This window comes from Staurois parvus, unplaced genomic scaffold (assembly GCF_062004578.1).
Source record: "Staurois parvus isolate SC_StPar_1 unplaced genomic scaffold, SC_StPar_1.0 ptg000066l, whole genome shotgun sequence".
Taxonomy (NCBI): domain Eukaryota; kingdom Metazoa; phylum Chordata; class Amphibia; order Anura; family Ranidae; genus Staurois; species Staurois parvus.
The window spans coordinates 11354997-11427085 of record NW_028317862.1 but is presented as its reverse complement, the minus strand read 5'-3'; the positions used below and the strand labels follow the sequence as shown (position 1 = coordinate 11427085).

General features: G+C 40.6%; 1 protein-coding gene across 1 annotated transcript; it reads left to right on the top strand.

Annotated features, from left to right (window-relative positions):
- The first annotated feature begins 38255 nt into the window (after positions 1 to 38255).
- GFI1 (growth factor independent 1 transcriptional repressor) lies at positions 38256 to 67702 on the top strand. Its single transcript, XM_089668941.1, has 6 exons — positions 38256 to 38506; positions 41034 to 41210; positions 50110 to 50495; positions 51213 to 51350; positions 53449 to 53614; positions 65072 to 67702. The coding sequence occupies exons 1-6, from the start codon at positions 38392 to 38394 to the stop codon at positions 65248 to 65250; spliced, it is 1161 nt and encodes a 386-aa protein (XP_089525067.1). The 5' UTR covers positions 38256 to 38391; the 3' UTR covers positions 65251 to 67702.
- The last annotated feature ends 4387 nt before the right edge of the window (positions 67703 to 72089 follow it).

The following is a 72089-nucleotide window of genomic DNA, read 5'->3' as shown; positions in this document are numbered from 1 at the left end:
AGATGACTGCTGACCTTTGGGGAGGGAGGGGGAGCGGGTACCTGAATTTGACAGGTACCCGCTCTTACTTCCGCAGAGTTTTTTTTTTTATCTTACCTGTTCCTTTATCCAGCTGCGCGCTGTCTTCCCGTCTTCTGTAGTGTGGGCGCTCGTCGGACAGCCGGATGCCCAGTGCGCATGCGCGAGAAGCGCTGCGCTTTGTGATTGGTCCGGCGGCTTCTGGGATCTGTCATGTGTCCCAGGTACCGCCTTACCATTCACAAAGAGCACTGCTTCTTGTGCATGCGCACTTGGGACCCGGCTGTCACGCACACTACAGCCGGGAAGACAGCGCGCCGCTGGATTCTCCTGGCGTGCCCACAGATAAGGCTCGGCGTGCCGGCTGTGGCACGCGTGCCACGGGTTTGCCATCACTGGTATATAGCAATCCAGTTCCTAAATGCAAAGCTGTGCAATTGAACAACCTCTCCTCAGATGAATAACCACCATTCAAAGATATAAGTAATTTCCAGGGATAGAGCTCATCTTTCTTTCATATATCTCCATACCATTGGGACCATGTTTAAAGGTAAGAGAAAAAAATCATTGTGCAGCGAGTTTCACAAAAGTACCAAATTTTAATGAATGAAATAAAACTCACAAGTAAGGTGTCTATACCGACACCAGTGTTATAAGCATTGATTTAGGCAGCAGTATATGACCATGACTCCGTTCACCATGGATCCCCTCCTTTCACATCCAAAGACTATCTCAGACGTCAGCATCCAGTAGGCCATGCCCTACGCGTTTCGTCACCAACGACGTCCTCACCGGGTGGTCTCATACAGAAATAAGCTCTCCTCCATCAGTCAAGCCTAAGCACACCGTAAGTTATGCAATTTTCTTTTCTTCCACCATGAGTGGAAAGAAAGAATATTGCTCAACAGTCAGTGTTGATGGTCGGATCACTCCCGCAGCACTCTTTGATCCAAGTATGGCCAGCTTTACCCAGGCCACAATGTAACCTTTGTAAGTAGTGCTGCAAAAGGGACCTCAAGTACACATAACCTGTCATTATAGAAGGCGTCTGGTCAGCACTAAAAATTTCTATTATTGTGTGCCCCATATATTCACATATTACTGCTCATTTAGTCTAGGTGTAAGGCATGGAATACCTTTCTTCCTCATGCTTTGCTTTTACTCCAAACCCAGAGTATGGCCACTGGTCCTGGATTGTTTGTGATGGCATTGAGGGGATGGTCACATGACCAGGAGAGGAGGAGTAGCTTTGTGGAACTGATTATCCATCAGGGATCTGGCGTAGAAGAATACTGCAAGAGCAAGGAACAAGTACCCCTCTGTATTACACCCCCCTAAACAAAACAAACAGTAATTGATGATTATACAGGGAGGGGCACCCTAATGGCATTTCCTTTTACAGCTGATTGGAGTTCACCTTCTTTTTTAGTTGTGGATAGAGTGGAGATGGATTAGAACCCCTGTCAGGTTTTTATGCCCCCAGTAGGGAGATTCACCCTCTCTACTATACCAGGAGTGAAAGTGAAATAAAATCCCAAATGTTGGGTTGTCCTCAAAACAGGAAGAGAGGAGAAATCTTCCAATGAGGACAATTCTATTACTTTGGAGGGGTTAACGCTCACTTCCTGTTTTAGTTTGTGGGCGCGGGTCCTCGGACTATGACAGAGTCAGCCACATGTCTCCCACCAGGACCCACCTAAAAGAGGGCTGATTGAGGCCTACTCCAGGTTGAACATAGTCCACAGCCCTCTAAGCACTCTTCTTCAATGTTCCACCTGCTCGTATGGTGTGCCTCAATGTGTTCCACTTGTACACACTCACCATACTCCTGCTCTCTCTTGGCAGTCCCGCCACTCTGACTGGGGACACCTCTTGCACCAGGCCTGACATCTTGCCTGTGGTTACAGGACAGGTTTCCAATTCCCCCATCCAAGACCATCCCCTAGCTCAAGGATTGCATACAGTTAGCTACACCCGGATCCCTCTTCATCATGTAGGCACTTCATGGGGTGCACTGTCTAGCATGGCTTAATGGTGTGCTTCTCTCCACTTCACAATAGCAAGGTTACTAAATTTCCACTTCAGACACAAGAAGCAGCCATGGGCTTGAACAGTGAAAAGTCCATTGAATTACATCTCAGGCTGCTTTCACACTGATCTGCTTTTGGTGTGTTCTGCAGTTTAAAAAAGAAAACTGCATCCCTTTAAATCCTATGTAGCTCTTCACGCTGGTCCATTGCGCTTCAGTTGCAGTTAAAAAAAAAGTGCTTGGTGCACTTTTGGTGCATGTTTGGTCCAGTAAAAAAACTCTTCCAAAATGCATGCCTCTCATGAAATGAATGGAAACTGCATCAAAACACATGGAAAATGCAAGTACCGATTTACAGAATCGCATGACATGGGAAATCACATTACATTCAATAGTGCCCTTCTAATCAACTCAGCATAGTGTGATTTTGAAAAGGTTCCTGGTGGACTTCAGTGCGACTTCAGCCCTATAGACTTCTATGTTATCTCACAGAATTTGCATCAGCAGAGATAAGAAGCATTCTTATATGACTTTAATGGATTCATTGGGGGTTTTTTAACCCTCATCTCTCCTCCCTGGTCATCCTTCAATGCTATTTTGGTGCCTTCCTATGATCGATCGATCGACCCTTCAAAATGTCTTTGAAGGCAGGATTGATCGATCAAAGGAAGGAAGGATGAAAACCGCTACAGTGTGAACCTAGATTTTTTAGGCAGCAAAGATGAGTGAAGAAGAGTTGTGGTAAAAACAAATCCATCAAAGTCACATAGGAATGTTTAATATCTATGCTGATGCAACTTCTGTGAGATAACAGAAGTCTTTGGGACTAAAATCGCACTGAATTCGGGATATAATGTGATTTGTCTTCTCGTGCAATTCTTTGAACCCAATCTTGAGAACTTCAAAAATCGCACTGAAGTCTCATCAAAGTAGCATCAATCGTCACATGGGAAATCACATAAAAATCACATTAAAATATTGAGAGTGATATAGGGAAAACGCAGTGCAAACACATCAAAAACGCATCACGCATGCATAATGCGCTGCGTTCAATTTAAGAAAACCCAGGGAACACATGTCAAACACCCATATGTGTATTTTATACAGAGCAGTGTGAAAGTAGCCTAAATCAACCAATCAATCAATCAATCCATCAATCAGCAGTTCTATCTCGGTGAGTAGTGGTGTACCTTGATGTGCCCAGTAGCAGGGGTGTCCATCCATGGAGTATAGTTGGAATAGAATTGTTCCTCTGGTCATCTCTCTCTCCAGGTTCCTTCCTTTCCACTGGCCAGGGTGGGCTCCCAAAACTAAGCTCCACCCCAAATATTTATATGACCCTGGCAGGAGGAAATTAAATAATTTGCCATACTGGAAGAATGTTAAAGGGGAATTAACATTAATAAAAGGGCAATCTAGTGACCCCTTCCTACAGGCTATGGGATAGGAAGTGAAGGAAAACATACTTAATAGAATATAGACAGCAACAAAAACTGACAGGAGTTATAACCCTTCCTCTGTCCAAAATAAAATGAATAAAAATATTGCCTTTAGTTCTACTTTCATTTTGTGATTTGTGATGTTGTGGCTGTACAGAAGGTGATTTTCAGGGATTGCCCCAGGCTTCAAAATATGTTTCTGGATTTTTAGAATGGTCTATTTCTACCACAAGCTTCCTTTTTCTGATGTGCTGCAAAAAGGGAATCTAAACATAAGAAAATGTTATAGTTGTGGCCAAAAATATTGGCACCCCTGCATTTATGTCAGATAATGCACCACTGCGCCCAGAAAATTGTTGCAGTTAAAAATGTTTAGGCATTCTCATGTTTATTTCTTTTGTTTGTATTGGTATGACACAAGAAAGTGGAGAAACAAAAAGCCAAATCTGACACATTCCATGCAAAACCCCAAAAATGGACTGGACAGAATATTTGGCACCCTCAATTTAATATTTGGTAGCACACCCCTTGGAAAAAATAACTGAAATCAATCACTTCCTGTAACCATCAATGAGTTTCCTACACCTCTCTACTGGAATTTTGGACCCTTCTTTCGCCAACTGCTCCAGGTCTCTCAGATTGGAAGGGTTCCTTTTGCCAACTGCTGTTTGCAGATCTCTCCACAGGTGCTCTATGGGATTGAGATCTGGACTCATTGCTGGCCAATTTAGTCCCCTCCAGCACTTTTGAAACCATTTCTAGGTGTTTTTTGAATCATTGTCCTGCTGTAAGACCCATGACCTCTGACAGAGACCCATCTTTCTGACACTGGGCCCTACTTTGCTCCCCAGAATTCTTTGGTAGTCTGAAGATTTTTAAATTGCCATGCACACGGTCAAGACATCCAGTGCCTGAAGCAGCAAAGCAACCCAAAAACATCAGTGAACCTCCACCATGTTTGACTGTAGGGACTGTATTCTTTTCTCTAAAGGCCTCATTTCTTTTTCTGAAAACAGTACAATGATGGGCTGTAATTTTGTTTCGTCTGTCCACAGCACATTCTCCCAAAAGGATTTTGGCAAACTCCAAGCTGGCTTTTTTATGTTTCAGTGACAGCAGTGAGGTCCTCCTGGGTCTTCTAGCATAGCGTCTCTTTTTGTTCAGATGGTGACATATAGTGTGAGCTGATACAGTTGTACCCTGTGCCTGAAGGTTAGCTTGGATTTGCCTGGAAATTGATTGAGGTTCTTTAGCCACCATTCGAACAATCCTTCGTTGCAATCTTTGATCAATTGTTCTCTTTCGTCCATGTCTAGGGAGATCAGCTACAGTGCCATGGGATGTAAACGTCTTGACAATGTTGCACACAGTGGATACAGGAACATTAAGATCTCTGGAGATGGACTTGAAACCTCGAGATTGTCCATGCTGTTCCACAATTTTTGTTCTCAAATCCTCAGACAATTCTTTGCTGCTCTTTCTCTTCTCCATGCTCCATGTGGCACACAGAGTCACACAACAGAAAGGTTGAGTCAATTTTTCACCATTTTAACTGGTTGAGGTGTTTTCTATATTGTCAGCACCTTTTAGTTGATACAGGGGAGTTTTATATACAAATTACAGGAGCATCACAAAGTTGGAATTTAATAATTTCTCACAATTTTGAGAAAGTGCCAATCATTTTATCCAGTCAATTTTTGGAGTTTTGGGTGGAATGTGTCAGATTTGGATTTTTCATGTCATACTAATACAAACAAAAGAAATAAACATAAAAATGCTTAAACATTTGTAATTTCAATAATTTTCTGGGTGAATTGGTGCATTATCTGACAGGAATGCAGGGGTGCCCATATTTTTGGCATTGACTGTATATGGCAGCTCACCACTCCTTGGATGTAGTTGCTGCATTGCTCTTGGTTTTTTCAGGCAAAATCATTTTTTTTTAAGTACAAAGAATTACTATTAGAGAGTAGGCCGGTAGTGCTTAGTTGTTTTCAAGACAGGACTCCGATGTCAACATTTTCTAGAAACCCTTTTATGTCACTTAGCCATTATTTTGGTTTTTGGACAGGCATAGAAGAGAGTTACTCAGAAGATTGACAACCTCTCTTATCCTAACCAAAATGTTTAAACCCAAAGCTGAACTCCAAGCAGATAAAATACATAAATTATTGAAGTTCAGTATTAATTCAACACATCAGTAAATGTAGTTTTTAACTACAAACAGGATCTGAATTTGACCTGGTATCAGCCCCTGGCTGTCCCTGTACAGAAAAGCTCAGAATAGGGGAGGGAGAAGCAATACAAGGAGCCAATTAATTGTGCTGTATTATTCATGCACCTACAAGGAAGATAATCAGTTGTGCTGCAGTGCATGTGCATGCTGATAGGAGGAGAGAGCTGAGTGACAGAGAGAAGAACTCTTCAGTGTGGTGCTTCTCCTTTTACTGTCATCACAGAGGACAAGGGGGCACTCTTTACGTCTGGAGGAAAAGAAATGTAATCTCCAAACATGGAAAGGTTTCTTCACAGTAAGAGATGTGAAAATGTGGAATAGACTCCCTCAAGAGTTGGTTCTGGCCAGCTCAGTGGATTGCTTTAAAAAAGGCCTGGATTCTTTCTTAGATACACAGAATATAACTGGATACTAACATTTATAGGTAAAGTTGATCCAGGGAATATCCGATTGCCTCTCGGGGGATCACAAAGGAATTTTTTTCCCTGCAGGAGCAAATTGGATCATGCTTTGCTGGGTTTTTTTGCCTTCCTCTGGATCAACTGTGGTTGTAGGATTATACATTTTTTTTTTAATGGTTGAACTGGATGGACTTTTGTCTTTTTTCAGCCAGACTAACTATGTACAGTAACTATGTTTAATCACAGAGAGGGGGGGAGACCTGTAGGTTTACTAAATTGCAGCAGAGATAAAAACAGGCAGGAACGTGCTATGTGGCAGAGCTGTGTATATCTCAGGACTGGATGAACATGAATACCTTTGGCAGGTATAACAGCTCCCATTTTATCTGTGCATTTTCCTATTTTTCTGGAGTTCAACTCTAAACCCAACTCTAACCAAAATGTTTAATTGTGTTTTGAATAGAGCAGGGAAGGCTAACAGCCTCACTCTGGGTACTGTTGCCATCTGGGCCTCTACTGGGCACAGTGATTGATGGGGAATGTCTGCAATGGGAACTGAAACAAAACCTTAAACACATTTTAGTAAAGCAAGGGAGGGTTAGGACATTGTATAATACTATTGCTGGCTGTTCCTTCCTGTCGCAGTGACAGTCACACTGGTTGTAATTCTTGTATGGGCATCAAAGGGACAGGAAGTGAAGATGGCCGTACACCAGTTGAATTTAAGTCAAATGTTCCAATGGAAATTCAGAAAAATGTTCATTACCACATTCAACATTGCCATCAATCAACTGGTTTTGTTTGAAAGCCCTTCAAATTGAAATTTCAGGTGTATTAAACAGGTTTCTTTTGTGCTTACAGCATGCACATAACAACATGTACAAATTAGAATTTTGTTATTTTGAGAACAAAAAAAATCCATTCTGCTCCTTTGTATTTTGCCATCAATAAAATAAAAAATAATTGTTGATTTGACCCAACAAACAATTAGAAAATTATACAAATGCAACAAAAACTTTTCGAATGAAATACTACAGTGTATGACCAGCCTAAGAGAAAATCTCTCTTTTGGAGTCAGAAGACTCCAGGGAGCCATAGATTATGCAATTTTCTTTTCTTCAACCATGGGTTAAAGGAAAGAAAATCACTTGATTGTCACAGTCAGTGTTGATGGGGGAATCCCTCCCACTACACTATTGTATTTTGACATCAGGCATTACCCTGCCTCTATAGCAATTGGCAGTGATCGTATGAAAAAAAAAAGAGAGGCTGGTTTACCAAACTGATAGATCAACTTAAGTACAACCAGCCTTGCCCAAGTGGATCAAAATTTGGCCTCTCCCTGCTGAACTGGATGAATTTCGATCCATTTATGGCCAGCCTAACTCTTCACAATTGACACAATTCACAAAGGTATGGCAATGTGTGAATACTGTTTTTATTAACAAGAAACTCACCAGTATCCTCTTGGATACCCATAAAAAAATTACTGCCATGTGGACTCTATGGATCCAATACTCTCACCCCTCCCTCTCACCTGAAAGCTATTTCTGTAGGAGATTCCTGGGAGAAATTTATGGAGATCTCAAGTGCCCCCTCTCCCTTACCCCGTCCACCCCCTTCACCCCCATAACCTAATATCCTGTTTTGGTAGACACTCAGTCCTTTATGTGCCTTCTGCAATCACAGGGACACCTGGGCCTTTGATTCAGAATTTGTTGTTTTTTTGTTTGAATGAATGATGTTGGCAGCATAGACCTAAGGGTAAGCAGGGGGCTCATAGCTTTCGGGACAATTAATCTTTCAGGATTATACAAATTCAAATGTTCTAGTCTGATGGATATGGTATAATTATGTCTGATTGATTCATGTTTTTGATACAATTTTAGACTGTATTGCAGATAGCCTATTTCTTCCTCTGAGGAAGCCCAGGATGGGCGAAACATGTAGGGAAGCACCATCAGTGCACTGCAGGAAACAGTCAAGCATGCTGTCAATGTCAAGTTCATTGTAATTACTTGTATCCAATGTAACTTTATTGTAATAAATTGGTAAAAAAAACTTTGATAAAAACTAGTTGGATTATTGTCACGCACCCATAACTCACTCTCTTTTGTCTATGTCTAGGGTATTTTCTACCCGTCTCTATATTCTCATACCTTTCTGTTATATTCTCTTTCTTTCCATTGAGTTTTTGAGAGGCACCACATTCTCCCCCTGCTTTCCTTTCCCACACAAATCCCATTCTCCTTCCCCTATATTTTTTTCTGGGACCATTTACATGTTTGTCTACTGCAAGAGTCTCCAAACCTTTCAGTACGAGGGCCACTTTTGTATATTTTACAAACATTAGAGAGCCAAAAAAACTCAGTTTCATTAAAGAACGAGTCCCCCTCCACATCAAGTCCCTATCAGAGTCCCCCTTACATCACAGCCAGCCTCAGAGGCTCCCTTTAAATCAACATCCCATCAGAGTCACCCTTACAGTAGGGTTTCCATCAAAGTCCCCCCTTACATCAGAGCCACCTTTACATTAGGGTCCCCATCAGAGCTCCCCTTACATCAGAGTCCCACTTATATTAGAGTCCCAATCAGAGCTCCTCTTACAGCAGAGTCCCCCCGTACATCAGAGCCCTCCTTACATCAGAGTGCCTCATTAAATCAGGTTCCCCATCAGATTTCCCCTTTACATCAGTATCCTCATCAGAATCCTCCTTACCGAAGGGTCTCCATCACAATCCACCGTTATATCAGGATCCCCATCAGAGCCCCCTCTTACATCAGTGCTCCCCTTACATCAAAGTCCCCCCTTAAATCAGTATCCCCATCAGAATCCCCCTTACAGCAGGGTCATTATCAGATTCCCCCCTTACATCAGGATCCCCATCAGAGTTCCCCTTTACATCAGGATCTCCATCAAAGTCCACCCTTACATCAGGGACCCCATCCCTGATGGTCATTATCAGATTCCCCTCTTATATCAGGATCCCCATCAGAGTTCCCCTTTACATTAGGGTCTCCATCAGAGTCCCCCTTACATCAGGGACCCCACCAGAGTGCCCCTTCACATCAGAGCCCCCCTTACCAATTTAAGGCTTACAACATGGCTGTAACAACAGTGCATGCAGGAGATGAAGCAGATCTAGACAGAGGAAGTCCCGTCCCCCTGTAAATTCTGGGGCAAGCATATCATTGGTTGCTAGGACATTGACGATCCTAGCACTCAAAGGCGAGGATGATGACAGTGCAGCAGAAGGAAACCTGCACTGGAAACTTTGGAGGCAGGGGTTTGGTGGGAGAAGCAGAAACCATAGACAGCCAATGCAGATCTGATTAATCAATCTGCACACATTGAGGATATGGCACTGACCTTAGCTGCAGGTTGAATCAAATCTTATTGTGGGTCAGATGCGGTCCATGGACCATAGTTTGGAGACCCCTGGTTCACTACACCTTGGGTTCCTAAGCCTTCAAGGTCCATTGTTACTAGGAACATTGCCGTATATCAATCACCTCTGACTTTATACCTGGTTTTCTAATGTATGTTGCAACATTTTCTACAACTCTGTTAACATTGTTTAAAATCTTCAATAGAAATCTATTGAAAGTGAAATCTTAACTCTTCACTACTTTATCCAAAAATTTAAAAGAAAAAGTTGTCTGGAGTTGGCCTTGAAATTGTCATCCATGGACATGATTGGTAGAATAGTTGGATTGTAAAGGACCTCCATCTCCCACATAGAGCAGCCACTTATTTTCAGTTTCTGCACTCAATCTGTTTGCCAAATCTGTGACTGTCATTACGGAAGTTGAAGGGGGGGTTGAATTTTGATGTATTCTCGGCCTGAGAGCGCGGAGGTTTCAGTCCGGTCACCCTTCAGTCTGTGTAATCCAGACACTGCAAGGCATGAGAACACACAGGAGGGCTGAGCCAAGCTCACACAAGATTTCTAATTTCTAAGTCCTAATGCTCAGGAAGTGGATTCTGTGGCTTTTGGAGGCTGAACACAGCTTTAAAAAATAAAGCATCACTTAAAAATAAGAGTCTGTACTATAGCACCTGTAGGTTCTGCCTGTCAAAATGCATAGAAGCAATGCAGCCTGTCTGAGTTCACTCACCATGTGCTAGGTAAGCTTTCCAATGTTCATTTATTTCACTGTATACTGTGTAGTAGCCTGATCTGATACCCACACATGAATTATATTCATCTGATGTACACAAAGATGCTGCAAAGTTTGATAGAAATTGTTATCATTTCTTGAAATATTTTAATAGTATTTTCTAAGTGATCAGAAAAAACTAAACCCAAAACACTAATGGTTGCTAATGTGTCCATTAAAGGTCCCAGATTTTTAAAGATTTGTCCCTGGAAATTGTAACTGTCACCATGGTTATCAGAAAAAGCTGTCAAGGTCCAGCATCAATTATGACATACAGTGTGTGCAGCTATACCATCATATTGTATGTATCATGGTTTGCCACACTGACAACTAGGGGTGTGTCTGACTTCTTTGAAAATGAAAGAGTTACTAAACCTACAACAGTAAAATCAGTCTGTATATGCATGCTTGATATGCTCACTGTGGAACCTAAGGGGTTAATTCTCTGTATTGTGTAAAAACGCTGTTTGATCCTGACCTCTCTGATCCTCCCCTTCTTCCAGTGCCCCCCTCTTATCTCCTGATAAGACATATTGTGTGGAGTCATTCTGCACATGCTCAGTTTGATGTGTATTGCTAGAGAGGTTTTTTTTTTCTTTGGAGAGTGCATGTGATCAGCACAGGGCCTATCAGCACTGTCCAGACAGAGGGTCAGGGGTCCTGCAGTCTCATAGGGAAGAATGAAAACTCCTCCTACAAGCTTTAACCAGTGTTCTGCTGATCACTGATAGAAGTTACAAGACTGCTCTAACTGCTCATGAGAAAAGATATTTAGCAGTTTATATTTACTAAAATAATTGCACTTCCATGTTCTGTGTACTGTGGGAGACCAGATATAGTGGATGCAGGATCCTGGGTTTAGCAAGACTTTAAATTGGCAATTAAATTATTATTATTATTATTATTATTAAGCAGGATTGATATAGTGTCAACAATTTTCGCATAAAATATAATATTTTGTGCAAATTAGAAATCTTACTATGAACAAACTCTGGGTAGATATTTTAATTAACAAAAAGAAAAGATCCGCTAGGAGGATGTACATACTTTAGGCTTTATATTATTGATAAATCATCGCATAAGACAAAATACTTTTCCGGCATCTGATAAAACAAAGAAGCACATCATACAACACATTTGAAAATCTTATGTGGTAACCTGAAGTCCTCTGGAATCTGAAATCCTAGACTAACTTGGCCAACTCCAGTAAGCTGGTCATTCTTTGCGAGAATGGTTCACAAAAAGAATAATGAAGGTATAAGGTAGACATACACTGCTTGAATTACAGCAGGTTCCTGTTGGATCAGCCAACCTTCAAGCAGCGTATGGCCCTGACGGAACCAATCTGTTTAACAAAAGTTGATCATCCTATTGACTTTTGGCAGACCAACAGTGCCTCCAACCAATCAGATACAGGAATTTTGTGGGTATTCTGACAGCTGGCGGCACCAGATGTCATAATTCATGAAGGGTCCACCAGCAGGAAGGATCCACCATCTATGCTGTTAGCGAGGATGGAGGAATTAGTTAGATGGAAATATTCAGGTGAAAGGCCAGCATTATTTGTGGTGACTGAAATAAACATTCCATGTTCTACAAAAAGGAAAAACAGAATTTTTACCTGCACACGATTAAGGACTTGAAGCTTCACTTCATTCAGGTCCCATTTTCACTTCTCCATTACAGTACATTGAGGCAAATTACACAATACCACAGCACACGTTATAGGTGTTCCAATTTTTCTGTGTTCTTTGTTTTGAATGATACCCCAACACACTAAGGTAATGCACTTCTGATGTACATGTCTTACAGCACACCACGACACACTACTACTACTGTGCATTGTGGTGTGCTGCAGCAGACAAAAATACTGCATGTCCTCATGTTTTGTTTTTGCCTGTTCTAGTGCTTTGGTTACCCATTTATTTGCATGGGCTGTCATTAAAAACTGTCTGTACTGTATTGCATGCTGTTCATACTCACTCAGTCACTACAGGATTAATTTTCTGTATTCTGCAAAAAAAATGGTTGATCCCTTAGTTCACTGCCCCTCCTTCCTTGTCTGTGTCCCAACTGCAGCCAGAGATTGTGTCGACCAGTCGTTGCCACATCTACTGAGCATGCTCCAGTTTCAGTTCCCTTCTAACCTGTTCAATTCCTCCATTTTCTTATCTGCGCAACCCACATGACTATAGAGTCACAAAAGTGGGCATATACACTCTTGATAAATGGCAACCCACTCCCTCTCTCCTCCATGCCCACTAAACAGCTAAACACAATGGGGGTACAATATTACATATTGATTGATGGAGGTATTATGTCCCTGTAATTCTAAGAACATACAAACAACAGACACAGGCTGGAAGGGCGTGAAACAGGCTGTGATTGGCAGAACCTCCCCCTAGATAGCCCACACCAAGGTTTTGCACAAAATACATATTACATATTTACGAATATATTACAAAATACGAATACATATTTGTATGTTTGTATGATGATTTAAAATGTTTATATGATATTTTTATGTCTTTTTCCTCTCTATTCCTCTGTATTTTTATGAACATGTGACCAGCAGCAGAGGACTTGAAGATCCTCCCACAGAAGCTTCCCTGCAGATAGGCTGGGAAAGAGCTAGGTCACATGATAGCTGTATATCGATTATGAAAAAGCTTTTTAGATTTTTTAAAATTAAAATACAGCGCTATCATCTGTAAACTGTAAATTAAACAGTGTGGCTGATTTACTAAACCTGGAGAGTGCAAAATCTGGTGCAGCTGTGCATGGTAGCCAATCAGCTTCTAACTTCAGCTTGTTCAATTAAGATTTGGCAATAAAAGATGGAAGCTGATTGGTTACTATGCAGAGCTGCACCAGATTTTGCACTCTCCAGGTTTAGTAAATCAAAGCCAATGTGTGTTTAGTATCATTTTTATTCAGTGCAGATTAACATGCATGTTCAATAATGCAATGCACCAAACAAAACAGTGAGAATGTGTCCTGCGGGAAATGAAAGTGGAGTGTATATGGCAACATATATATTTTATATATACGGTATATAAATATATATATATATACATATATGTATATATTTATTTATTTTTTTCTAGTAGAGGCCCTAAAAAATAAAATGGTGGGTGTTGCAATTTTTTGTCACACAGTATTGTTTTCAAATGCAATTTTTTGGGAAACTATGCTCTTTAATGAATTTTAATGCACAAAACACAATATAATACCAAATTGTTTGGTAAAATATAAAAGATTATGTTATGCCAAGTAAAAATATACCTAACATGTCACGCTCTAAAATTGTGCATGCTCATGGAATGATGACAAACTATGGTACTTAAAAATCTCCATAGGTGACACTTTAAAAGCCTTTACAGGTTACCATTGTAGAGTTATACAGGAGGTCTGGTGCTAGAAATATTGCTTTTGCTATGATGTTTGCAGCGATACCTCACATGTGTGGTGCAAATACCATTTACATGTGTGTGCACTACCTATGTATACGTTTACCTTTGCACAAAGGTCTAGGGGACAGGGACGCTTTAAATTTTATTATTATTATTTATTTTAGTTAACTTTTTATTTCTATGCTTTCTCTAAATTTTTTTGATCACTTTTATTGCTAAATTTAACAACATCCCTTGTGATAGCATGGGCAGTGACAGGCACTGTTTACTGAGACATCTGGTGTTTATTAGACTCCAGATCATTCCTCTGCCCTTAAAAGCATCTGATCAAATCGGGATCAGACTAGTCACCCTTTCAGTTCACATTAAAGAACAACTAAAGCCAAAACTTTTTTCTACATTTTGGATAGAGTAAGGGAGGGATATAACCTCTGACATGTTTTTTGCCATCTGTGTACCATTGGGGAAATTTCCATTCAGTTCCTTTCCCATAGCCACAGAAAGGGAAATTCCTCATTGTTACTAGGGTCTCTAAAACTGATGTCCCCATAGGAAGATTTCCCCTTTATTCCTGTTTTGGAGACAGCTCAGACTTTGGGATTATTTTTTTCAATTTTCATTTTCCTTTGACTATCAGTGATAATATTCATCAGGACAAATAGAGAGGGTGAAGCTCCCTAAGGAATCTTAAACACAGGCGGTGAAAATAGTTGCTTGGTTGTGTTTTTACCGCTTTCCGACTGCCTTTCAAAGCTATTCAAAATTTTTTAAATAGGGAGCAGATGCAGGTGCAGTGTTAGTTTTGCCTTGTATCAGGGTGCTGCCTGCAGAGTTCAACCATCTCCATCCACTTATTTTTAAATGTGCCACAAGCGCACTGTAGACGCACTGTAAACATGCCTATGGTGTTTACAGCATGTTTAGCCACTTCCCATCCACCCTATAGCAGTAATACTGCTACAGGGCGGCATGGGTGTGCAAAATCACGTATACATATGCGATTTTGCATTTCCAGGTAGGGGGCGGCTGTCAATTACTGGGTTCCAGCCGGTGATTACACGCTGGAACCTGGTGATCGAGGAGCATTGCCGACAGAGGGAGAGAACTGTAATTAAACAATACAGTTCTCTCCCCTGTCAGCTCCTGCACACTGTTTTGCATGGCTCTGCATAACATAGTAGAGACATGCAAAGCAGTGTGCTTACAGTGAAGCACAGACACACAACACATAGTAAAACCCGAACAGCACACAGTTAACCCTTCGATCACCCCACATGTTAACCTCTTCCTGCCCAGTGTCATTAGTACAGTGCCAGTACTTTTTATTAGCGCTGATCACTGTATTGGTGTCACTGGGGATGTCAGTGTCCTTGCCCAAACTCAAAAAAGCCTATGCATCCCTTCAGATGAAGTCCGGAGGTGGTGAGGCGCGTTGGGGGAGTGACGTCGGGACGCGCGTGCGTGGACCGGGGGTGTCGCCGCGGCCATTTTGTTGGTTTTCAACACATGGTTTTCTATGGTGTTTGGTTGGAAAAGCTTGAAACCATGTCTGGAGCTGATAATTTTAAATCTTAATGTAAGTGATGAATAAAAAGTTATCCCTATGCTTGGAATACCAGTCCTGAGACCCTTCTTGTCTCTCTGAGGACCTTGGAAAAAATTTCTTGGAAGATAATGTGGAGGAATACTTTTCCATAGTGTTGTTTGAGCGTTTCAATGCTCATAGAGGGTGGTGGTATTTGGTACTGCTGTGTGTTGGTTGATGGTGGACACTGGATTGCAGTGACCACAGAGTGCTCACAGTTTGATGTGTGTGATTATAAGCACTATAAAAAAAAAAAAATATATATATATATTTTTTTTTGCACAAAAAGTTTTTTGAAGTGTATTTTGGTTGCACAGGGTGATTATTGTTTTTATTATTATTATTATTGAGGTAATGCACTAGATATTATTATATTTTTTACTTCGAGGTGCGTTTTGGATGAAATAGCAGCCAATCCTTTCAGTGGATGAAAAGAGTGAATATATTTGGGATATTTGTGGACACTATTTTGGACTTTCTTTTTGGACACTTTTTGATTAGTGGGACTTTGTTGCACATTATATGTTTAAAATCAATTTATTTATTTATTTTATTTATTTTTGTAATTCACAAAAAGGTTGTATATGTATTATTGCACGTTCTAGGGAGAAAGTATTGACTTTTTGAGGGTTTAAAAAGGGTAAGGGTATACATTGATTGAATCTGTGTAACACTATTGGTGTGTTAATTCGTGTGAAAGACTGCTTTCAAATTCAACACCTTCGTGAAAGAGTCCTAACGGGAATGCAGACAGCGAAAAAACAAAAAGAAAAACTCCGCTATCCAAACCTAAAAAGTTTTCCCCTTAGTTCTACTTTAACATAATGTCGGATAACATTTCATACTGTGTGGGGGTGTCTGGTGGTTCCTTAAGGAAAGGCAATGACTTGTGTGAAGGATACTTTACGCTGTGCAATTAAAGTGCTTTTTCTTTTTCAAAGAATTATCTGTAAAATGTAGAAAATAATGTAAAGCTGGGAAGGTGTTGGAATAAATAAATCTGATTGAATGTTGAATCATAAGGGACCTGATACTGGCCTGTACTAAGGGAACCGCATGTAAGATGACTATATTGTACATGCTTCGAGTGTTAATGATCTGATTGTATCACTGACAGCTATCTACATTATGAATCAGGTAGCTTCCGCTGCAGACATCAACCACATGCTTAGAGTTCATCAATAAGTCATGGTGCATGGCATAGAGAACAATGGGGTTGGTGTGTGCAGAGGTCGCTCTATAGGCCGTGGTCTAGAGGAAATGCCCCCAGTGAAATGTATAAGCCACGCTCAGGTCTCCCATATGCTGCTTCTACGTCCTGTAGGCAGCCAGGTGGGATGGGGCTTTCATTTCTCACATTAACAACTGGAATTATCACAGCATTTAGCCTTGACATTACAAGCCTGGAGAGAGATTTCCAGCTGGGCAGGAACAGAGTTAAGATTACAAGTCTGAGAGCACATTTGGTTAATCAGACATTGGGGGGGGGGGGATCACGGAGATATCAGGGTATGGCTTCATGCATACAGGCATAACAAATGTTGCTTTTTAAAGGCTTACGGCTTATTTTTTTTATGTCTTTAGGGCCAGTTCACACTACATGTGTTTCAGTTGCTTTTTTTCTGCATCTGAAACGCACAAAAAGTAGGTTATATGGTTGTCAATGTCATAGTTCCGGGTGCAGAAAAAAAAAGTAGAAAATGCTGCATTTTTTCTGCATAGAACTGTACTGGAACGCGGTAAAACACGTCAAGAACTCTTAGATTGTAAGCTCCAAGGAGCAGGGCCCTCCTAACCCTCTTGTATTGTATTGTTGCTGTATTGTCCCCATTTATATTGTAAAGTGCTGAGCAAACTGTTGGCGCTATATAAATCCTGTATAATAATAATAAAAAGAACGCACTGGAACACACCAAAAACACACTGGAACGCACAAGTCCCTATTTAAATTGAAGAAAAAGAGAGGGGAAAAAAATAACTGAAATGCATAAAAAAACGCACTGGAATGCATTAAAACGCGTCAAAAACGTGCATGCAAAAACGCATGCGGAACGCACCTGGACTGCCTTTCTATAGTGTGAACCGGCCCTGAAACACAGTTCTACATTTAGGTGTCCGTTTATGACACAGAGAATAGCTGGGATTCAATCTCAGCTATTCTCTGGTCATTCACAGTTTATGACACTCAGGAGATCATGTCAGCCATTCACTGGAGATCTGTGTTCTCCCTCCAGATTCTCCAGCCCAGAGCTGGAGAATCAGAGGAACCGCAAACTAAGCAGAGATAATTTACCTCTGCATAGTAAACTGATCTTTTACTGTAATCTAGCGAGATTATAGTAAAATCAGCCGTTTTCCAGAGTTTGTAGACCGTTCTCCAGCGTTTGGAGACCATTCTCCCTTCGTTTGGAGAACTGCTTCATAAACTGCATTCACAGGAGAACTGTGTTCTCCGAGAATGCCGGAGAACTGAGCAGCGATCTATTACCGCTGGTTCATAAATGGACACCTAAATCAGTCATACATGGATTGAAGTTCGGCCGGTTCAGCAGGAACCAAACGTATTTCCATCCATATATGAGCAGGTTGATTGTATAGATATCGATCTACCAATTAACTTCTATACAACTACCCTGTCAGGTTTCTCCCAGTCGATCAGTGCCGCTGTCTATAACCATCTCCCCGCTGTCAGAATATAATAACTAAGCAGGAGCGATTCCCTCATCAACTTTGAATGCATAGATGGGGTAAGAGCAGTAGTGTATTTAGGTTTTGTGCTGCCCTAGGCAACACAAAAATGTTCTGCCCACGCGAACACCGACCAACAACATCTCTCCCAGGGAGAAAGCCTGACATTGACCAACAACACCCCTGTCCCCCACCCAGGAGAGCCTTACACTACCCCCCCTCCTGGCGATATAGAGAAAGACACTCATCTTCACAGCCTCACACATCCCCGGGAATGAGAGTCAGGCTCTACATCAAGCAGCCCGCAGCCTCTCTTGGATCCCACCTGGTGCCCATGGCATGTGTTTCCCTTCTATTATCCCTTCTTCTGGGGGGAGGTTCTACCCCTCTGAATAATGCCGCCCTAGGCAAATGCCTTGTTTGCCTTGTGGTAAATACGCCCCTGGGTAAGAGGGTCATATTTTTTTTTTGTTCAACCTGTTGGTTGAATGAAAAAAATGACTAATGCATTAGCTGCTGTAGACTATGTGGCCATGCACACCAGGCATTAAGATCAGTATTTTAAGAGCAGCATTTAATAGCATAAAAAAAACTGCACAAAAACGGTATTCGAGGAGAGCTTATGAGCATAAATTACATGCATAAACACTCACAAACAAACACAAATGTATTGTAGTGGCCATAATAAATCAATCTTCTAGCCAGTAGGATGAGTTTATACTCAAAGCCATATGCCTGTACATATGGCGCATAAACACTTACGCATCAAAGAAAGCATTTTTTTACACTTCTCCACATCTCCTGGAAGAAAGATCACGCATAGATAGGAATATTTTTATACACTAGTGTACATGAGGCCTATATCATGTAGGCTTCATATATACGAGAAGCTCCTAAACTTGAGTTTAGGAGCTTTTGGCATTTTGTTTGCCAAAGCTCCTAAACTCAACTCCATAAAAGCCTGTGTCCATCAGGGGCAGACTGACAACTCATGGGGCCCCTGTATCCTCGCCTACACTCAAACCACACCCTAAAAAAGCCTATGAAAGGTACCAGGGGCATCTCATGGGGCCCCCTACTGACCCCGGGCCCTTGGGCAATGCCTGAGTGCCCGAATGGTCAGCCCGCCCCTGGTGGCCATGTATACATAGGCTTTTAGCAGAGTTTAGGAGGTACCGTGTTTAGGTGAGGTTAAACCTCCCTCTCCTGAATGCGGAATAATTGCGTTCAGGATAGGAACATTTTGACCGCCAACTGCGGGAAACTGCAAAACACTGCAAAACCACACAAAATTTGCTGTGGTTTTGCCGCGATTTGTGGTTTCCCATGGCTGGCGGTTAGGGTAGGCTCATGTACATGGAGCCTCAGGCTATCATATCGTAAAAAAATGATTATTATTATTAATATTATACAGTATTTATATAGCACCAAAAGGTTTGCTCAGCGCTGTACAATATAGTGGGGGACAGTACATGAGACAATACAGTAACAATACAATACACGAGGGGTTCGAGGGCCCTGCTCTTTTGAGCTTACAATCTAGGACTGCTGATTGTTTTAATATTATAAAATTATTATATTATTATTATAATATATTTTACAAATGAATGCATCCCAGTACAACATACCTGTGTGTTCTTCCCTTATTTACTTTATTTATAACGCTAGCTATACATGTTACAATTGGATTGTACAATCTCTATACAGCCTCTATAACTATCCCTACATGATGCACTCTGATGGTATCATTTCATTTACAATTTCAAGAAATTTTATAATGCAAGCACTTACCTAAACAATCCATTTGATTTGTGCTTAGGCAGGCCCCGGATCATAGATCAAAATGAGATTGTACAATCAGATTGTAACCTGAATGACCATGTTTACGAGTAACAAAAATCCGTTCCTAGCCTTTTTACTTTTTTGCCTTGTTTCTATAGCAAGAACAGGAGTCGGTGCTAGACTATTTTGCGCCCTAGGCAAGATCAGCTACTTGTAAAGAAATAATAATTTTTTAAAAACAGTAGAAAATATTAAATCAACAAAACATGAAACTGCTAAATTTCTTTTAATTTGCAAAAATACGTGCCATAAGATGTCACCAGCACTAATATTAAAGACAAAATCAGTGTCACGGACGGACTGTATCTGTGGCTGGCAGTGGCAGGGTGACAGTTGTAGTGAGTGGAAGATGATGGATCCACACTCTGACAGATCTCAGGCTGGAACTCCCCAGGCAATGGGGGGAGATAAAATGCTGTGACAGCAGGCAGCCCAGCCCATACACACACAGAGAATACCTAAACTGAATGATCCCACAGATCTGGCACAACACACCACCACTAACACTGACACAGATCAGCAGGCCCAGCAGGCACTACAAGAGCAGGCTGTGGGATCGTGATGATGTCATCACTCACTAACACATTGCACATGTGATGGATGGCCAGCCAGCCAGGTCACACTCACACAGACACGAGCCAGCAGAGTCAGACATTACCTTTCTCTGCAGGTGCATCTCCGTCTCCGCTGATAGATGGGAAGAGAAGGCCGGAACTCCACAGTGATCACCAGCTGTCAGATGGTTTGTAGTAAGGGACTGAGTCTGAGAGGAACACTGAAAGGAGTGGCAACACAGCTGCTACACTAACCCCAGACACCTGGCATCTTCCTCTGTACTTTTCTTTCTCCCGCCCCTCCCCTCAGCTGAAGGATCATTCATGACGTGGTGGTATTTCACACAGAGAGGGTGCCAGCCTGTTCTGCGCCGAGGCACCCCTAGGTGGAAGCACCGACCCTGAGCAAGAAACAGCTTTTTCTATGACAACCTCAATAGGCTTTTTAAAATTCTTGCATTAACAGCTGCTTGGAGCTCAGTTCCTACAGACATAGGTACACCCCCAGAGCTACATCTACTAAGTTCTGGTTCACACTAGTGCAACTTCTGATGCGACTTGAGTCGCACAGAATCACATGACAAGGGAAATCATATTATTTTCAATGATGTCAATGTGACTCAGCACAGTGAGGGGGATTTACTAAAAATGGTGCACTCAGAATCTGGTGTAGTAGTGCATGGTAGCCAATCAGCTTCTAATTTCAAATTGTTCAGGTAAGCTATGGCAATAAAACCTGAAAGCCGATTTCTGTGCAGAGCTGCACCAGATTTTGCACTCTTCAGGTTTAGTAAATAAACCCCAGGGTGATTTTGAAAAAGGTTCCTGTGCTACTTTGCTAAGATTTACAGTGCGACTTGGCCCCATAGAATTTGTAAAAACTCAGCCAAGTCGCATCAAAATCACTACATAATTGCACTGTAATTTGCGGCAAAATCGCATCGCAGTAGTCTAAATAGAGCCTTAGAGCCCTTTCCATGTATACAGTGCACAGGCAGGCTTATGGGAGTCAAAGCATCAGCATCATATTTCTGGGGAAAAAAATCAATATATACATGTGTGGTAGGGGATAGCCAGAGTTTTGTAGTCCAGGGCTGACAACGCTGGTTAGGTCTTCACTGCTCTCAACCTAAACAGGACATTAGAAGCACGCGGGATTTCTGGCAGCAGATTTCTGTACTTGCAGTATTTTTAAGGGCTAAAGCTCAGGAAATAGTGCATGTATTTGAGAGATGTCATTTGTTTCGCCCTGTCATCCTATCATACATTTTAAACACATAGTAAAATCAAAGCATGATCAACTGAAGAAATCTGATATCAATGATGGGAGGTTAGATATCTGTGCAGATCTAACTGAAAAATGATTGTGTGTCAAACATAAGGCCAGCCTAGAAAACATGCATTTACCAGACAGCTGGAGAAAACCCCAAAATGTCACAGATTACCATGATAGTCAAATCACATCTGTACGTTATATATCTGTGTTCTGATGAACGATGTGTATGCTGACTCTAGGAGTGAGTGGTCACAATCTACTCCAAAGTCTTTACAAGTATCTCTAGGCATGATTGCCTGGTACCATGTCAGTGGGCCATTCCCACTTCCCTGCTGGTCTGTGTTCACTGGGCCCGAGCATCTCATCGTCATAATCTATGCCAAGCAGATCACCATGATCCCTGCTTCTGTGCTCCATATCCCATATGGAAAAAATATATATTTGAAATATATTTTAAAAGTATTTTTCCCAAATATATTGACATATTTTGAAATGCTACCATTTAGGCCATATTAAACATATTTCAAAATATACTTAAATATATATATAAAAATACATTTCAAATATACTGTATGTCTTTAAAAATACAAATCTACATTTTTGGAATGCATTTACAAATATATATAAAAATACATGTTAAAATGACTTTTTTATATGTTAAAAAAAATCTGAAGAATATATTTAAAAAATATATATTTTTAAAAATATATTTTTTTAAATATTTTCTTCAGAGCCATTTTTAAAAATATATTTTTTAAATATATTCTTCAGATTTTTTTTAACATATAAAAAAGCCATTTTAACATATATTTTTACATATATTTGTAAATGCATTCCAAAAATGTAGATTTGTATTTTTAAAGACATAGAGTATATCTGAAACGTATTTTTAAAAATATTTTTCATATATTTTATAATAAAAATTCATTTCAACATACAGTGTATATATATATATATATATATATATATATATATATATATATATATTTATTGAAATATATTTTGAAATATATTGAATATGGCCAAAATTGTAGCATTTCAAATATACATCAATATATTTGGGAAGAATATTTTTTAAATATATTTCAAATATATTTTTCTTCCATGTGGGTGTGCTTAGTGATGCCTGAGAGTTCTGTGCTTTGGCATGCTTTAGCAATCACACATAAGTGTACCATGCCAAGTAGAAATGAACCATGCCCCAGACCACCTCCTGGAAGTGGATCAGGAGCAATCAGCGAACTGGGGGTCAGTCCCACTCAGACGTGGTACATACACCCTTACCCTAGGTTCACAGCTAAGTGTTTTATGCAGCATTTTGCACAAACGCAGTACAGTCCATTTAACATGATTTCCTAAGGGACATGTTCACATCTCACCTGGTGTGTTTTTTGAAAAGGGTCAGGGATTTTTTTTAATGCAAAAAGTTGTGTTTTTGGGTCTATACACTTCAATGGAAATGCTGCAGAAAAGCATGTAGTGCGTTTTTGCTGCGTTTTAAATCTGCCTAGCAACAAGAAAAAAAAATGCAGGTGCATAAATGCAAAACACAGCGCAATGCAGAAACGGCTCAAACGCAAACTGCATAGGTGTGAACCTAGCCTTAGGGTGTGGCGAACAACAGATTGCATGTTACACAGTGCTCACAAGTGCTGGTTCTGGCAATACTTGTAAGCACTGTGTTCATCAATGACAATGCTCAGCTTTGTATTGTTCCCTTTGGTTAACTGATTGTACCAAAAATGCTGCTTGATTTTTGCACAATGGCTTCTAAGTCTGTTATCAAAGGGAGAAGTTCAATGCTTGCTCAAACTTCTCTAGAAATTTGACTTCCCTTGATTTCGCTTACAACATTGTTAAATCTGATATAATAAAATATACCATGATTTCTCTATTTTCCAAAGAAATGTATTAAGACAGGGTACTGAAATGACAGGTACACTTTAACCCATGATCCTCTTCCAATATACGGGTCTATTTTTTTTGGTCTGGGACAAGAAATCTGCAGTGGAGAGATTTGTTCATGAATGGAGATTGTGTCAATAGTTTTATCATTGTACTCTGATTTGTTGCTGTGTAGTTCTAGTCACTTGTGTTTAATCTCAAGGATAAAAACAAAAAACAGGTGAGGTTCAACAGCCAGACTCCCAGCAGTTTGTATGTCCCACATAGTCATGCAGGTGAAAGTTAATTCTCAGTCATGTGTGGGGCGATGTAAGCCATGTGAGCCACCTGCATATACTTTTGAAGCCATATGTGTACTGTATATTCTATGAGGAACTGCAAAAAAACATTGAAGATGCTCAAAATGCAGAAACCAGAGTAGTAAACCTGAATTTGTTTTTTACTTATCAACTAAATAAAGCAAAGAATGTATATTTCTCTTAATAGAAACAGTCATATAAAATACAAAAAAAAATCAGAAAAGGTCATGTAGCACCCTTCCAGTTAATCAGGGGGAGCTAGAATAGGTTTTTAGGCAGAGGCTGAATAGCTGCCTGGGCATGAGTCAGCCAGGTCACCTCGGGTCAGGTCCTTAGATATAAATGGGTCTGATTGGCAGGAAGTGGGAGGAGAGTGTGTGTCTGGTGGAAGATGGAGTGAAGGCTGGAGTGTGGAGCCTGGGAGGGGGCCCAGGGAAGGGACCTACCTACAGGGAGGTGCTGGAAGAGGGGACCTCCACTGTGCCACTGTCTACTAAGAGGGACAGCCTGAGCAACAGGGAAGGAGCCAGCCTAGCAGAAGGCCTGAAGGCACCACCAAGCCATAAAGCTATCAGAAAGGACAGTGTGAGTAACCTACACTCCCTGGGTCAGACAAGGGGAGAGAGCAGTTAGGTGGAGAACCCGACTAGCTCCTCAGCCAGGACTGTTTAATCTTTGGCAGCTTCTGGATCCCCTTGCCCATGGAATACCCTTAGTACTGCTGGGTGAAGAGGAGGATTCATCTAGGGTCTGAGGAGGTACCCTGAAGAGCAGGAGTGCCCTCAAAGAAGAGACAGATTTTTTCTTCCTGTCCATAGACTTGTACATAGTTTGTTCTCGCAGTTCACAGTTCATTGTGCATCCCATATATCCCTCAACCCCATCCAAGTTTATTACCCCTTAATAAAATCACAAAAACAAGCCTTAGGACTGGTTACTGTCTCAGTGTGCAAGCATGGCGGAATAAGATCCGTGTTGCCTGGCTGTGCAGGACTGTAGGGGGACCCAAAAATTCAGCGACCCCCTAAGGGGGGTAATGCTACAGTAATATACCTTTTCAATGTACATACATCTCTGGTACAATTGAGGGGTCGAAGTGAGATTCTGGACCCAAACCTATAACCCGTCAAAAAGGAAAAATTGGTTGAGCCCAGGGGCGGACTGACCATTTGGAAACTCGGGCACTGCCCGAGGGCCCAGGGTCAGTAGAGGGCCCCATCAGATGCCCCTGGTACCTTTTTCATAGGCTTTTTTGAGTTTGGGCAAGGACACTGGGGCCCCATGATCCCCTATTGCCCGGGGGCCCCATGAGTTGTTAGTCCGCCCCTGGTTGAGCTTGATAGCTTGAGATCGGCAGCTCTTCACAAAGCAGGGATCCCTCAAGACAAAGGGGTCACCCAAAGAAATGTAAGTGAAGCAAAAAAGAGTGACAAACAATTGCCTTGAAAATCCAAAAAGTATTTTATTCTTGTCACAAATAACAACAGGAAAGCAAAGCATTTCGAGGTTCCAAAAGCCCTCACTTCATCAGGGTTTGAAAGTAAAGTCACTTTAAGAAGGCCTGGACACAAAAGGGTTTGAAAGCATTTATAAAATAAAATCAGATTTTTTTACCAGCAGAATAGCGCAGCGTGAAGCTGGGGTACTTTTTGGACCCCTAAAATGCATTGGCTGTCTTTTGCTTTTCTGTTGTTATAATGAAGGACTTTTTGGGTATTGAGACAATTGTTTTGCGCTCTTTTTACTTCACTTGTATCTTGGCACCACTGGACATGTTTAGGAGAAACAGAGCTGCAGATTGGGAGCACAGACAACTGCTTCCCAGTCTGTTGTTCCAAATAAGAGACCTAACCAAATTATGGCCAACCAGAAGCTGCCCATAGACTTAAGAGGGCAGTTAGAACATGCCAAAGCAAAAACAAAAGCAGAGATGGCAGAGGGGAAAGTCAGGAAGAGGGGAACCTTAGAATGACAGCTATGCTATGGTTCGTTCGGGTATCTTCTCACCTGTCTTCAGGGCACACAAGGAGAGCCATTTATATTTATCTTGTATTTTCACTGACATTGGCATCAGCTGGCTTTGACGAGTAGCAATGGGTGGAAGACTTATGCAGGTCATAGACGGGTCGAACATCGGCCGATTTTTCAAACAATAAACGAAAAATCAGTCGTTCGTTAGACTGACGTTACCACCAACAATTAAAATAAACGGCTAACTAAATCATAAAGTTCACCCCATAACTTCTGTCCCTTGCAGGTCACGACTCATGCGCAGATTTTTTTATCGTTAAAACGATCGGCCAATCATCCAAATCGGCCGCGAATTTTCCAACATGACCGATAATCTCCAAGTGCAAAAAAAACAGAAAAACGGCCGACCAATTAACCCAATAACAGTGCGAAAATTGGCCGATTTTTTTTTCCAGCCAAAAAATCGGAACGATTTTCGAACTGTCTATGGCCGGCATTAGATAGACAGCATATATAAAGTATTTCTAAGGCCAAAACCTTTCTGTACATTTACATCTAATTTTTTCTGTATTCCATCGAGCAGATTTCCATTCACCTCTTGTCCTGTAAACACAACAGGAACTGAGAGGAAACCCCCTCTTAGACAATTGGCCATTACGTGTCTCCAATGGGAGATTTGACTTTTATTCCAAGTGAAAATGGTCACTAAGGATTAAGTCTTAAATCTGCATCTGCAGTGATCATGCTTATTACTGAGGATCCCTCCGTTTTTATCAGTTTAGTACCAGGGGCAGACTAACAACTCTTGGGGCCCCCCCGGGAAATAGGGAATCATGAGCCCCTGTGTCCTTGCCCAAACTCAAAAAAGCCTATGAAAAAGGTACCAGGGGCATCTCATGGGGCCCCCTACTGACCCGGGGCCCTTGGGCAGTGCCCAAGTTTCCAAATGGTCAGTCCACCCCTGTTTAGTACACACTTTGTTCAACAGTACCAAACTTTGATGAAGGGAACCCTTAGAACCCCTGAATTTTTCTGCTATAAGAATCTGATCATAATTAAATCTGTACTTTATATATTCTGTTTTTGTTGCTTTCCCTCTTGTACCCCCACCAGTAAAATCCTAACAGGGATACTAACCCTTTTCTTCTCTATTAAAAAAAAATAAAAAATGACTGTAAATACAGTTAAAAAGACCCTGCCACAATTTAGTCAGGTATTTAAATGCTAACTTTTAATCCTTCTCATAAATTATTTTTATTCATGCAAAGTGCCTTTCAACTTGCTAAAAAATATGACTCAATCCCCTAGCACAGCCACCTCCTTGAACATCACAGCCCTCTCCTCTTCTGAGAGGGTATAATCACTTTCTGTGCTGGCCCAGCTCCTCGCCCCTTCTGTCAGCTCCCTACCTAACCAAGTGTCACTTGAAGGAAATAAAAATATGTATAAAATATGCAAAGTGAAAGTATGATCCTATGGGAAATTGTTTTAGAAATAAATAGACAGGATCTCTTTAAGGAGGAGTTAAATTGAACCAAAGTATAAAGTACTAAGCCCAGCCTTTCTCAGCTTTTTTTTTTAACACAGAGGAACTCTTAAAATGAATTACCAATCTCAGTCCCCACTAATGATTTCAATATCTACAACTCACAATGAGACATGGATGCTCAAGGATCCTCTAGCCACCTTTGGAAGATCCCTGGTTGAGAAGGGTTCTAATTAATACTCTGTGCATTGCTCTCAATATTTTTTTCCTAACTATGGAGAATTTTTACTGATTCCTGAATGCCAGAGAAAAATCTACATTGATCACTTGACTGATCACATTGATATAATGATGGATACATTGATCACATTGCTTTATTATTTCATTATTCACATTGTATCACTGCAATTTCAGATTTGATGAATTTGCATGTTTTCTGTCTAACCATAGCTCATTGTAAAACTAGGGCACCTACATGTATGGCAGATAAATGAGTGTGCAGCTGTTCATGGGTGACAAATCAGGTTGGGTTCATTAGGTCATGTGTTAAAGATTTGACTTAGCACAGCTTGCTGTGACCTAGTGGAAACCACTTACAAACTGTTCATGTAGTGATATGAGTCAAATCGCTCCATCTGCATAGCCGAGACTTCACCTGTCACCCCATGCACTGACTTTTCTCATCTGTGACACTTTCCAGGCCTCCAGTAGGACTGAATTGAATTATTATTATTATTATTATTATACAGGATTTATATAGAACCAACAGTTTGCTCAGCGCTTTACAATATAATGGGAGACAATACAGCAACAATACAGTTCAATACAAGAGGGATTTGAGGGCCCTGCTCCTTGGAGCTTACAATCTAGGAGATCATCCTGAAATACTACTTACACTGTGTGTATCTGCTCATGTTACCATGGCTGTGATCTGGAGGCCCTGGATGGAGGTGTCAAGGTCTACTATGACACACTGTGAAAGTTAGTGGGTTCATGGTGGTTGATAAGTGTCACAATGTCAGGTGAGATATCTGCATCCACATTATTAAAATGCAAATCAGAAATCTTTCTGCTTCAGAGGAACATCTTAGCATGCTTGGCTGTAATTCAGAAATCACAACTTACTTTATTTTATTTATTTGTTACAGGTACTTATATAGCGCTGTCAATTTACGCAGCACTTTACATATATATATTGTACATTCATATCAGTCCCTAACCCTCAAGGAGCTTACAATCTAAGGTCCCTAACTTACATTTATACATACACATACTAGGGCCAATTTAGACAGGATCCAATTAACCTACCAGCATGTATTTGGAGTCTGAGAGGAAACTGGAGTATCTGGAGGAAACTCACGCAAGCACAGGGAGGACATGCAAACTCCAGGCAGGCGGTGCCGTGGCTGGGATTTGAACCAACAACCCTAGTACTGCTAGGTGGAAGTGCTAACCATTCAGCCACTGTGCTGCTCACTACTTTGACACAACTATTGGTAAAAGTACGCTTGCACTTGTGCTTTATCTGCACTTGTACTGGAGCTTATGTACTAAAATTGCCTATGGCTGCCAATTGTCCCAGCTAACATTACTGACAATACTGGCTGAAAGATGAAAATACTATGGGGGAGATTTACTAAAACTGGAGAACTCTGAATCTGGTACCGCTGTGCATGGTAACCAATCAGCTACTAACTTCAGCTTGTTCAATTAGTCCTCATGCACACTTGACGTTTTTACAGCGGCTGTTTTTGGCTTTTGATGGTTTTTTTTACAGCTAGTAACCTCCCCAGCATGTTATCCTATGTGTCCATGTACACATAGACTGTAATCAAAGTTTTTTGGCTGGGTTGTTTTTTGGCTGGAAAAAAAATCCAGGACTAGTGGGTTTCTAGAGGAGTTTTTTAGCTATAAAAATGCTCTAATGCTAAAAAACACGGCAAAATGCCACAAATCAGTGTTTTTGGATGTTTTTTTCACCCAAAAATTTTTTTATTTTCGATTAAAAAATCGAATTGCGGCTAAACACTAATGCAAAAATGCTAAAAAAAACTGAAAAACTCACATTTGTAACGTGACTTTACAAAGCTAACGTTACCAGCGTTATCAAAATGCCCAGCGTGCATGAGGACTAAAGCTCTAACTGGTTTCTACAAAGAGATGCACCAGATTTTGCACGCTCCTGTTTTAGTAAATCCCCCTATGTGATTGGAAGCAGGGGCGGACTGACCATTCGAGCACTAGGGCACTGCCCGAGGGCCCGGAGTCAGTAGGGGGCACCATAAAATGCCCCTGGTACCTTTTATAGGCTTTTTTGAGTGTGGGCAAGGACACAGGGGCCCCATGATCCCCTATTGCCCAGGGGCCCCATGAGTTGTCAGTCCACCTCTGATTGGAAGCTGCGGTTTTCTTACCTGATTCAGTTTTGGAAATGAGATTCATACAGTCTTATGTACAAAAGGCGACTCTGTTAAACATAGCAACAAATCACCATCCATTGGAGCTGATGTCCAAAGCAACAGGATCACATGCTTTCCTAATCCAATTTAAAGTGTGTCTGTCATTCTGAACCTCTGCTCTCTGATCTAGGAAAGAGAAGAAGTCATCAAATCAGAAATCTCAGAGTAAAGTCAAAAGCCTTTGTATATTTGTTTTAGATCAGATACTCTATGGAGCTGATTTACTAAAATCAAATAGACTGTGCACTTTGCAACTGCCATTGCATTCTGCAAGGGCAGTTGCCCCAGAGCTTGAAGTGTTACTAAACCCACAACAGTAAAATCAGTCTGTATATGCAGTAAAGCATGCTTGTTATACTCACTGTGGAACCTAATGGGTTAATCCACCTGCATTGTGTAAAAATGCCATTTGCTCCTGTGTTCTCCACCCCTCCTCTTGTTCAGATGTCCACCTGATAAGACAGACTGAATCCGTACTCACATGCACATGCTCAGTTTGGTGTATATTGCTGGAGAGGTATTTTTTTTTCTTGGGAGAGTGCATGTGATCAGATCAGGGCCAATCAGCACTGGCCAGGGCAGGGGCGGGCTGACCATTTGGAAACTTGGGCACTGCCCGAGGGCCCGGGGTCAGTAGGGGGCCCCATGAGATGTCCCTAGTACCTTTTTCATAGGCTTTTTTGAGTTTGGGCAAGGACACGGGCCCCATGATCCACTATTGCCCGGGAGCCCCATGAGTTGTCAGTCCACCCCTGGGCCAGGGGTTCTGCATCCTCCTAGAGCAGAAAGAAAACTCCTTCTACAAGCTTTAATCAGTGCTCTGCTGAAGTCACAAGACTGCTCTAACTGCTGATGAGAAAAGGTTTATATTTACTAAAATAATTGCATTTTCATGTTCTGTGTACTGTGGGAGACCAGATATAGTGAATGCGGGATGCCAGGGTCCTGGGTTTAGTAACATGAAGTAAATGAAGATAAGCTCTGCTGACTTCTTTCATTCAATCATGTGCAAGCAAAAATGCTGTTTTTTTTTCCTTGCATGTGACTGGGTATTCCTTGCAAAGTGAAGCCGCACCTCATTTACCAAGCTCTGCTGCAAATACCCTCACAGAGTGCAACTCTGCTTGCAAAGTGCACAGTCTATTTGTCTTTAGTAAATCAACGTCAATGTATTGCAACCAGGACAGCCAGGCAACTGGTATTTCTTGAAGGACGGTCAGCAGTATCAGTCTCCATGTCATTCTTATGAATGTTTTTGCTTAATCTCCTGAAGATTTGATAAATGAATTCCTCTGTCCCAAGGAAACAGTAGGGGAGATTTACTGAAACTGGTGCACACAGAATCTGGTGCAGATGTACACAGTAACCAATCAGCTTCCAGGTTTTATTGTCAAAGCTTAACTGAACAAGCTGAAGTTAGAAGCTGATTGGCTACCATGCACAGCTGCACCAGATTCTGTGTGCACCCATTTTAGTAAATCTCTCCCATACTGTCAACTGCTGCCTGATGGTGATGTATTTGTTCACCTTTATCTAAATGTCTATCTATCGTTGATCCATTGGCCCTTAAGCAGCCCATAGATTATTTGAATTTCTGAAAGGAAAAATTTGCTCGATTTCCCAATTAACACATTAATTGTTGATAGGGAAATGTCTCCCACAGTACCATTGTGTTCTGCCAGCAGGGGGATACAGGGATCCTTTCCTGGCAACACAATGATTACTGCTAGTATCTATAGCCGCTAGCAGTAAAACAAATCACACAGGTTGTACGCAAGTCGATTGACGGATCAAATTGGATACAATCAGCCTGCTCATACATGGATCGAACCTCAGCTGGTCCCTGCTGAACCGGTCGAATTTTCATCCATGTATGGCTGGCTTAAGTATGCGTGTGCATGTGAAAAAGGGACCTTAGATTGTAAGCTCCTAGCGGACAGGAACTGATGTGAATGCACAGTATGTAAAGTGCTGCATAAATTGTTCGCACTATACAAATAACTGTAATTATCTATCTATTGGCCCTAGTATGTGCATACATGTGAGATAGGGACCTTAGATTGTAAGATCTTTGAGAGCGGGCACTAATGTAATTATAAAGTCTGTAAAGTGCTGCGCAAATTGTTGGCTATAGAAATTCCTGTAATAATCTATCTACCTATTGGCCCCCTTATATGTACACATGTAAGATGGGGAATTAGATTGCAATAAACTCTTTGAGCACAGGGACTGATGTGAATGTACAGGAAATAAAGTGCTGTGCAAATTATCTGCACTATATACATACATGTAATTATCTATCTATCTATCTATCTATCTATCTATCTATCTATCTATCTATCTATCTATCTGTCTGCCATGCACATGATTACAGAGCTGCCTATCTTCAGCAGGCAGAGTCTGCTATGATAGGGCTGCTGGCCCAGTTCTACAGATAGCAGGCTGTGATAGCCCCATGGTGAGTGGCCAGTGTCCGGGCTACCTGTGTGAATCAGGTTTCTGTTAGTGATTAGGAGACTTGATTGGGGAAATGAGAGGCTCAGTGATACCTCTGATAATGAGCTGTGGCTGCAGGCTGGCTCCTCTTCTGCTCTACAGACAGACAGCAAGCGGCTGGATCACATTTCTTCTCTGATCTGCTCCAGCAACTTTCCATGCCTTGCAAACACATTATGGAGCACCCAAGTCTTGTCCTACCATTCACAAAGTGGGTCAGAGCAGTCCCTGCAGTCTTCACTACATAGGATCACCATTCATAGGATAGGGTGCATAGCTTCTATTATAGAGAATATTCTTCACTACATAGGATCACCATTCATAGGATAGGGGGCATAGCTTCTATTATAGAGAATATTATTCACTACATAGGATCACCATTCATAGGATAGGGTGCATAGCTTCTATTATAGAGAATATTCTTCACTACATAGGATCACCATTCATAGGATGGGGGGCATAGCTTCTATTATAGAGAATATTATTCACTACATAGGATCACCATTCATAGGATAGGGGGCATAGCTTCTATTATATTACATTATTACATTACATTGAGTTTATATAGCGCCAAAGGGTTTGCTCAGCGCTGTACAATAGAGGGGGGGACAATACATGAAACATTACAGCAACTACAAACAACACACGAGGGGTTATAGGGCCCTACTCTTTCAAGCTTACAATCTAGGAAGAGAATATTCTTTATTACATAGGTTCACCATTCATAGGACAGTGGTGCATAGCTTCTATTATAGAGAATATTCTTCACTACATAGGTTCACCATTCATAGGATAGGGGGCATAGCTTCTATTATAGAGAATATTCTTCACTACATAGGATCACCATTCATAGGATAGGAGGGCATAGGTTCTAGGATGTTGGTATATACAGTGTATTGTAGTGGGTAATGTAATGTTGGTATATACAGTGTATTGTAGTGGGTCATGTAATGTTGGCACATACAGTGTATTGTAGTGGATCATGTAATGTTGGTATATACAGTGTATTGTAGTGGGTCATGTAATGTTGGTATATACAGTGTATTGTAGTGGGTCATGTAATGTTGGCATATACAGTGTATTGTAGTGGGTCATGTAATGTTGGTATATACAGTGTATTGTAGTGGGTCATGTAATGTTGGTATATACAGTGTATTGTAGTGGGTCATGTAATGTTGGTATATACAGTGTATTGTAGTGGGTCATGTAATGTTGGTATATACAGTGTATTGTAGTGGATCATGTAATGTTGGTATATACAGTGTATTGTAATGAATCATGTAATGTTGTTATATACAGTGTATTGTAGTGGGTCATGTAATGTTGGTATATACAGTGTATTGTAGTGGGTCATGTAATGTTGGTATATACAGTGCATTGTAGTGGGTCATGTAATGTTGGTATATACAGTGTATTGTAGTGGATCATGTAATGTTGGTATATACAGTGTATTGTAATGAATCATGTAATGTTGGTATATACAGTGTATTGTAGTGGGTCATGTAATGTTGGTATATACAGTGTATTGTAGTGGATCATGTAATGTCGGTATATACAGTGTATTGTACTCGGAGTGGTTGTAGGAAGTCTGTGGTATTGCTCCATTTGTAATACGAAGTCTCCTTCTTACACAAGCTCTTATCTGTGTCTGTCTTCTGTCGCTCTTGGTGTTCTGGCTGTTGCTCAAGAGGCCGCTAACTATGGTGTCAAGTGCTCTCCTCCTGATGTTAGATATAGGGAATAACTATGGTGTCACCCCCTCCCCCTTCCCAATCCCTACTAAGAAGGGAGAACTATGGAGTCATCCCTTCTCCTGATGTCAGATATAGGGAATAACTATTGATTCAACCCCCCTCCCCCATGGCAGCTAACCAGTCCCCCTCCTGATGACAGCTAAAAGGATAACTATGGTGTCACCTCCCCCCCTCTTGATGACACATTGGATATAACTATGGTTTCATCCCCTCCTGATGACAGGTATAGGGAAAAACTATAGTGTCATGCCCCCCCCTCCTGATGACAGCTAAGAAAGGATAACTATGGTGTCACCCCTCTCCTCCTGATGACATATTGGATATACTGTAACTATGGTTTCATCCCCTCCTGATGACATATATAGGGAATAACTATGGTGTTACCCCCCTCCTGATGACAGCTAAGAAGAGATAACTATGGTTGTCACCCCCTCCTCCTGATGACATATTGGTTATAACTATGGTTTCATCCCCTCCTGATGACAGATATAGAGGATAACTATGGTGTCACCTCTCTCCTCCTAATGACAGGTATGAGGGATAACTATGATGTCACCCCCCCCCCCTCCTGATGACAGCTAAGAAGGAATAACTATGGTGTTACCCACCTCCTCCTGATGACAGATATAGGGAATAACTTTGGTGTTACCCCTCTCCTCCAGATGACATACATACATAGGGGATAATTATGGTGTCAACCCTCTCCTTCTGATGACAGTTATAGGGGATAACTAAGGTGTTACCCCTCTCCTCCTGATGACAGCTATATTGGATAACTATGGTGTTAGCCCTCTCCTCCTGAGACAGATATAGGGGGTAACTATGGTGGCACTCCCCTCCTCCTGATGACAGATATAGGGGATAACTATGGTGTCACCCCTCTCCTTCTGATGACAATTATATGGGATAACTAAAGGTGTCACCCCTCTCCTCCTGATGACAGATATAGGGGATAACTATGGTGTCACCCCTCTCCTCCTGATGACAGCTATATTGGATAACTATGGTGTTACCCCTCTCCTCCTGATGACAGATATAGGGGATAACTATGGTGTCATCCCTCTCCTCCTGATGACAGATATAGGGGTTAACTATGGTGTTACCCCCCCCCCTCCTCCTGATGACAGATATAGGGGATAACTATGGTGTCACCCCTCTCCTCCTGATGACAGATATAGGGGATAACTATGCTGTCACCCCTCTCCTCCTGATGACAGATATAGGGGATAACTATGGTGTCACCCCTCTCCTCCTGATGACAGATATAGGGGATAACTATGGTGTCACCCCTCTCCTCCTGATGACAGATATAGGGGATAACAATGGTGTCACCCCTCTCCTCCTGATGACAGATATAGGGGTTAACTATGGTGCTACCCCCCCCCCCTCTCCTCCTGATGACAGATATAGGGGATAACTATGGTGTCACCCCTCTCCTCCTGATGACAGATATAGGGGATAACTATGGTGTTACCCCCCCCCCTCCCCTCCTGATGACAGATATAGGGGATAACTATGGTGTTACCCCCCTCCCCTCCTGATGACAGATATAGGGGATAACTATGGTGTCACCCCTCTCCTCCTGATGACAGATATAGGGGATAACTATGGTGTAACCCCTCTCCTCCTGATGACAGATATAGGGGATAACTATGGTGTTACCCCCCCCCCTCCCCTCCTGATGACAGATATAGGGGATAACACTAAGGTGTCACCCCTCTCCTCCTGATGACAGATATAGGGGATAACTAAGGTGTCACCTCTTTCCTCCAGATGACATACATAGGGGATAACTATGGTGTCACCCCTCTCCTCCTGATGTCAGGTATAGGAAAAAACTATGGTGTCACCCCTCTCCTCCTGATGTCAGGTATAGGGAATAACTATGGTGTTACCCCTCTCCTCCTGATGACAGATATAGGGGATAACTATGGTGTTAGCCCTCTCCTCCTGATGACAATTATATGGGATAACTAAAGGTGTCACCCCTCTCCTCCTGATGACAGATATAGGGAATAACTATGGTGTCACCCCTCCCCCTTCCCAATCCCTACTAAGAAGGGATAACTATGGAGTCACCCCTTCTCCTGATGTCAGATATAGGGAATAACTATTGATTCAACCCCCCTCCCCCCATGGCAGCTAAGAAGCGATAACTATGGTGTTACCAGTCCCCCTCCTGATGACAGCTAAAAGGATAACTATGGTGTCACCTCCCCCCCTCTTGATGACACATTGGATATAACTTTGGTTTCATCCCCTCCTGATGACAGGTATAGGGAAAAACTATAGTGTCATGCCCCCCCCCCCCCTCCTGATGACAGCTAAGAAAGGATAACTATGGTGTCACCCCTCTCCTCCTGATGACATATTGGATATACTGTAACTATGGTTTCATCCCCTCCTGATGACATATATAGGGAATAACTATGGTGTTACCCCCCTCCTGATGACAGCTAAGAAGAGATAACTATGGTTGTCACCCCCTCCTCCTGATGACATATTGGTTATAACTATGGTTTCATCCCCTCCTGATGACAGATATAGAGGATAACTATGGTGTCACCTCTCTCCTCCTAATGACAGGTATGAGGGATAACTATGATGTCACCCACCCCCCCTCCTGATGACAACTAAGAAGGAATAACTATGGTGTTACCCACCTCCTCCTGATGACAGATATAGGGAATAACTTTGGTGTTACCCCTCTCCTCCAGATGACATACATAGGGGATAATTATGGTGTCAACCCTCTCCTTCTGATGACAGTTATAGGGGATAACTAAGGTGTTACCCCTCTCCTCCTGATGACAGCTATATTGGATAACTATGGTGTTAGCCCTCTCCTCCTGAGACAGATATAGGGGGTAACTATGGTGGCACTCCCCTCCTCCTGATGACAGATATAGGGGATAACTATGGTGTCACCCCTCTCCTTCTGATGACAATTATATGGGATAACTAAAGGTGTCACCCCTCTCCTCCTGATGACAGATATAGGGGATAACTATGGTGTTACCCCTCTCCTCCTGATGACAGATATAGGGGATAACTATGGTGTCACCCCTCTCCTCCTGATGACAGCTATATTGGATAACTATGGTGTTACCCCTCTCCTCCTGATGACAGATATAGGGGATAACTATGGTGTCATCCCTCTCCTCCTGATGACAGATATAGGGGTTAACTATGGTGTTACCCCCCTCCTCCTGATGACAGATATAGGGGATAACTATGGTGTCACCCCTCTCCTCCTGATGACAGATATAGGGGATAACTATGGTGTCACCCCTCTCCTCCTGATGACAGATATAGGGGATAACTATGGTGTCACCCCTCTCCTCCTGATGACAGATATAGGGGATAACAATGGTGTCACCCCTCTCCTCCTGATGACAGATATAGGGGTTAACTATGGTGCTACCCCCCCCCTCTCCTCCTGATGACAGATATAGGGGATAACTATGGTGTCACCCCTCTCCTCCTGATGACAGATATAGGGGAAAACTATGGTGTTACCCCCCCCTCCCCTCCTGATGACAGATATAGGGGATAACTATGGTGTTACCCCCCCTCCCCTCCTGATGACAGATATAGGGGATAACTAAGGTGTCACCCCTCTCCTCCTGATGACAGATATAGGGGATAACTAAGGTGTCACCTCTTTCCTCCAGATGACATACATAGGGGATAACTATGGTGTCACCCTTCTCCTCCTTATGTCAGGTATAGGAAATAACTATGGTGTCACCCCTCTCCTCCTGATGTCAGGTATAGGGAATAACTATGGTGTCACCCCTCTCCTCCTGATGACTGATATAGGGGATAACTATTGTGTCACTCCTCTCCTCCTGATGCCATACATAGGGAATAACTATGGTGTCACCCCTCTCCTCCTGATGACAGATATAGGGGATAACTATGGTGTTACCCCCCCCCCTTCCCCTCCAGATGACAGATATAGGGGATAACTATGGTGTCACCCCTCTCCTCCTGATGTCAGGTATAGGGGATAACTATGGTGTCACTCAGTGACAGATATTTGGGGTGTTGGTTGATGTCACTCATTCTTCTCCTTTCATTTCCAGGTGGAGGTGAAGTACTATGAGGTCGCAGATCTCTATTGTCGGAGTGCAGCCACCTGTCTGAATGCCACCTGGTGAATGCAACTTCTATTGAAGTCAAGGCTCCTCCCCGATCCCGCCCACCCCGACTGTCCCCGCCCACCCCCTACTTCTCCATCCCCGGCTCGTGCCTGCTCTTCACCAATGGATGTGACCCCAGTGAGCAGATAACAGGACGGATCTGAGGACAGCACGGACAGGCTCGGTTGGTGGATCTTCTAGGCGGAGGTGACCGGAGGACTGAGAGCCCCGACAATGCCCAGATCATTCCTGGTCAAGAGCAAGAAGGCTCACAGCTACCATCAGCCCAGATCCACGGATGGAGATGACTACAGGCTGCAGGAGACGGTGCTGGCTCATTTGTGTGCAGGTACGATCTCCTCTCCTCCCTGCATAGCATCCCTCCATGGAGCCCATACACACTTCCATCCGATCAGTCTGCGATTCCACCCAAAACATCAGATCGGCAAACAATCCAATAGACATAACTTCCCATTCTGATTGGATCAGATCAAACCGAATTGATCAGCTATGGTGGAAAATTATAAATCGAATCATTTTATGTCAATTGGATTGAGATTACATGGTTGTATCTTTCAATTATCAATGAAAATCCACTTCTCCATGTGCGCCATGTCCATGGAATGGGGTGTCCACTATGGATCGATTATTCCTATCAGAAGAGAAAAGAAATCGATCATGGAAGTGTGTGTGTGGCCCCATGTGACAGCTGTCATTCTGAGCCCTTCACCATTCTTCTGATAGTAATACCGATCCCAGGCTTGGTTTTCTGTACACATAACTGACACCCGGATTCCTCCACAGTTTTTAAGTATCACAATTGTATCGATCAATTTACTATTCGATAACATCAACATCTGCAAAGGAATCTAGTAGAGAAAACCCGTTACATTGTATCACGTTCTGTTGCTCTTTGTTACTTTGTTCTTGTCTGTGTCATAAACTCGCCGATCACTTGTCCTGTATTTTATGTCGATGTAAATCCACTGAATATGACATGAAAGATGTGATCGTGCGATTCCTAGAAATGGTTCGATCACGTGACTGGCGATCTGGCTGCACCTAGTAGAGGTGATGCTTGCCCAGATTTATTCCCCCCCGCCATAGGACTCTATGTACTAACGTTTGGGCTACAGAAAATGTCGACACTGGAATCATCGGATTTATTTCGATGTTGTTTCTGATCTAATATTTCGTTTCTGATGTCTTAAATTCCATTTATTGTGAGACGTATTTATTTCCTATTCATCATCAGGCTGATTTACTAAAGGAGTTCACATAATATTTCGTCTAATTATCCGATAATATGAAAAGAACATTGCCTTGATCTGCACAGGATTGGATCGCTGGAGGGAGATTCGCACAATTATTACACAGGATTTATAAAATGTATAGAGCGCCAATGTTTCGGTAAGAACTCCTTTAGTAAATCAGCCGGTGTCAGGATTATTATGATCACGGATTGCTCTGAGAGGATTACAGAAAAAATTGACAAAACAAATTTCAGCCAATCAGATTGTAGCTTTTATTAGCGAAAAGCAATGCGAACTCTGAAACCTAAGTGTTCATTGGTTGTTGAGTTATTGTATGGCTCTTATAAAACCGATACACTCGTTTTCAATTATTCAGCAAATAAAAACAAATGTAATTATTTTAAAACAGTATTTGAGGAATATTATTTAAAAAAAAAAAAACTTTAATGAAATACAGAGTCGTTTAGAGATTTGTGACTATTATTGCCGTCTAAGCCAATGAGATTTTAGCTTTCAACAATGTAAAACAGGAAGAATTGTAAATAATGATGGTTTGACTAATGCTTTCCAAAAATGTCAAATGTGCATTGTGGTTTTAGAGTATTTAAGAAATTATATAAAATAATGTATTGTTTTGTGGATTTATGGTTGAACTGGAAGGACTTTTGTCTTTTTTCAGCCATACTAACTATGTAACTATGTTTTAAATGGATTACACAGTAATTTGGATAGGAGTGATTATGTGCTTTGTATTGCAATCTCAGCCAATACGATTTTAGATTTCAGCAGTGTAAAGCAGGGAGATTTCTGAACAATGGCAGTTCATTGGTTGATTTTATTTATCTTTCCTATAATACTCAATAAGCATCTTGCCATTATTTATAGGTGTAGTTTAGGATTATATAAATATTATTTTAATCGAATTACAGAATAATTAGGACAATTGGGACAGGGATGATTTACTAAAAGCGGATAGTGAAGAATTTGGTGCAGCTGTGCATGGTGGTGGCCAATCAGCTTCTCACTTCAGCTAGTTCAGTAAAGCTTTGGCAATAAAACCTTGAAGCTGATTGGTTTCTATGGACAGCTGCTCCAGATGTTGCACGCTCCAGTTTTAATAAATCAGCCTCAGGATCATATGTGTAATATATATATAAATAAATATATATATATATATATATATATATATAAATAAATATATATATATATATATATATATATATATATATATGAGATTTGTTTATGTATATACATATTATAATATTATATAAGAAAGAACGTTTATATGTGTGTGTTTATGTACATTTATAATATTATATAAGAGGGAATGTTTATTTTTATAATATACAAACATTCTTTCTTATTTAATATTCTATCTATCTATCTATCTATCTATCTATCTATCTATCTATCTATTATCTATCTATCTATGTATCTATCTATCTATCTATCTATCTATCTATATTTTCTCTCTCTCTCATTATTTATTTATTTGAATTAAATTTTATATATATATATATATATATATATATATATATATATATATATATACACCTATATATGTGTGTGTGTGTGTGTGTGTGTATACATATGTTTCACTAATTGGATTGTTTTCTCTTTCAGAGAGTAAAGTGGTTCCTGAGACTGAAGGGAACATTTCCCCTGTGTCATCCCACCTAGGTGAAGGTGGGGATGCGTCGTCCGATGTGTCGCCCCCTAGCTGCGAGAGCAGTGTGTGCGACACAACTGCGTCAGAAGTGGACGACTTTTGGAGACCCCCTTCCCCGTCCGCCTCTCCAGGTACTGACTGTCACACTGGGGGTATGTAACATCCTGCCTGAGCCAAGCCACACACCGCAGATAGGTGTCCCAGACACGATAGATAACACAGATACAAAGCTGCACCCCCGCCCCCCTAGCACCCCCGCCGGTCCAGACCCCCAACACGACAAATACACACATGCGGAGGTCTAGGTCAACATACATCTGACTCAGTGGACCATTAACGGGTTAATTCACCTCCTAACCGCATGCAGATGTCAGCACAAATCACACACATATCACTGATCCATGACCCAGGCTGGGTATGATGTGTGACATTGGCTCAGTGGGTACATTCACAAAGCGGAAGACTGATCGCTGGGCTCAGTACATAAGGCGAGGTTGTGCTCTCCTAAAGCTAGGCTTTCACGTGTTGGTCAAAGTCCTGCTGTTCCAATTCCCTTCATGGATGATCGGGCGATCAGAGAGCACACAAACCAGCACATTGTGTAGTGAATGGCCCCTACTCCTACAATCAGCCCATTGCATTCATACTGCACTGTCTCTGTGGGGGAAATGCAAATAAAGGGTATTGAGGTCTCTGGAAATGACAGATTTGTAGCTCTGATCTCCAAAATAGATCCTATAGTCAGCGATGTGTTTACTACCTATGCAAACAAGGCGGCTGCCTGGGGTGAGGGTATTTGCATTTATTGGGTTCCTTTATTGTTTGTATTTAGTTCCCTTTTTGCTGTTTATTTACCCAAATATAGCGCATGGAATCATATGATTTCTAGTTGTGGGGTGTCCACATTCTAACCCCCATAACCCCCCATCTGGTATTTATATATGAATTATATCAGACCACCACTATAGGATGGCAGATACATCATAGTCCCCGTAGACTGAGACCTGCATTGGGGGGGGGGGGGGGGGGGATATCTAATAACACACAATGCAGAGCTGTCCAGGTGATTGGGGAGGGGGGCAACTTTTCTCTGCTGGTCTGCAGCTTAAATAACGAATGCTGAATGTCTAAACTATAGAAATATAATACATATGGATGGCCTGTGTTATAGAAGCATATTACATATGGATGGATATGGTATAGAAGAATGATAGAAATGAATGTCCTATGTGCTAGTATAGAAGCATGATACAAGTGTCTGTCCTATGTTTTATACATATGAATGTCCTATGTTAAAGTAGAAAAGCATGATACATGTGTCTGTCCTATGTTATATACATATGAATGTCCTATGTTATAGTAGAGAAGCATGATACAGGTGTCTGTCCCATGTTATATACATATGCATGCCCTATGTGTTAGTAGAGAAGCATGATACAGGTGTCTGTCCTATGGTTTATACATTTGAATGTCCTATGTTATAGTATGAAGCATGATACAGGTGTCTGTCCTATGTTATATACATATGGATGTCCTATGTTATAGTAGAGAAGTATGATACAGGTGTCTGTCCTATGTTATATACATATGGATGTCCTATGTTATAGTAGAGAAGCATGATACAGGTGTCTGTCCTATGTTATACACATATGAATGTCCTATGTTTTGTAGAGAAGCATGATACAGGTGTCTGTCCTATGTTATATACATACGAATGTCCTATGTTTTGTAGAGAAGCATAATACAGGTGTCTGTCCTATGTTATATACATATGGATGTCCTATGTTATAGTATGAAGCATGATACAGGTGTCTGTCCTATGTTATACACATATGAATGTCCTATGTTTTAGTAGAGATGCATGATACAGGTGTCTGTCCTATGTTATACACATAAGAATGTCCTATGTTATAGTATGAAGCATGATACAGGTGTCTGTCCTATGTTATATACATATGAATGTCCTATGTTATAGTATGAAGCATGATACAGGTGTCTGTCCTATGTTATACACATATGAGTGTTCTATGTTATAGTATGAAGCATGATACAGGTGTCTGTCCTATGTTATACACATATGAATGTCCTATGTTATAGTATGAAGCATGATACAGATGTCTGTCCTATGTTATATACATATGGGTGAACTATGTTGAAGCATAAAACATATTGATATCCTATGTTGTAGTACATAAGCATAATAGAGGTGGCTATCCTGTTTTTATAGAAGCATAATACATCATGTCCTATGGTATAGAAGAAGAATAGATATGAATGTCATATGTGCTAGTAGAGAAGCATGTTACAGGTATCTGTCCTATGTTATATACATATGAATGTCCTATATTACAGTATGAAGCATGATACAGGTGTCTGTCTTATTTTATAGAGGCATAATACATAATGTCCTATGGTATAGATATAGAAGAATAATAGGTATGAATGTCCTTTGGGATAAAAGCACAATACATATGACTGTCCTATGTGTAGTATAATACATATGACGGTTCTATGTTATAGTATAATACATATGACTGTCCTATGTATAGTATAATACATATGACGGTTCTATGTTATAGTATAATACATATGACTGTCCTATGTTATAGTATAATACATATGACGGTTCTATGTTATAGTATAATACATATGACTGTCCTATGTGTAGTATAATACATATGACGGTTCTATGTTATAGTATAATACATATGACTGTCCTATGTATAGTATAATACATATGACGGTTCTATGTTATAGTATAATACATATGACTGTCCTATGTTATAGTATAATACATATGACGGTTCTATGTTATAGTATAATAGAGATGAATGTGCAAGAATTGGAGTTTGTAACGAAATTGTGACTAATATACGGATTTATGTTTGTTCATAGCCAATGCACAGATTTGTAGTAAAACTAGCAATAGACTAACGACAGATCCTACAGGAGACCAGTATTATATGCTATTATATGACAATAGTACAGAATCCTATTGTACTGGTAGCTGCTATAGGATCAGTAGGGCAATCATAGAAGACAAGCAATGATGTTGTATCATCTGTTCTTCCCTATAGTACTGACACGGGACATCTGTCTGTCTGCTCATAGGAGACTCACTTCTCTGCCAGGTTGTCATATAGGTGACAAGTTTGCTCATTGATTTAATTATATAAATTACTTGATTTCCTGTTAAATGGCTTTAATATCAGGGGTAATGTGATTAAAGGGACAGTATAGTCTCCAACATCACTGACCCCTGGCAGGACTACAAGTTCCAGCATATTGTGTCAGCTCACTGGTTATCTCTGGATATCGATGTGCCTCTCTCTTTCTCTATCATGCCCCCCCCCTTTATTCTCTTATTCCCATTCTCTCTCTCTCTCTCTCTACTTTATCAATAAATAGGTTGTAAAACTGTAAATTGCAAGACAGAAAATAAAGATATAAATTGTAGAAACGTCAGATTAGATAATCCACTTGAATTAATTATATAGTCAATTGAAGTGAGTGTGTAGATAGATTATTAATAATAAATTTTTGATAACAAATAGTGTATTTTAGTATAACATAACCAAGTTGTACATTACATCACTGGTATGTTGGCATTTGTATGTAAACACTCTCATTATCATTTCCCTTTTTTTTTTTAAATAATTTTAGTTCCACTTTCTTACAACATTGGGTAATATTTGGCTAACATGCCAAAACTTGGTCATCTTCAAAGATAAGGAGATTATTTTCATTTTACAGGTTATAACTTGAAAAAGCAGCAATGACTACAAAAATAGGGAAGTGCTTTAGACATAGTGGGGTTGATTTACTAAAGCTGGAGAGTGCAAATTCTGGTGCAGCTGTTCCTGATAGCCAATCAGCTTCTAAATTCAGCTTGTTCAATTAAGCTTTGAAAAAAAAAACCTGGAAGTTGATTGCTTGCTAGCTGCACCAGCTTTTGCACTCTTCAGTTTTAGTAAATCAACCATAATGTTCAGAAAATATAGTTGATTGGATTGTGATGTAATAAAGAGTGAGTATTTCCTCAGTTGTATGTGCTTTGACTACATGTGGACTTGTAGCTGATGGTGGTATGGTGCAGGATATATTCTGTTTTTTCTAATAATAACATTTTTATACATTTTGGTAAAATAAAAAGTTAAAGAAGCTAAAAAATAATGAAGTAAAATACTGATAGCATTTTTATACATTTTGGTAAAATAAAAAGTTAAAGAAGCTAAAAAATAATGAAGTAAAATAATAGTAAAATATCCTGCTATTAAGGCATTAAGCTCCAAAACATCAGCCTAAATATAAAAAATATAAATGTTACATTTAGCAGAGATTTTCTCCTAAATAGTAGGACTCGTTATTATAACCTGGCAATGTCATGGTGACCAAACATGTTTATTTCTCAATAATGGCATTTTAAAGGAACAAAACAGTTTTGATTCAGTTGCTGAAAAATATCTGAAGATCAACAAAATGGCTGTAACCCAGCCATTGAATTAAAATGGAATTCATCATAATATGCAAGGAAACAAGCAAGCAAACAAACAAACAAACAAATAAATAAAACATTTACTTGGGGAAACTACACATTGTAAAATAAAAAAACAATGCCAATTACAGGGATATTATTATGGACAAATTACTTTTTTAATGTATTATCAATGATTGCTTATGTATAGCCAATTTTATTTAAATTCTTACATCTTTTAACCATCCTGTCACAAAAAAAGAACAGAGCTGCAATATTTGCAAAGAGGAATGCAGGAATGCTTTATAAAAAGTTGTAATATATCAGATTTATCATTTCTATCAACAGAAGAAAATTAAAAAAAATCATGGTTTTGTAGAATTCTACGCAAGGATCTTTCCTCCTCTCTCTTTTTTAGAACCCTCCCTTCCTCCCAGCAAAAGGGACCGATTTAGTGAAGGATTCCCTTTTTATGTCACTAGACAACTTGTCTTCACTTCACACATCTCATTAAAGATAGAATAATATAAAATTATAGTAAGAAAAATAGCTAATCTAAGCCAGAGGAAGAGTAAAATGACTCCATTGGAAGGTTATCCCACTACTGTGATAACCCTGTATTTCTAATTGTGCCCTTTGAATATTATGTATTACTATCTATTATGTGGGACTATAATGCAATCTGATCCTATATTTGGAATTTTTCGATTTTTTTTTACTGCTTTCTGCATACTTATGGCAACATCCAATAGGAGGTTTAATGCTAGCTAGATATTTTGTTGATTGTTTTTCATTTTCTAAGAATGTGTTACAAAGTAAAGTAACATACTGTATCTATTAATCATCCATTAGCACAGTGAATATTCAAGCTTGAAGAAAAAAAAATCACTTTGACTAACTAATCATGTGCAGGAGTGATTATGAAAAAAAAAAGAAAAACATAATTTTGAATACATAACCTGATTCAACATTTTCTCCTTTAATAGATCAATCTCATTGTTAACATGCTATAGTAGGCACTAATCAACATTATAAAAAATCTTCAGTGGCATTTCGATGTATTGTTGGTTGTAGTTGTGTGATCTCAGCCTTGTGTAGCTCAGGGACACATGTCATTCATGTATAGAACCGTCCTAAAACAATTACATGATGTAAAATTGATGTTTGCACATAATCCATTGTTTGTAGCAGGGCTGGATCATTTGTGTAAAGCTGAAATGGTCATTTCTCTAAACCTAACATGAATCACATCCATATTAAAAAAAGCACATTATTTTTATTATTAACTAGGTCACCTTGACATCTCATTTGTCATTCAATTCTTTATATTATTCAGAACTGAAAGTTTATATAATGATTTTAGTCATTTAGATCCCTCAAATCCAAACACAGGGTTTCCTTTTATTTCCAAACAGTACTTTAGCTTGTTTCCTGTCTGTCTTTATTGTTTTATACATTATGCATACTGATTAGGGTCTGATTTAAACTGATGTAAATAGGAAATATTTCCATTTCTAATGCCAGATTGCCTTTGATAAAAATTGGTTTTGTAGAATATAAATCCAAATTGTATTTATAAGATATTCCCCTGTCTTCAGCCTTTGTCACATACATATGTGAGTTCTGTAGTATACGTTTCACCATATACATTAGAATTCTTAGTGTTTCTTCTGCTCTAGCTGACCACAGCATAGGTGTATCTCAGCATGCAGTGGTTCACTAATTAGATAATAGGTTCTCAATGTTTGGTTTAATATTTCAGAACAGTGCAAATCTAACTCTAGACACAGTCATTGTGAATGAATCCCTACCACATCTTAAACAGAGCAGCGCGTAAACTTATAGAGGGTGGAAAAATCTGATTGTTTGTTGCTGTTTTACTAAACTGGCAACATGAATAAAAAATTAAAACTGATTATACAATTTCTTTTTTGGCTTTTCTGCATATCTTGCTTTACATATGAACATTAGCTTTAAGCTGGCCATGCATATGGATATTTTATTTTTTACAAATTGTGTAACTATCAGACATTCACATATTGGGGCTTATTTACTAAAGGAGAGAAGATTCACACAATAAATTGTGTGAAGATTAACTTCAGTTATCCAATCATGTGAAAAGAAAATCCCAGCGCGTTTATTTCATCTGCACATCATTGAATAATTGAAGTAAATATTCACATAATAATTTGTGAAAATACTCAACTCCTTTACAAAATTGACCTAATAATATTTTTTTTCACTTCATCAGAGTATAGGTTGTTAAAATGGCATCATATTAAATGCTATTATAAAATCCAGAGATGAACTATCTGTAACTGGTTAAAAATTTCCAACTAGCTTTTCAGACATTTTTCAGACTCTCTAATGATCCTTTTTCACCATGTACAAACAATTATAACTGCATCAGTTTAATTTGTAATAGACATAGGTATCACTTTTTACAAATGGCCAGCACAGACATTCAGACAGCAAACAAATTGAGGGTTGATAATAAATGTATACACTGGTGGTCTACTGAAGTTCATTAGTAGAAGCTCTAATAAACTAACTTAAAGTGACCCATTGGGGGAGATTTACTAAGATTGGTGCACACAGAATCTGGTGCAGCTGTGCATACTAACCAATCAGCTTCAAGGTTTTACACCCCGGTCACACCGATCCTGACTTTGAAATCGTGCAACTTACAGTGAAGTTGCAGGGTTTCAATGTCGGATGACATACTGATTTGAGGTGTGATTTGCAAGACATCTGACGCAGATGTCTATGCAGATTGCACCAAAAGTAGTGCATGAACTACTTTAGAAATTGTTCCGACCAATTTGAAACCGCACCTATATGACCGCTGTAAAATGCGGACAATAGAGTGCGACTTGCAAATCGCATGCCAAGTCGCACCCAGTGTGACCGGGGACTTAATGTTAAAGCTTAATTGAACAAGCTGACGTGAAAAGCTGATTGGTTACTATGCACAGCTGCACCAGATTTTGCACTCTTCAGTTTTAGTAAATCAACCCCCATGTGTTTCTAAAAGAATTTACTAAAAATACTTTAAAGGCAAAAAGCACTGCGATGCAACACAGTGGATGAACAGATTTTTTTTGAAAACAATTAATTTTCTGATGCCCATGCATTGTGCTTGTACTGAAAAATCCAGTGAAATGGAAAGCAATAGATCTCGAAGAGATTAGCCCTAATGCTGAGCACCTAAAAGAACAAATGGTGTTGGTTTCCTAAAGCAGTAGAGGCTGTTCACTTAGCAAATTGAATGTTCACCTAGCATAGCAAATGAGATGAAGCTGTGTTTAACTGGAATATATACTCACATACAAAGACAATGTAAAAACTGGATTTTTGCTTGCACGATTGGATGATTGCAGTTATTATTATACAGGATTTATATAGCGCCAACAGTTTGCTCAGCACTGTACAATATAACAGGAGACAATACAGCAACGATACAGTTCAATACAAGAGGGATTTGAGGGCCCTGCTCCTTGGAGCTTACAATCTAAGAGGGAAGTGAACATTTCTATCTCATTCAATAAATGAAGTGAACATTAGCTTCACGAAGTGGACATTCTCAGCCCACTATTCCTTTAGTCCAGCAATGGGCAAACTACGGCCCGGCGGACCTTTTAATCCGGCACGCAGAGCGTGATACATTGGCTGTCAGGATGTGTGTAGGCGGGGCAGCGTGACAAACGTGAGGGGAGCTAGGCTCCTCTCACAGTCCGCCCTGAAGACCGGAACGGCGCGGGAACACGGCGAGAGGAACGCGCGGAGCAAAGGTAAGTGAATTGACACAGGGGGGACTTGGCTTACTACTTGGGGGGGAATAGTACTGTGGGGGATGAAATACTATATGAGGGATGAATTAATATGGGGGATGAATTAATATGGGGAATGAATTACTATAGGGGGGATGAATTACTATAGGGGGGATGAATTACTATGGGGGATGAATTACTATATGGGGGAAGAATTACTATGGGGGATGAATTACTATATGGGGGATGAATTACTATATGGGGGATGAATTACTATGGGGGATGAATTACTATATGGGGGATGAATTACTATATGGGGGATGAATTACTATGGGGGATGAATTACTATATGGGGGATGAATTACTATGGGGGATGAATTACTATATGGGGGATTAATTACTATGCTTACTATGGGGGAATATTACTATACTTACTATGGATGACACATACACATCATTCATCTACTCTTGGTCCGGCCCCGGGTCCAATATATGAACCCATTGCGGCCCTCAAAAAGTCAAAAAGTTTGCCCACCCCTGCTTTAGTCGCTCAATCCCAATGGCCAATTGATGTACTGTATATGTAGTGTATTGATACGGTACCTTTGTCACCCTTGGTCCAGTTATGGTCTATCACCAGGCTAAGCAATGTTAGAATAACGACAAACTATTCTTATTTGATTTTTAATATAACCAATTAAAGAGCATTTATTGGAAATGTTATCACTGTACATAAATGTCTAATGCCTATTTCTTATTCTACATCTGCTTCTATTGTCTCTGTAGCCTCAGAAAAGTCAGCTTGCCCATCTCTGGAAGATTCTCCACCCTTCCCGCCATCATTCAAGTCTTATACGTGGAGCAGTTTGGTTGGCTCTGAACTACGACAGTTGGTGCAGAACTACAGGCCATCAGGACTGGAGAGAAATTCTTCCCTAGGACTCTATGGAGACAGGGACACTCCTTCTCATCCCTCACCTCTGTACAGTTCGGAGAGGGGTGTTCATGGGCTGTATGGGGACTATGCACAGGGAGTGTCTCGTTATGGAGAGTCTTGTTCTGCCACTGCTTTATACGGAGAAAAGACGCAAGGTATCAAGGTGGAGTCTGATCTGCTGTGTACACGACTGCTGCTTAACACCGGTTCCTACAAATGTCTAAAGTGCAGTAAGGTATGAACACAATAAGCATGCTTAAAAGATTAGATAACACAAATTTTTTAACATTAATGTGTTACTAAACCCAGGACCCTGCATTCACTATATCTGGTCTCCCACAGTACACAGAACATGGAAATTCAATTATTTTAGTAAATATAAACTGCTAAATACCTTTTCTCATCAGCACTTAGAGCAGTCTTGTGACTTCTATCAGTGTCCAGCAGAGCACTGGTAAAGCTTGTAGGAGGAGTTTTCATTCTCCCCTGATTGTCCCATGAGGCTGCAGGACCCCTGACCCTCTGTCAGTGACAGTGCTGATTGGTCCTGTGCTGATCACATGCACTCTCTCAAGAAATAAAAAACACTCTAGCAATACATACCAAACTGAGCATGTGCAGCTTGCCCCCAAGGCCCTGTTCTATCAGCAGATGGATTGCGGACAGTAGAAGAAGGGGAGGATTAGAGAAGACAGGATCAAACATCCTTTTTACACAATTCAGAGGATTAACCCCTAAGGTTCCACAGTGAGTGTAACACGCATGCTTTACGGCATATACAGACTGATTTTTCTGTTGTGGGTTTAATAACACTTCAATTGATTTTTGAACCAATAAATGGGATATGACTCACAAGATTGATTTACACTGTTTTTCTAAGCTAGCACAACCATCTTTGTGTTATCAGTGGTTCATATTTAATCAACCCCCATGTCTTATGATTTCCTCATAGGTGTTCTCCACACCTCATGGATTGGAGGTTCATGTACGTAGATCACACAGTGGGACAAGACCATTTGCATGTGAAATGTGTGGAAAGACATTTGGCCATGCTGTCAGCTTAGAGCAACATAAGGCTGTCCATTCTCAGGTAAGAAGAAAGAACGACTTCCAGATATGCTCAAAGTGAACCTTTATTTGTCTATGCAGGAAAAAGCAAGAGGCTCTCTTTAATCCTCCTCTCCATCCTGCCCAGTGGCACATACTCACCTGTTCTTCATTCCTTCACTGTCCTGTTCAACTGCCATTAGCAGAAGGAGCCATGTAACAGCGACAGTGCTTTGTGATTGGCTCAGCACTATCATTTAAAGTGAGTCACATGCTCCTCCATACTTGGAAGTATGGATTGTTTTTTTCTGCTCTTGGTAGCTAGATAAAGTGGGATGGTACTGAAGATAAGGTAAACATATGGGGGGGGGGGGGGGGGGGTATGCAAAACCTCTATTCTACCCCACAGAAGTTTGCTCTAAGAGTGCAGGAAAATACATTTTGGATTACTTATGCATACAGAAATATACTAATATGCACCTGGTGAGTTACACTTAATCCACGTTTCTCAGATGTTTTGATGTGAAATTTCATTCAAGTAATACAGGAGTGGTCAGTACTTATCTCTTGCTGAAAATTGTAGCTGCCTGGTTTCTTTGATGACCTTCTGGGGTTCATTTACTAAAGGAGCAGATACTGCTCTCTTACCAAAGTAAATATTACAATTTTGAGTTCACTTAAAAAAATTTTTTTGCACATGATTGGATGATTAACCACTTGCCCTCCAGAGGATTTGCCCTCCTTCCTGACCAGGCCATTTTTTGCGATACGACGCTGCGTTATTTTAACTGACAATTGCACGGTCATGCAACGTTGTAAATAAATGAAATTTATGTCCTTTTCTCCCACAAATGGAGCTTTCTTTCAATAGTATTTGATTGCCTCTGCGGTTTTTATTTTTTTGCGCTATAAACAAAAAAAAAAAGGCCAACAATTATGAAAAAAAAACAATATTTTTGACTTTTTGCTATAAAACATATCTAGTAAAAGAAATGTAAAAATTTATATTATTCATAAATTTAGGACAAAATGTATTCTGCTCCATGTCTTTGCTAAAAAAAAATCCCAATATGCATAAATTAATTGGTTTACGTGAAAGTTATAGCGTCTACAAATGGCGGTATATATACTGGAATTTTTATTTATTTATTAATTTATTTATTTATTTATTTGTTTATTTATTTATTTTGCTAGTAATGGCAGCAATCAGCGACTTATTGTGGGACTGCGGCGGACATTCTGATACTGGGTGGGAACTAACTAACTGTCACTGACATCTCCAGTGACACTAATACAGTCATCAGTGCTAATAAAAAGCACTGTCACTGTACTAATGACACTGGGCAGGAAGGGGTAAACATGCACACACAGCTGTGTGTGTTTTACTCTGTGGACAAGCTGCTTTGTATTGCTATATAAAGCAGCCTGTTGGTGCTGAGATCTGTGTTGCCCAGGGGCCAATAGCGGCACGGGTAGGGAGCCCTACCTGGAAATGCAAAATCGTGTGTATATATATATATATATATATATAATTTTATGCATCCCTGCTGCCCTGTAGCAGTACTTCTGCTATAGGGTGGTCAGGATTAAAGTAAACAGTGTTGTCCTATTCACTAAAATTCCCAATTTTGTTGGAAAAAGGTCTCCTATAATTAAAGTGTCTTAGTGAATTTGTTTCAGTTTTTTTTGTATTGCAATTATTATTGCATTTACTTATCAATCAACACTCTTAAAACATATTCAGCAACTGAACACATAAATTCTACAAATACAAAAATTCACAGCCCTTTTAAAACCAAAGATATCCGAAACAAAATTTACTGTAGTCTCTACCTAACCTGAAAAAAATTATCTCAAATAAAAGTCATAAATAAAATAAATACTTTGCATACCAAAATGCTAATGTACTAAAGTAAATATTAAATCTAAAATACGTTAGTCTTCCCCAAAGTGTGGGGACATTCTATATGAGTTAATAGTCATAAAAATGTATAATAAAAATTTTACAATCTATAAAAAAAACAGGAAATAATAAGTCACATTTTTGGCCTGCTTTGGTATCAGTTTTTGTGCAATATGTATATTATACGGATCTATAGGTTTATATTCATTGATTTTTTTTTCTATCATATTTCCTACAGGAGAGAAGTTTTGATTGTAAAATATGTGGTAAAAGTTTTAAGAGATCATCCACACTTTCCACACACCTACTTATCCACTCGGACACAAGGCCGTACCCCTGTCAGTATTGTGGCAAGCGTTTCCACCAGAAGTCAGACATGAAGAAACACACGTTTATACATACAGGTGAGTGTATGTGTGTTCTGAAAATCCTTTCCGAGACACGTCATACTTCATCATTAGGTCGCTTAACACATTTTATACATTTTCTGGTTTAACATGTAACATGGTGCAAAAGGTGAACTTGGCCATATGAATACGATAGAGGAGTTATACCACAGAGATGAAGATACAATGGGAAAATTTAGAGAAGAATGGAGTTGGTGGTATGTTTTTAAATCATCAGAAAAATATCTCAGAATAATGGGTACCAAGTAGGTGGATTTAGAGATTCAAACTGAATAACTGGAGAGTGGTAAACATGACTGACCATGACACTGAGGTGTTTAGTAGAAAGCTTTAGAAAGAGATTGGTAGAAATAGATTGATTGGGGTAATTATGGGGATAGAGGGATTGGGATGGGAAGGTGAGAGGGTTTAGGAAAAGAACAGCTAGACTGTTTGTGTTATGATAAATTGTGTACTGTTTTAATTTGTACTGAAATAAAATTTAATAAAAGATATTAATAATTTACAAGGTGAACTTGGCCTTTAAGCTGGCCATACATGAATCATATTTTGGATGATTCCTCCTGAATCAGCCAGGATTCATTCAGCAGGTGGCCCTTTCGGCACCACCTGGCTTGACAGAAGTTGTTTTTTTTGTGGAAGAGGTCGGGTAGAACATCCAAGCAGATGCATGCACTGTTCAAGTATTCTGACAGCCATGGGTGCTGGCTGTCAAAATACGATAGTCAGCTTTGTAGTTTCATCCATGCTATATTAATGGGGGCAGGGGCGTATTTGCTGCGAGGCAAACTAGGCATTTGCTAGGGCGGCACTTTACAGGGGATGGCACGGCGGCAGTGTTGCCCCCTTTCCCACAGAAGGGACACTTCCATAGGAAAGGGACAGGGGCAGGGCTGCCATGGCTGAGGGACCAGTGTAGCAGCAAGATCTGTCCCCCTGATGCATCTGCGCATGTCACCGGCTGCAGAGGAGAGCGGAGTGGTGGGCGGATCCCCGGTGTGCGCTCGGAGCGCGTGAGGGGCGGGGCCCGCTATAAGTGCTGGGATGTGCAGGAAGGCCCGAAGGAGGAAGCAGAAGAGGACGAGGTCAGGGGAGCAGAGCCGGCCCGCTCCTTTGCAGCCGCCGCCAGAGATGATGGGGGAGAAGGGACACAGGCACCTGGTGATCCTGACACCATCTGGAGGAGCCGCTGCTGGACAGGTAAGTGCTTGGAGGACTGGTGCTCCCTCGGTCCTGTCTCACTGTCCCCTGATACACTGCCCCCCATCTATCACACTGCCCCCTGCCCCACATGTCACCCTGCCCCACACCTGTTCCATTTCCCCCTCCTGTCCCCCACATTGTCCCACTACCACCCATCTGTCCCCACTACCACCCATCTGTCCCCACTGCCCCTCACCTGTCCCACTGCGCTCCTCCTGTCCATCTGCCCCCCACCTGTCCCTCTGCGCTCCTCCTGTCCATCTGCCCCCCACCTGTCCCTCTGCGCTCCTCCTGTCCATCTGCCTCCCACCTGTCCCTCTGCGCTCCTCCTGTCCATCTGCCCCCCACCTGTCCCTCTGCGCTCCTCCTGTCCATCTGCCCCCCACCTGTCCCTCTGCGCTCCTCCTGTCCATCTGCCCCCCACCTATCCCTCTGCGCTCCTCCTGTCCATCTGCCCCTCACCTGTCCCTCTGCGCTCCTCCTGTCCATCTGCCCCTCACCTGTCCCTCTGCGCTACTCCTGTCCATCTGCCCCTCACCTGTCTCTCTGCGCTACTCCTGTCCATCTGCCCCCCACCTGTCCCTCTGCGCTACTCCTGTCCATCTGCCCCTCACCTGTCTCTCTGCGCTACTCATGTCCATCTGCCCCCCACCTGTCCCTCTGCGCTACTCCTGTCCATCTGCCCCTCACCTGTCCCTCTGCGCTACTCCTGTCCATCCTCCCCTTACCTGTCCCTCTGCGCTACTCCTGTCCTGCTGCCCTGATCCTGTCCCATGCCCCCCCCCCGTCATGCTGCCCCCAATCTGTCCCTCTGCGCTCCTCCTGTCCCACTGCCCCTCACCTGTCCCACTGTGCTCCTCCTGTCCCACTGCCCCTCACCTGTCCCACTGTGCTCCTCCTGTCCTACTGCCCCTGACCTGTCCCATTGCGCTCCTCCTGTCCCACTGCCCCTCACCTGTCGCTCTGTGCTCCTCCTGTCCCACTGCCCCTTACCTGTCCCTTTGTGCTCCTCATGTCCCACTGCCCCAATCCTGTCCCACTGCCACGATCCTGTCCCTTTGCACTCTTCCTGTCCCGCTGCCCCGATCCTGTCCCATGACCCCTGCCACGCTGCCCCTCACCTATCCTTCTGCGCCTCTCCTGTCCCGCTGCTCCGATCCTGTCCCATGCCCCCCATCACGCTGCCCCCTACCTGCCCTCTGAGCTCCTCCTGTCCCACTGCCCCTCACTTGTCCCAAGTGGGCCTCCGGGCCTCCCACTGACACCATTGATGGGGCACTATTCCTCACACACTGACACTAATGATGGGACACCATCATTGGTGTCAGTGGGAGGAATAGTGCCCCATCATTGGTGTCACTGGGAGGAATAGTGCCCCATCATTGGTGTCAGTGGGAGGAATAGTGCCCCATCATTGGTGTCAGTGGGAGGAATAGTGCCCCATCATTGGTGTCAGTGGGAGGAATAGTGCCCCATCATTGGTGTCAGTGGGAGGAATAGTGCCCCATCATTGGTGTCACTGGGAGGAATAGTGCCCCATCATTGGTGTCAGTGGGAGGAATAGTGCCCCATCATTGGTGTCAGTGGGAGGAATAGTGCCCCATCATTAGTGTCAGTGGGAGGAATCGTGCCCCATCGTTGCCAGTGGGTGGAGCTCTAATAGGAAGAGGTGGAGCCTAAAGAGGAAGGGGTGGAGTTTGCAGCTAAAAGGGTGGGACAGGGGGGTGCCCAATTTTAGTCTTGCCTAGGGCAGCACAAAACCAAAATACACCTCTGAATGGGGGAATTGAGTGATTTCTCTTGTCCTACCTGTGGGGAATCTTAAAGTGTATGGCCAGCTTCAGTGAATGAGGAGAAGCTGTCATCACAACAATCCAATCAAAAACTCTCATTTTTAGATTTCCTTGCACAAGAAGGGCTATTCAAAGTGAACACAGCTTAGGCTTAGTGAACAGTCATTACCTACTAGTAATTGAACTCTGAATTTTCAAGAGCTGCTTCTTTAGTTACATCTGACTAAAGGTGTGAATAGAAAATCGACCGATCAGTCATCCGACGACTGAGAGGCGTTCGTTGGTTGAAATCGTAGCCCACATTAACCAATCTGAAAAATCATTAGTCGGGCAATACGTAGTGTCGATGTCTTCCGTACAAGTGGAAGTGATGAAGTGTGCGTGTGACCTTGTAGCCACTCCCTTCCGGCCAGAACGAGCGATTATACGCAACAATTACCAGCAATGAGTATAATATAGTTTATTACATTATCTATATACATAAATAGTGATACATAAAAATATAATATGCAGAATTCTGGTTTCATTATCTCATTAGGCCAATCTACTTTTAACATTTGGATTTTTCGTTCCTGTTTACGAAGATTCCTTGGACATAAACATCCGAGTCATCTTCTGTTTCCACTCATGTGTGATGGCGATTGATAGATTTTTTTTTTCGCATGACTATCATACCACCGCATAAAAAAATTGGTCATTCGTATGTGAAACGATAACATTTTTCACTATTGTTCAACCGGATTTTTTCGTTCACAATATCGTTATCGGTTAAAACATCCTGTTTATCAACAAAGAGAAAAACAATCGATCAGTGGTTCCACTAAATATTTCAGATGATTTTCTTATCGTGTGTATGGGGCATTTGTTTAGTAATAAGAGTACACTCTGTATTGGAACCGACCCAGACGGCGCTTGAGTACTTCCGTTAGAATACCGCTTCCCCGTCCGAACACTGACAACAGACACCACAGCCAACCATACAAGACTAGATGACACCAGTCTTGAAGTAAACCAGGAGGTAGACTAGTTTATTTGAACACAGATACAAGATATATACACTCAGGGGACAATCCGCCCTCCCTGCATAATGACACAGGGCGGGGCAATCTACATTTAGTAACAAGAGGCCTACAGAAATTCAAACTTCACACAAGCAGACAGTCCCATCAGGAGGGAGGACTGCTGGAGACACCCCCCACTAAGCTAATACACATAACATTAAACAATCCACAACCCCCACCTATCTCCTAAACATGTCTACATAGTCTGAGACAAAGCCCACACAATATTAGGACCGATTACCCTGTACCCCTAACAGGCACAGGGTGGTTTACACATAAGAGGGATATGGGGAGCTGAGACAGGGGTCTCCTCACCTCTCCAAAGTGAGCTGGGTTCCATGTGCCCCCCACCCAAAGTGACTCCTATCACACACTGCATGAGTACCTTTTATCAATAATTGCATGGAATACTATAATAGATGATATGGAATGTAATCATACTGAAAGTGTCCATTATGAAAGATATTGCTGAGCAAAACCGCATATTATTAGATGACAATTAAGGCTAACATTATTTTACTGTTTTATTTCCCGTTTGAAGAGGAAGTTTCAACAACACATTTAGGTTGAGGTTTTCCACATAACAAGAAGTTTTATTTCTCTGCATAGCACTATGTCGCTGCCAGTCCTTGTACTAAGCCATACCTTTAAATCATATCCCCCCACCCCCTTACCTTAGCTTATAGGCTATTAGAAGTAGTATAGGCTGCAGTGGTAGCAGTAGTAGTGCCAGTAATGAGAGTAGCTACTGACTTAGAAGCAATAGCAGTAGTGCTGGCAATAGTAGTGATAGTTACAGGAGAAGCTACAGCAATACAAGCAATAGTAGCAGCATTAGCAATAATAATGGTTGTAATAGGATCAGCTACAGCCTTTTAAGACAACATTAGACACAGGAGCAGTAATAGTAATAGATACAGCATTAGAAGCTGTAAACATACTTAACATGTCACCACTCCAGGCAGCCTAACAAATAATCCACCATCTGTGGGCACATACCTACTGGGATCCATTCCTCCCCACAATATCCAGATACAAACAAACAGGCTGTATCTCCAGTATTGTAATATCCAAGAGCTTTATTGCAAGTAGTACAAACTCACAAAGCCGGACCCTGTTCTAACCCTTTGACATGATTCTCTCCAATAGGAGCTTAGTCATGACTAAGTCCCTGATGGGGAGAAACTTGTTAAAAGAGTAGGAGAGGGTCTGACATTGAGCGATTTTCTACATTTTGGTTTTGTGAGCTTTAAGCATTTCCAATATTATTTGTTGGATACTTCGAAAAACAGCCTGTTTGTTTGTTTGTTAAAGAAGCAGTAGTAATAATAGTAGTGGAGACAGCATTAGATGCAGTAGTAGAACTAATAGTAGAGACAGCATTAGATGCAGTAGTAGAACTAATAGTAGAGACAGCATTAGATACAGTAGTAGAACTAATAGTAGAGACAGCATTAGATGCAGTAATAGAACTACAGTAATAGTAGAGACAGCATTGGATGCAGTAGTAGAACTAATAGTAGAGACAGCATTAGATGCAGTCATAGAACTAATAGTAGAGACAGCATTAGATGCAGTCATAGAACTAATAGTAGAGACAGCATTAGATGCAGCAGTAGAATTAATAGTAGAGACAGCATTAGATGCAGCAGTTGAATTAATAGTAGAGACAGCATTAGATGCAGCAGTAGAATTAATAGTAGAGACAGCATTAGATGCAGCAGTAGAACTACAGTAATAGTAGAGACAGCATTAGATGCAGTAGTAGAACTAATAGTAGAGACAGCATTAGATGCAGTAGTAGAACTAATAGTAGAAACAGCATTAGATGCAGTAGTAGAACTAGTAGTAGAGACAGCATTAGATGCAGCAGTAGTAATAAAGGTAGAGACGATAGTAGGAGTAGGATTAGAGGCAGTAGTGGTAATAGTGGTAGGAATGGTATTAGGAGCAATACAAGGAATGGCATTATATGCAGTAGTAGTAATTACAGCATTAGACATAGTGGTAGTAATAGTACAACATAGTAGAGATGGCATTAGGAGAAGTAGTTGAGATAAAATTAGATACAGTAGTAGTGAGAGTACTAAAGACAGCATTAGGAACAGTAGTAGTAGTAATAGTAGTAGTAGTAGTAGAAACAGCATTAAGAGCAATAGATATAACAGGAGTATAAACAACATTAGTAACCATAGTGGATCTTGCAGTGGAGACAGCATTAGAAGCAGTAACAGTAAAAATAAAAGAAGCAGCATTGGACAGAGTAGTAGTGGAGACAGCATTGTATGCAACAGTAGTACTAGTAGTAGAGACAGCATTAGATGCAACAGTAGTACTAGTAGTAGAGACAGCATTTGATGCAGCAGTAGTACAAGTAGAGTCAGCATTGGATGCAACAGTAGTACTAGTAGTAGAGACAGCATTAGATGCAACAGTAGTACTAGTAGTAGAGACAGCATTCAATGCAGCAGTAGTACAAGTAGAGTCAGCATTGGATGCAACAGTAGTACTAGTAGTAGAGACAGCATTAGATGCAACAGTAGTACTAGTAATAGAGACAACATTAGATGCAATGGTAGTACGGTAGTACTAGTAGTAGAGACAGCATTAGATGCAGCAGCAGTACTAGTAGTAGAGACAGCATTAGATGCAGTGGTAGTACTAGTAGTAGAGATAGCATTAGATGCAGTGGTAGTACTAGTAGTAGAGATAGCATTAGATGCAGCAGTAGTACTAGTAGTAGAGATAGCATTAGATGCAGTGGTAGTACTAGTAGTAGAGATAGCATTAGATGCAGTGGTAGTACTAGTAGTAGAGATAGCATTAGATGCAGCAGTAGTACTAGTAGTAGAGACAGCATTAGATGCAGCAGTAGTACCAGTAGTAGAGACAGCATTAGATGCAGCAGTGGTTCTAGTAGTAGAGACAGCATTAGATGCAGCAGTAGTACTACTAATAGAGACAACATTAGATGCAATGGTAGTACGGTAGTACTAGTAGTAGAGACAGCATTAGATGCAGCAGCAGTACTAGTAGTAGAGATAGCATTAGATGCAGTGGTAGTACTAGTAGTAGAGATAGCATTAGATGCAGCAGTAGTACTAGTAGTAGAGATAGCATTAGATGCAGTGGTAGTACTAGTAGTAGAGATAGCATTAGATGCAGTGGTAGTACTAGTAGTAGAGATAGCATTAGATGCAGCAGTAGTACTAGTAGTAGAGACAGCATTAGATGCAGCAGTAGTACCAGTAGTAGAGACAGCATTAGATGCAGCAGTGGTTCTAGTAGTAGAGACAGCATTAGATGCAGCAGTAGTACTACTAATAGAGACAACATTAGATGCAATGGTAGTACGGTAGTACTAGTAGTAGAGACAGCATTAGATGCAGCAGCAGTACTAGTAGTAGAGACAGCATTAGATACAGTGGTAGTACTAGTAGTAGAGACAGCATTAGATGCAGCAGTAGTACTAGTAGTAGAGATAGCATTAGATGCAGCAGTAGTACTAGTAGTAGAGACAGCATTAGATGCAGCAGTAGTACCAGTAGTAGAGACAGCATTAGATGCAGCAGTGGTTCTAGTAGTAGAGACAGCATTAGATGCAGCAGTGGTACTAGTAGTAGAGATAGCATTAGATGCAGCAGTGGTACTAGTAGTAGAGACAGCATTAGATGCAGCAGTAGTACCAGTAGTAGAGACAGCATTAGATGCAACAGTAGTACTAGTAGTAGAGACAGCATTAGATGCAGCAGCAGTACCAGTAGTAGAGACAGCATTAGATGCAGCAGTAGTGCTAGTAATAGAGACAACATTAGATGCAGCAGTAGTACTAGTAGTAGAGACAGCATTAGATGCAGCAGTATTAGTAGTAGAGACAGCATTAGATGCAGCAGTAGTACTAGTAGTAGAGACAGCATTAGATGCAGCAGTATTAGTAGTAGAGACAGCATTAGAAGCAGTAGTAGTAATAGCAGCAGTAGAGACATCATTAGAAGTAGTAGTAATAGTTACAGTAGAGACATCATTAGAAGTAGTAGTAATAGTTACAGTAGAGACAACATGAAAAACAGTAGTAGTAATAGAAATGTTTGTACCCTTGGAGTGGTACAGTCCATATTGCTATATATCTCTATGAATGGAGATGAAAATGACTGCTGGAGATATAATAAATATGAGCTATTAGAGCAGATGGGTGTGGTGTCATGCATCCCGCCACATTATGGTTAATGTAAAGCATTCAGTTTTTCTCTGAAAATGTTATTTTATGACATAGAGTTTCTTTTTACTGTGTTTACTGTGTGACTAATCATAATGTATTCATCCCGGTCCTATTATTGTTTGTAAATGACAATCCCAGCCATCATCACCCTGCCAAAGTCTGCATATGATCAATAGTTGTAGAGAGATTTCTCTTCAATGTTAGCATCTGTTGATGAATTGAATCCTAGCACTCCAATCAATGTGGCTTTAATATGATATGCCCGGTGTTTGCTTAGAATGGCTTTTCTGTAAGATGATTTGCAGCCTATTATGTGTGAGGCCTTGATTTAAAAGGCCACTGAAAATGACAGGTGAGCAAAACTGACAGATGCAATGAGTGGTGCATCCATCCACCCCGGCAGCCCAATTTACTATGTAGGTGAATGCACACTGAAGTAGGGGCTCTTTGGCTTCTTTAGTACTAGCAAGGACTACGGTATGTTACTCTTTGTGTTCTGATCTGGCAGTAAAGATATTAAACATATGTCCTATTGTCGAAGAACACATAGAAACATTATTGGCACTATAGGAGTTAAGTGCTTTTATCCAACTCCAAATATTTGCCTAACTATTGTAAAGCCTGTATACAGCTTGATCATGTAAAGTGCTACTGACAGTCTGCTCACGTTACATTTTATAAAATGGAAAAGCATATTACTGCTTGTAAAGCAAATACTAAGAATACTTTTTTTGCTGAAGTCAAGGTGATGATGGTACAATTTCAACAACAAGAGCACGATCAATAAAACAGCAGTCAATCAGAAATCATTTGACTGATGTGGTTCCAGTACACTGAATTCTGATTGGTTGCTTGAGGTTACTGTACTTTATACTTAATTAGTGGATTTTGCACTCTGTTTCTTAATAAACCAGAGTTTTAATAATTTGCAGGTTCAAATGAAAATGCTAATTTATATAAGCAAATAGGGAGGAGAGGCAAATGCCCACATATCCATTTTTTCAACCAATTATAACCAATTTAATGACAACATAGTATAGAGCAGTGTTTCTCAATCTTTTTTCAGTCAAGGCACCCTTTAAAATTATGGACAGTCCCGGGGCACCCTTTAAAATTATGGACAGTCTTCAGACACCCCATTCTAAAATGTGAAAAATGATTCTAATAGTTTTATATAACGCAGCAACATCCACACATGTAGGACACCCAACATTAGAGGTGATTTATTCTTCCAAAGCAAATACACTCTTTTACACTGGTACTGACTAGTATTCCAGTGTTTCCCTTCTCTCCATTTTTCTCCATCACTGAGCTAATGTGACCCCAGCACTGACAGAGAGGGGCAGGGGAAGATCAAACTAGGATGCTGTGCAGGCAACTGACATCCTCTTTATCAACTGATGATCTCGTTGGTTGTCAGCACACCAGGGCTAGAAGGTCGTAATGGTGCACAATGGAAGCCTGTGGCTTTGTGGAACAAAAAGGCAGGCTTGTTCCACCTTCTAGCTTGCATACAAGTTTTGGGCAATTTTTAGACATTTTGACAAGGCACCCCTGGAGAAACCTCAAGGCACCCCAGGGTGCCTGGGCGCCCTGGTTGAGAAAGGCTGGCATAAACAATGTAGCAGTCTTGACAGAAAGACAAATGTTTTTGCTATTTTTTTTCTTTATATAGTATTATGTTGTAATTTGATAATGTGCAGTAAGTAAGGCGAGAGACAAACTCAGAATGAATTTGTTGTATGTTATCTGAACCTGCAGCAACTTATCTCATATTGGCTGCCCTGTGTTTCTGTGCATAGAATGGATTGTCTTTCAGCTTCTCTCCCTGCGTGAGCACATATTATTGTATCAATTGAAAGACACTATTGGATTTTATGGCTAATGACAGTTCCTAGCAGGCTAAAAAAAAATTTTTTCCATTTTCCTCCTCCCAATACAGAGGACCTATCATTAAAACCAAACACACTTCATATCAATCAGCAGGGCTCTGTTGTGTGACAATAACTTATATAACTATACCTAGTGAATGCATTGTGGGTGTTTAACATCTATACAGACTGCAGAGGGTCTATTGTCTTTAGTCAGACAGAAGTTATCAGTCAGATAAAAGAAACAGCAAAAATCAAAGCCAGCATATGCAATACAAAAATGGCCAATGGGTTATTTCATTATATGAATAAAAAAGATACTGCGGGCTACTATCAGATTTATTGTCAATCTCTTTCACTTGTATTTGAATATTGTCCACAATTCTCAAATGTTTGGGACTATTTTTGAATAGCCATCTATGCCATGCTGTATTTTACTTGTCTACTTTGATTTGCCATGTAAGAGGAATGTAACAAAATATTGTAGGTGGCAAATGACAACACCTGGCATCCTGTAAATTGGTCAGTTTTTTTACAGTTAATCTATAGAAATATGGCCAGCCACTCCGGAGTACTCTTCAAAATGGATCTTTATAGGCTACATATAAAATGACACAGTATAGCCAATAAAGATCTATTTTGAAGAGTACTCCAAGTGGCCCGGATATATTTGCTATCGATTAATTGCTTGGGGAGTTGAATGTCCCAGCCAGAGCACCGGTCTTCAGACTTTGAACTTTGAATATAGCAGTTGAGCTGGGGTAAGTTTTATTTCTACAGTTCTTATATAGTGGCTGAGCACAATCATGGCATCTCAATGCATTCCCAGCACCTATTTGGACACCACAACAAACTTGTGGAAGGGACACCATCTGTAAGTGAAAATGGAGGTAGAAAATGCAGTTTATTTGCACAGCTACAACCAAAACTTTATGGAGCGGATTTAATTTTTATTGCTGTTTCTGTTAAAATTTGGGTGAGTGTTCCTCATTCCATCTGACTAAGTCAGGAAGCGAATCAAAATCTTTGCAACAATGGCACAGAAAGTATTAAACGTTTTTTTTTAGAGTAGCATGGAGAAGGGTGAGAAGAACTGGCAGGTTTTTATTGATGTTTGTCTTAACATAATGGCAATAAAAACAGACAGAAGTTATATCCCTTCCGCACTCCAACCTAAAATATACAAAAATTAATTTGAACACTAAAATGGATTAAACGTCCTTCATGATGGATAAATGGCATTTACATCTATGAATTAAAATACACATGTGTAGCTATACTGAAAACATGTTTCTATTTTTATGTAGGTGAGAAACCCCACAAGTGTCAAGTGTGCGGCAAAGCATTCAGTCAGAGCTCAAACCTGATTACTCACAGCCGAAAACACACCGGCTTCAAGCCTTTTGGTTGTGACCTGTGTGGGAAAGGTTTTCAGAGGAAGGTGGATCTAAGAAGACATCGTGAAACACAGCATGGACTCAAATGATTGAGAAATGAAAATGTCCTTGTTCCACACAGGAAACCTTTGTCATCTGAGAACACTAGGTGAACTTCATCAAGAATATTGTGGTGTTGACTCATTGACCACTAACGAGGGTGGAATATGCAGAAATCTCAGTTCAGAGATTGTTCATTCAGTTTACCATCAGCAACCTTACTTTCTGAAGGAGTAGGTCTTCTATAGCTGCAACCAGCAGGAGACACAAAGGTCCAGGGATTCTCTACAAGCAAGCAAAGGTCAAGTTACCTAGTTATGAACATTGCTAGTAAAAGATTTGAACTAAACTGGATACCTGCAGACAGTTCTTGGCAAATCTGTTATCGAGGAGTCATTCTTCGGTGTTGGAGACTGGGGGGGAAACCCCTTTAAATTAAGCTGAAAATATTTTTTGGCATGTTTGTGTTTTTGGATCTTGTTGCTTTAATTCATGGGTATGTTGTCACATCTTCAGAACTCACGCATTCCTTTCTTAATTTATGCCTATTTTGTTTGGGTGGAAAATGTTTCTTTGGAGTTAGATTATTTAGGCTGTATGGTTTAAAGTTGAAGACAACAAGACAACTATTCAGAGGCAAGATATAATAGTGAATATTTATTAAAAAAAATTAATTTAAAGGTGTTGTGCATTTTAAATTAACTAGGCAGAGTAGGCAAAAGCCTATAGGGAGCCTACAAAATTATTGATACATGTTTTTGTATTACTAAAAATACACTCGTTTGATACAGGCTTACACATCACAATATTCTAAGCCCCTCTGTAGATATAACTGATCTTTCATCTGGAAATGTAATATTACAATATTACAGAAAATGTCTGAAATACAGTATTACTATGATTCTGCCTTAAGCTGGCCATACACGGTTTGAAATAGCTGCTAAATATGCAGAAAATTGAGCTGTGGGCGCCCCTGTTGGCAACCCCCACAAGAGTCAATTTTTCAATTGACTTTTGTTGAAGCAGCCAGTCCAAAAATTCTCTGCCGAACAGCACTTTCATCCAATCTAGCTGACATTCCTCTATCCACATTGTGCACCCTGCATAGGGGAATCAATTCATTCAAAGCCTGTATGTCCAGTGTTACACTGAGACCTGACTACAAAGTATTTTTGTAAAAAGTAGTGGTTGGCAGGCAGTTAAAGGATTTCATGATAAAGATGCTGAGGGTGTTGTAGGAAGCAGAGGAATTGGGGTTATTTTGCCGTTGAGCATTACAAGACATGTATTGAAAAGATCCTTTTTCGGTTTGTCCATTTCATTTAACATGTGAACTATTTTATCCGCCAAAATACATGTAATTCACCTCAGTAAAGCTCACAATTCACAGTTACACTGCGTTGCCAGGTGAAACCACTGTCACTTCCAGCTTACCAGCCTGATTCATTAACTCCTCACTCTACCCTTCCATAACATGCCTAGGTCAAATGTCTACATTGCACAGTGTTGGGTCGCTGTCATGTATAATTAAATTAGAAAATATTGCGGAATCTCAAAGCTGAAAAGCTATTTCCTATTTCTTTCTGATCTACATGGTCAATTGTATTGTCCAAAAAAACATAAACTTTCAAACACGTCAAATACATTTTCAATGCCTCTCATCTCTACAATCTGATTTTGATGATTTTGTTTTATACACTAAAACCTGATAGTGAATTTAAGGCAGTTATTTTAAAAAATATTTTAAACCAGTATTTTAAAAAATACATAACTAGCCTTCAATTTCATTTTAAAGTTTTATTTGGAGTTTTGCTTTAAAAAAAAGCACCATCTGCCAAATATATTAGAAATTAATTACTGTATATAATCATTCAAAATCTTTCCAAGTCTTGTAGTTCAATTTTTTTTCTTTCCTGAATACATTGTTTTATTGGTCCTGAGATCCAGATTGTCCTAGTTTGATAAATGCTGCTATAGGTCTTCCTAGGTTAGGTATTTCCACTGAAGCTTTGGAGGGTTGTAGGTAAAGGTTGTGAAAAGTTGGCAGTGAAATGTAGACAAAAAAAAAACCAGACAACTGCTTGACACAATCAGAGTTACTAAAGGAGGTACATTTTTCACTTAGCCAACTAACTAATCAGTTTGAGCTTCCAATATGTATGGGACAATTAAACAAATAAGACTTTGTATGTGATTAAAATTCATACAATTTTGCTAAGCTAAGTGACAAATGTCCCCCATTAGTAAGTTCATATGTACAGTAAGATGGAGTGTGGTTTTCTAACAGGATGCGTGTCCACACTCTGAGATTTCATTGGTGAAAATGTTTGCCTTAAACAAAATTTCCATATTGATTAATTGGTAAGGTTGTTACTTGTAAGGTTGTATGTAAATATTTATATCTATGTATAAATCGGCATTGGCCGTTTGTAGTGTTATTGTTTATTGATGCCTATTTATTTGGAAAATATGTTTTAAATTAATAAAAAAAAATTTTCTTGATGGGTTAATGTATTTTTAAAAAAAAACTGAAATGATAAAAAGCTGTATGACAAATTAAATTATCAGTACAGCACGTACCAATTCCTCCCTGGTAAGAGCACCAATTCCTCCCTGGTAAGAGTACTGCAGTCAGTTTAAAATACTGTCGGTGCTTCCATGCAAAAAAACAAAGACCCTGAAACCAAATTTGGCTTTAAAAACCCAACTCTAGGAGCTGTGACAAAAAAGGCAGGCAGAGGAGAAAGCACTAATCACCAGTATTGCTGGTGATTTCTGTAGCTGATCCTTCCCCATAACTGACTTACCATACCATGCTCTATACCACGCCTCTCTATGAAGGTGGCCATCTTGGTAGACTTGTCACCAAGTCAGAAAGAGGGAAAATCTCTATAACTGGGACACAATAGTAATAAAAATGTTTTTATTAGTAGGGTGGGGGAAAGCTAGAACACCTGTTAGCTTTTAGTTGCTGTGTGTGTAACTTCTAGAGATTTTTCCCTCAAGTCCTGCCTCAGCGACACCATTTTCACCAGATAGCAAAATAGCTTGACATGAGTTCTATCCATTTCATACCCTATCCTAAACTAAAAATAGCTAGTCATATACTTTGACTAAAGCTGCCACTATTTCAATACAATCTCCTTTAGATTTCCCAAAACAAAGCAATAGGCCTGCATACTATGTAAAGGTATATTTGACTAGGTGTGTCCTTCCAGTGCAAAGTTGTTCAGAGACCAAAAAAAAGATATAATAACATTGCTGAGTGATCCATGTATGGGGGCAGATGTCAGGGGGCACATTAGCTATATGGTAGGTAGGTTCAAGTTTGTTAAACCCTACAGCAATATAAGTCCCAAGTAAGACGGTAGAGCATATTTGTCTCTACACTGCTTCTTTTGACTGCAAGTAGAGTGTTTCTAATGTGTTATCCATGGAGGGGTCCATTGGGTATATTATCCATATGGTTATTCTTATGAATAAATGTTTTCTAATTCCACATTAATACAAGTCATAGGTGGATGAGTGAATTGGTGCATTAATGCCAGCTTCCTTCATTTGGATCCAGGAAAGGGCCAACTACTTTGTGAATAGATTTACACCCATAGAGTACCACCTATAATGTGACAGAAGCCCATCTTACCAGTTGGTATTCAGCTCCACTATAGTTTTGTATAGTCAGAGGCATTTCAGAGAGTGTTATAATAGCACATAACTGCTCTGGAAGATCCAGCTACTATGGGGAGCCCCATAGTAGTTCAGGACACAGCTACTTGCAATTATTCTTAAGCATCTCTCAATTATTATTAAGCATCCCTCTCAGTGGGGAGGCCCAATTGCTACCTGAGTACTGCATTCCCCGCAGGGTGGCCTCCTCATGTCATCAGGCTTTGGATTCCTTCAGCTATTCTTCTGTGCTACCAGAGCTACCCTGAACTTCACTGAGAGGGATGCTGTTTATGAGAATAATTGTAGGTAGCTGTGTCCTGAACTATTTTATCAAAGTAGTGATTCACAGCTAGATTCTCTGTTAAAATCTTATAGAGACTATGCTATGCAGCCACATGTTTCCCTGATTGAGCACAAAGATATTGCTGTGAAGGGTCCATATTTCTGCAGCTTTCATTATCTGCTGTGTATTACTCTGCAGTGTATGCATGCTTTTTGCCATTCTCCATTTTAATGGAGATTTTACTTAACCCTACTATTTTTTAAGGACTGGGTCTAAATATACTTTATGCTTACCCAGCTCCTGCATCTCTCCCTTTTACCTCCCTACATAACCTTTTGTAGGAAGTGAAAAGGAATAATATAGTTTGTCTATAGACAGCTCTGAGTCTGATGATATCACATCTAAGAGGGCTGCTGCCGCAGCAGTCTCAGGGCATTTGGACATGTACACATGAGAAGGGAGGCTTTTACAGTTGCCAGAAAGAAGCCTTTACTGTACCAATGCACAAAAAAGCCTGTGTTACAATATACCAAACAACACCTTGACATGCCTCATTCAGCTTTTTTGTGGCATTGGCGAAGTAAAGGCTTCTTCCTGGCAACTTGACCAAGCAGATCATTTTTCTTCATGTATTGTTGTATTGTGCTACTTAGAAAGAATAAAAAGAAAAAAAAAACACACTGTCTTTCTCCAGGGCAGCCTGTATTTTTCCTGAAGTTACCTGTGGGTTTTTCTTTGTATCCTGAACAATTCTTCTGGCAGTTGCAGCTGCAATCTTTCTAGGCCTACCTGACCTTGGCTTGGTATCAAGGGGTCCCCAAACTTTCCACTTTTTAATAAGTGATCAAACAGTACTGACTGGCATTTTCAAGGCTTTGGATATCTTTTTATATAATTTTCCATCTTTATAAAGTTCCATTACCTTGTTATGCAGGTCTTTTGACAGTTCTTTTCTGCTCCCCCTGGCTCAGTATCTATCCTGCTCAGTGCATCCACATGAGAGCTAACAAACCCACTGACTATTTATACACAGACACTAATTGCAATTTAAAAAGTCACAGATGTGGGAAATTAACCTTTAATTGCCATTTTAACCTGTGTGTGTCTGTACCGAAGCCAAACATTGCAAGGTGTGTAAACTTTTGATCAGGGCTATCTGGGTGATTTCTGTTATCGTTATGATTTAAAAAGGAGACAAACAACTGATAATAATGTGATAATAAATGGCTTCATATGATCACTATCCTTAAATAAAAGAAATTTTTATGGCATGATCAGTCATATTTTCAATATAAATGCAAACTTTCACAATTTCTGCCAGGGTATGCAAACTTTTGAGCACAACTGTACATGTAAATAACATGCATACAGTTATCTTAAGGGAATTTTATGGGATTATTGTTGTTGAAATGAATGGTCTAGTAGGAGGCTGTCTTTAAACTTCGGACCATGCCTTTGCAATTTATGTTGACGCAGCAACTTCTCAACCATGAGTGTGCATGAAGTGAGCAAATTTGGTTGCACAATTAATGAAAGCTGAATATTTAAAAAGATTGGAAACAACGTTCAAATTATATTAACATGTTAACGCTTTTATGCAATTTTAGTGATTGGGCTTAGACTTGTAAGCAAGTTGAAATTAGTTAGATAGGTGCTGCCCCTGACTGGAGGGTAGGGGTTAATGTCTTTCCCTGTTCTTTGGCTTTTGGCGGAATCTTTGGGTCTGACCCGCTGCTCCTGTGGATATAAAAGAGACAGTGGGCCGAGTCCGAGAGTCTTGCCTTTTTCCTGGTTTCCCCAGTAGGAGTTCGAGAGACTTGCTGCTGCTCCATCAGCAGTGTTCCTTGAGGTATCCAGCCAGTGAGGAGACTGAAGCATGTGAAAGCCATTGAACTTCTGGGTTTGCCCAGAAGATACCAGCAACTGGAGGATGCCACTATTGGACCTTACTTTACATGGACTTATCCTTTGCAGGTATGCCTGGGCAGCACATAGCCTGGTTAGGATTAGGGATTTAGGGATGGTGACTGTTTTATGGAAGTTCTGCTGCCTTGTCTGCTTTGGACTCTTTCGTAATGTTGCACTTTAATTCAGAAAACTGTTAGACTTTGCTTTCTGCCTGGTCTGAAGTCCTTTAAAAAGGGGTTCATTACTAGTAACCAGCACTATTGTATGGAACACTATCACATGTTATAAGAAGAGTGAACATGTTAAGGGTCACCTTAATGCAAGTTATACATGTGGTTGCCATGAGCAATGGAAGGTATATCAGCAAGCAGCGTGTCATAAACGTGTACCTGTTATAGGTGGAATAAGTTCTAGCCGGGAGGGAGATGTTGTTGGCACTCCCTATGCTGCATTCCTTCTTACATAGCAACCAGAGCATAGCTGTACTGCAGAGAGCCCCATCCTGTACAGAGGTACAGAAGTTCAAGAGTTAAACTCAGATGCATGTTAGAGCCAGCGCTATCTGCACAGCAGTGTTCCTTGCTGCTACTGGAATCGGTAGTGTAAAAACACTGGACAGGTGGCTGTGGTCAGTGTTCAGCACAGCTCGCCTAAATGCAAGCTACAGTGGGAAAATATACATGGGGACCTGGGTGTAACTGGCAAACAGATATGGTACAAGTGTACGTGGTGTATCGGTCAACTCTAAAGTCAGAGGCCCGCCTTAAGGTCGAGTATTCCCGCACGGCAGCCTCAGCCATATCCCAGGGCATTGACAAAATGCAACTAAAGCAAAGGAACCCCATGTGTAAGAGAGAAACCCTGTCTCAGGTGCCTAGCATAGCCCAGAAGAACCCACCCTTGGGTAGGCCTCCTATGTGACCCAGACTTGCCCACATGGAAGAAAAATATATTTGAAATATGTTTTAAAAATATTCTTCCCAAATATATTGACATATATTTGAAATGTTACAATTATGGCTATATTCA

Coding starts and splice junctions, on each gene's coding strand:
- GFI1 (XM_089668941.1), top strand. CDS start 38,392: ATGCCCAGATCATTCCTGGTCAAGAGCAAGAAGGCTCACAGCTACCAT. Junction 38,507..41,033: donor GCTGGCTCATTTGTGTGCAG/GTACGATCTCCT, acceptor TTTCTCTTTCAG/AGAGTAAAGTGGTTCCTGAG. Junction 50,496..51,212: donor AATGTCTAAAGTGCAGTAAG/GTATGAACACAA, acceptor ATTTCCTCATAG/GTGTTCTCCACACCTCATGG.